At 35.2% G+C, this 72089-nt stretch overlaps 6 protein-coding genes across 8 annotated transcripts; 3 read left to right on the top strand and 3 right to left on the bottom strand.

The window, feature by feature from the left end:
- Positions 1-14113: 14113 nt before the first annotated feature.
- LOC136231045 (uncharacterized) lies at positions 14114-15102 on the top strand. The gene is made up of 4 exons (XM_066020288.1): positions 14114-14218; positions 14313-14418; positions 14515-14583; positions 14737-15102. Exons 1-4 carry the CDS (start codon positions 14144-14146, stop codon positions 14790-14792), a joined length of 306 nt encoding a protein of 101 aa, XP_065876360.1. The 5' UTR covers positions 14114-14143; the 3' UTR covers positions 14793-15102.
- Positions 15103-16339: 1237 nt separating this feature from the next.
- On the bottom strand, positions 16340-18290 carry LOC136230898 (axial regulator YABBY 4). Of its 2 annotated transcripts, none has more exons than XM_066020096.1 (7): positions 18155-18290; positions 17926-18066; positions 17477-17603; positions 17352-17400; positions 17206-17284; positions 17002-17100; positions 16340-16551 (listed from the first exon to the last, which is right to left on the bottom strand). In XM_066020096.1, exons 1-7 carry the CDS (start codon positions 18227-18229, stop codon positions 16480-16482), a joined length of 642 nt encoding a protein of 213 aa, XP_065876168.1. In that variant the 5' UTR covers positions 18230-18290; the 3' UTR covers positions 16340-16479. The 2 variants fall into 2 exon arrangements, with proteins under 2 accessions (XP_065876168.1, XP_065876169.1); XM_066020097.1 differs by having other exon boundaries at positions 17206-17281.
- A 13258-nt stretch (positions 18291-31548) lies between these two features.
- Positions 31549-32232, bottom strand: LOC136230599 (ubiquitin-ribosomal protein eS31 fusion protein). The gene has a single exon (XM_066019723.1). The coding sequence runs from the start codon at positions 32156-32158 to the stop codon at positions 31688-31690; it is 471 nt and encodes a 156-aa protein (XP_065875795.1). The 5' UTR covers positions 32159-32232; the 3' UTR covers positions 31549-31687.
- Positions 32233-35809: 3577 nt separating this feature from the next.
- On the top strand, positions 35810-41617 carry LOC136230877 (CRS2-associated factor 2, chloroplastic). The gene is made up of 6 exons (XM_066020071.1): positions 35810-36613; positions 36711-36838; positions 37747-37972; positions 38221-38348; positions 40006-40144; positions 41042-41617. The coding sequence occupies exons 1-6, from the start codon at positions 35956-35958 to the stop codon at positions 41428-41430; spliced, it is 1668 nt and encodes a 555-aa protein (XP_065876143.1). The 5' UTR covers positions 35810-35955; the 3' UTR covers positions 41431-41617.
- A 2263-nt stretch (positions 41618-43880) lies between these two features.
- LOC136230528 (uncharacterized) lies at positions 43881-47677 on the top strand. Of its 2 annotated transcripts, none has more exons than XM_066019607.1 (9): positions 43881-44253; positions 45111-45459; positions 45546-45579; positions 45729-45956; positions 46461-46550; positions 46769-46834; positions 46932-47023; positions 47116-47368; positions 47450-47677. In XM_066019607.1, the coding sequence occupies exons 2-8, from the start codon at positions 45140-45142 to the stop codon at positions 47351-47353; spliced, it is 1068 nt and encodes a 355-aa protein (XP_065875679.1). In that variant the 5' UTR covers positions 43881-44253; positions 45111-45139; the 3' UTR covers positions 47354-47368; positions 47450-47677. The 2 variants fall into 2 exon arrangements, with proteins under 2 accessions (XP_065875679.1, XP_065875680.1); XM_066019608.1 differs by having other exon boundaries at positions 43887-44253; positions 47116-47163; positions 47236-47677.
- A 918-nt stretch (positions 47678-48595) lies between these two features.
- On the bottom strand, positions 48596-51787 carry LOC136231260 (uncharacterized). The gene is made up of 7 exons (XM_066020586.1): positions 51727-51787; positions 51471-51620; positions 50270-50352; positions 49962-50048; positions 49597-49745; positions 49353-49484; positions 48596-49104 (listed from the first exon to the last, which is right to left on the bottom strand). The coding sequence occupies exons 2-7, from the start codon at positions 51607-51609 to the stop codon at positions 48915-48917; spliced, it is 780 nt and encodes a 259-aa protein (XP_065876658.1). The 5' UTR covers positions 51610-51620; positions 51727-51787; the 3' UTR covers positions 48596-48914.
- Between the last annotated feature and the right edge of the window lie 20302 nt (positions 51788-72089).

The following is a 72089-nucleotide window of genomic DNA, read 5'->3' as shown; positions in this document are numbered from 1 at the left end:
CCATCTCTTGCTTATTCAAGTTAAGCAGGCGAACTGCTTCGCTAATTTGCTCCACCGAGCATTGAGAGTAAGAGGCCAGATGATTGTTGGTCTTGATCTGCTCAGTGTGAAGCTGTTCAAAGAGCATCTTAACTTCATCAGAAGTTGCATACTGAGTATTCGCAGCTGACAAGGTCTGGAATTGGCCTTGAAGAGTGTTAAGATGTTGAACAGTTGTCAGTTGGAGCTCAACCAGCTTAGTTATTGAGTCCTACTTGGGTTGATGTGATTGAATTGAGATCATATCACTTAGCAAATCCTTCAGTCCTTTTACCTCATTTAAGAGCTGAGTGACTTGGGACAGCTGAGTTGATGCATTGCTACTTGACCCAGCAGTAGGTTCAGCAGTTTGATGAATGTCCTTAATTAATGACTGCACCGAGTTGATGAGTTTTCTACCAGACTCGGTGGCATGCAGATAGCTGAGGGATCCTTCATCATGCTGCCTTGTTTCCTCAGTATGACCAGTTTGTGGAGGAGTCAGAGTTATGACGTGGTCAGTGACTGGAAAGGAGTTTTCAGTCTGCACTTGGTGTTCTGGAAGAGATGGTTGATCGGCAGGAATTATGGTTGGTGAAGTAGTAACCCTAATGGATTCAGTGCTGACGGGGGCAGGAATGTTCTGAGTCAGCACAGTGCTTGGAGCAGCAACATTGACGAGAACTTGCTCGATTTGGCTTGTAGAGTTGGCGGAAGCATTCAAGTCAGCTTGTTCCTTTTGTGAAGAAACAGAGGCTTGCTTTTCAAGAGAAGCTTGTTGAGAAGAAGGGGTTTGCTTACTGAAAAACTTCAGCTTAAGAGAAGAAGGATCTTTAGTCGGCTTTTGAACAGGAAGGTCAATGACAGTTTTCTGACTTGCCTTTACTAATCTTCTTCTGCGAGGAGGAGGAGTGTCAGCTTGGATAGATTCTCCTGAGTGAGAAGGAGAAGTTTCTTCTTGATCAGCATTGAGCTGGTCAGCTTGTTCTTGTTCTTTATCTGCACCCAACTCAGTATTAGATGGGTCAGCAGCTTCCTCTTCACTCGCTGTCTCCTCAGTGTCATCCTGATCACTTTCCTTTTCTTCTTCTTCTGCTTCCTCATTACCCTGATCTTCGTTATCTAACTCTTCTTCCACCTGAGTGATGAAGTGATCATCCAGTTCCACATCATCTTTTTGATGCTCAGCTTCAGTTCCTTGACACTGTGTGAAGTGAGAATCACCAGGAACAATGATGTCAGTGGGGATAGCATCAATTGGGGTCAGCTCTGAAGACTTCTTCTTCTTCAGAGGTTGCTCAGCTTCCAGTCTTTCCTCAGTATCAGGCTCATCTTGCCTGCTTCTCTTCTCAACTGACTTAGGTCTCTCCTGACCTTTTTGAGCAGCTGACTTTAGCTTCTTGGAATGAGGCTCAGCCTTCTTTGAAGGAGTCCCAACAGCTTTCCTTTTTCGGGCAGCTGGAGCCTTTGTCCTTTTTCCCTTCTTTGAGACAGTTGTCTCCTCATCAGCCTCATCAGCATTTTTGCCTTTCTTAATCGGTTGGTTATACTTTAAGGTACGCAGCGCAGCAGCTGTGATCTCAGAGCCTTGGGCCTCAGTTTCCTCGAAGAGATCAATTTGATGGTCTTTGAGGATTCTGGTTATGAGTGAGCCCAGCCTAAGAGTTCCTGTGCTCCTTTGGAAGCCAGCGATTAGGAAAACTGGCATGTTTATAGGCTTATAAGTCAGCATGTGCCATATGAAGCACTGCTCGAAATTCGTCGCTGAGCTGGTGCAATTAATCTTGGGGTAGATGTAATTGGTCAGCAGGTAGTGTGCCATCTTTTGATGCTGACCCATTGAAGAGCTTGAGATTTCTCCAGAATGACCATGGGGTTTGCAGAAGGTGGCTACGTACCCAGTTCCTTCATGATCACCAGTTCTCCTCAGCTTTGTTCCCTCATTCTTCAATTTCAGCAGATTGGCAAGGTAAGTAGGGTTGACAAAGATGGTTTTCTCTTTTACCACTGTTACTAGACAGTCCTAGTTGTCATCAGCAACCCGCAGATTATGGTAAAATTCCCTTACTAGGTCAGGGAAAGTTGGGTCTCTAATTGAAAACAGCTCGGTCCAGCCATTCTTCGATATCCATTCACAGAATGGTTGCTCAGTTGTTACGAAGGCCTCAGAGAACCATCTCGAGAAGTCTATCTTCCACTCTCTGACGTCCTCGAAAACGTTAGTATAGGTTCTTACTTTGGTCGGCTTTCCTTTGGAGGAAGTGGCTTGGCCAGCTTTGCCTTTGCTCGGTGTGGTGGCTTTAGTCGTTTCAGGCAAAGTAGTTTGCCTGAATGGTTCATCGGAACTGGTCTTAGGGTGACCGGCACCGAAGATATTCACGAAAACCTTAGTCATAGTTTCAGAGAGAGATTAGGGAGTTTTGAGAGAGAGAATGCTTATGCCAGAGGATTTGGTAAGTGTAAAGAGATAACAATGGGTATTTGCCCATTATTTATAGCGGTGAAAAGTGGATCTTATCGAATCCATGTGTCAGTTTTGCCTTGGGATTGTCAACCGACAATGATCCTGGCTTTTATGACACATTCGGCGCATACGTCATCCTAGGTGGCTATTCGCGTGCTCTAGCATTAAATGCAACGGATCTTATACTCATCGTTTAGAATACTAAGCATTTTATATTCTGAGTGGTCAGTTTTATACAAACGGATGATTTCTCAGTTTGAAATAACTACTCGGTGCCAATGTTTGCTCAGTATGTGATATTCATTCATTCAGCATTAATCACTCAGCATACATCTATTCCCTCATTAAATAATAGATCACTCAGCATGTTAATTCACTCAGCATGAATATATATTAAGAGCTGGAATTTACTAAAGAGGATTAAACATACCAATGGCTTCTCTCAGTATGCTGAACTGCTCACGAGCCAGTGGCTTTGTGAAGATATTCGCAAGCTGCTCATCCGTTGGGACGTAGGTCAGCTTTATCTCACCCTTGAGTACATGGTCTCTAATGAAGTGATGTCTTATGCTGACATGCTTCATCCTGCTGTGTTGAATTGGGTTCTTGGATAGATCAATTGCACTTTTGTTGTCACATTTGACCTCAATTGTCTTTGTTTGAACACCATAGTGTTCAAGCTGTTGCTTAATCCATAGGACTTGAGCAACACAGTGTCCAGCAGCAATGTACTCAGCTTCAGTGGTAGATAAGGCTACTGACGCCTGCTTCTTGCTGAACCAGGATACAAGACAGCTTCCTAAGAAGTGACATCCTCCAGAGGTGCTTTTTCGTTCAAGATTGTCTCATCCATAGTCAGCGTCAGTGTATCCAACGAGTGTGAAACAATGAGTGTTGGGATACCATAAACCTGCGTTCACTGAGCTTTGCAAATATCTAAGGATTCTTTTTACAGCTATGTAATGAGATTCCTTAGGGTTAGATTGATATCTAGCACAGTAGCATACTGAGAACTGGATGTCTGGTCTACTTGCTGTTAAGTAAAGTAGAGAGCCTATCATACCTCGATACAATTTGCTATCTACCGACTTACCATTCTCGTCAGCATAGAGGACAGTGTCAGTGCCCATAGGGGTGGATATTGGCTTGCAATTTTCAAGATCATATTTCTTCAATATCTCCTTGGCATATTTAGCTTGACTGATGAAGATGCCATTTTTTCCTTGTTTGATTTGAAGTCCAAGGAAGAAGTTGAGTTCTCCCATCATAGACATTTCAAACTCAGTCTGCATTTGCTTGCTAAATTCCTTGCACATTGACTCATTAGTAGCACCGAAAATAATATCATCAACATATATTTGAGCCAGCAAGGTATCTTTACCCTTTCTCTTAATGAATAAGGTTGTATCAGCTTTGCCTCTGACATAATTTCTAGTCAGCAGGAAACTGGTCAGCCTCTCATACCAAGCACGTGGTGCTTGCTTGAGGCCGTACAAAGCCTTTTTGAGTTTATAAACGTGGTTTGGGAATTTAGGATCCTCAAACCCTGGAGGTTGATTAACATAAACTTCCTCGTTTATAACTCCATTAAGGAATGCACTCTTAACATCCATTTGAAACAGTTTGAAGTTCATATAACTTGCATAAGCGCACAAAATTCTAATAGCCTCTAGCCTTGCCACTGGGGCAAAGGTCTCACCGTAGTCAATACCTTCTTGCTGACTGTAGCCCTGAGCTACAAGCCTTGCTTTGTTCCCGACTACATTTCCTTGCTCATCCAGCTTGTTGCGGAAGACCCATCTTGTTCCAATGGTCTTTTGACTCCTTGGATGTGGCACTAACTCCCATACATCATTTCTTCTGAATTGGTCAAGTTCCTCTTGCATTGCGCTCATCCAGAATTCATCTTCCTCAGCATCAGCGAAGTTCTTAGGTTCCTGAACTGAGACGAAGGCTACGTTGCTGAGGTATTTCCTGAGTTGGTTTCTTGTCATCAGGGTATTCTTAGCGGCATCAAGAATAGCACTCTCTGAGTGTCCTCTTGGTATCCTTATCTCATTTGGTAGATTGATGTCTTGTGCTGTCTGTGTTTCAACAATCTCTGCAGGTATAGATTGGTTAGTGAAAACAATTTGAGGTTCATTTTTACCTTTGGTCAGCCCTTGAGGGAATGACTCAGCGACTGTATCTTGATCAGTGGGTACTGAGTGTGGATCATCCTCGGTCAGCGGCAGGTATCTTCCTGCAGGATTAGTTTCATCGAACTCAACATGTACTGACTCTTCTAAAACTTGAGTTCGTTTATTGAAAACTCTGTATGCTTTGCTGTTTGTTGAGTAGCCTAAAAAGATAGCTTCAGCAGCTTTTGAGTCAAACTTAGCTAGGCTATCTTTGGTGTTTAAAATAAAACATTTATAGCCAAAGGCACGAAAGTATCCAATGTTGGGCTTTCGTCCTTTTCAAAGTTCGTAGGGGGTTTTCTTTAGTATAAGTCTAACAAGAGCCCTATTAAGAATATAGCACGCTGTGTTAACAGCTTCTCCCAAAAAGTACTTTGGAAGTCTATGCTCACTCAGCATTGTCCTGACTATTTCAACCAAGGTTCTGTTCTTCCTTTCAACAACCCCATTTTGTTGAGGCGTCCTAGGAGCAGAAAAATTATGGTCAATGCCGCTGGCTTCACAGAATTCAACAAACTGTTGGTTTTTGAATTCTCCACCATTATCACTTCGGATGTGAGCCAATTTTAGGTCTTTATCATTTTCAAGTTTTCTAACCAAATTTAAAAATGTCTCAAAGGTCTCATCCTTGCTACTCAGCAAGATGACCCAAGTGTACCGAGAGAAGTCATCTACAATGACCAAGGAAAATCTTCTTCCACCCAGACTCAGCGGTTGGACTGGACCGAAGAGATCCAAGTGTAGTAACTCTAACGGACGCTTAGTTGAGACAATATTTTTACTATGAAAAGATTGTTTGGTTTGTTTTCCAGCTTGGCAAGCGTGGCATAGTTGATCTTTTTCAAATTTAAATTCTGGCAGTCCCTCAACCAATTGCTTTCCTGCTAATTTGGCCAGGAGGTCCATGCTTACATGACCAAGTCTCCTGTGCCATAGCCAGAAATTTTCTTCCTTTGAAACTAAGCATACAGTTTTTGAAAACTTTTTCTCCAAGTTCAGCATGAAGACATTATCAATGCGAGGGACAGTTAAAATTAACTCATTAGTTTTACCCTCGTATATTTTACATCCAGTGTCATCAAATATAACTTTTCTCCCATTATCACATAACTGAGCTACGCTGAGTAAGTTATATTTGAGTCCGCTGACTAGGGAGACTGACTCAATAGTAGGATTACCTCCAACGGTTCCTGACCCTACTATCTTACCCTTTTTGTTGTCTCCAAAACTTACGCTTCCTCCTCGTTTACGCTCAAATGTGATGAACTGAGTTTCATCACCAGTCATATGCCTCGAGCATGTGCTGTCAATATACCACATCTTTGACTTCTCAGCACATCTCAGGCTTACCTGCAATCTAACTAGTTACTCTTAGGTACCCAATTCTTTTTGGGTCCTTGCTTGTTAGGTTCAACAGGTAAAACATCATATTTTATTTTATGGCGACATACTTAAACAGTATGGCCATTCTTTTCACAGAAGTCACAGCTGACCTTCCGTTTAGGATTTCTCACTGACTGTTCAGCACCCCAGTACTGAGCGTGCCAGCACACCTTTGTGGTGTGTCCTTTCTTCCCACAGAAGTCACACTGGACATTCCGTTGAGGATTCCATCTCTGCTGACCAGTACCTCGGTACTGAGTATTCAGAGGAATATTTCTTTTGTTTGGAACCTTTAGTTGGTTCTAGATAGTTGTGACGTCCTTTCTCAGTTTCTTAGAAACTGAATGGACTTCAGAGACAGACTTATGTATGATCTCCATATTATCATGCAAAGTTGAGTTGTCCTGAAGAAGGAATCTGAGGTCACTCAGCTTGACCTCTTCAACCTCGTCACAGCGCCTGCTGAGTGCTCTAACTTTCTTATTACACTTTTTGACAAGTGTGTAGAGATCACTCAGGGCATTAACCATTTCATTTCTGAGCTGGGGTAGTGATATTACCTCATTTGATTGCTCATCGTCATCAGATGCAATGGAGGGGTTAGCATGCTCAGAGATGCACGGCTCAGCAAGTTCATCAGCCATAAAACAGATCTTTGCTGACTCAGTGGCATCAGCTTCTGATGATGAAGACTCATCACTGTTGCTCCATGTTGCCACCATTGCCTTTTTGCCGTTCTTCCTTTCTTTCCTCAGCGTGGGGCAGCTTGACTTGATATGGCCAGTTTGATGACATTCAAAGCATGTAATGGGCTTTGAGTTGTCCTTCTTGTATTTGCTGTCGGTGGACTCAGCTTTATACTTATCAAACTTTCTATAAGGCTTTTTAGAATATTTGTCATTCTTTCTGAACAGCCTTTTCATCTTTCTAGTGAACATAGCCATCTCCTCATCATCTGTTGAGCTCCCATCAGTGGAGTCAGCTTTCATGACAAGAGATTTTTGCTTCTTGTCTTCAGACTTTTCCTTCACCTCGAAATTCTTCATTGAGATCTCATGGGTCAGCAATGAGCCGATGAGTTCATCATATTTGTAGGTGGTTAAGTCTTGAGCTTCCTCAACAGCAGTCTTCTTTGCTTGCCAGTTTTTAGGAAGACTCCTGAGAATCTTCTTGACTTGTTCTTCCTCATTGAAGATCTTCCCAAGTCTCTTGAGCTCATTGATGATGTTTGTAAACCTTGCATTCATGTCAGATATTCCTTCATCATCGTTCATTTCGAACAGCTCGTATAGTCTCGTCTGCTGGTTCACCTTGGACTCCTTCACTTTGTTGGTTCCTTCGTAGGTGACCTTCAGCTTCTTCCAGATCTCTTGCGCTGACTCACAACCTGATATCTTATTATATTCTGCAGCATCAAGCGCACAGTGAAGCATATTTATAGCCGAAGCGTGATTTTGTAGCTTCTTGAGATCATCCTCTGTCCATTTGGCCTCAGCTTTGACAACTGTTTGGCCAGCCACAACTTCAACAGGAACAAACAGGCCTCAGACTATTGAAAGCCATGCACTCATGTTTGTTGCCTGAATAAAGTTTTTCATCCTATTCTTCCAGAAGGTGTAGTTAGACCCGAAGAATAGAGGAGGCCGAGTAATGGACAGCCCCTCAGGTAAGATCTGAGTTGTCTGGTTTCCTGGGAGAAGCCGAGTGCTGTTTTCAGCCATAGTGGGGATCAGCTCAAGGTAGTTAAACCTTTCACAGTGAGCTTTTAAGCTCTGATACCACTTGTTGGTCCCTTATAACGTAACAAGTTAGTTCCAAGGGGGGGGGGATAGGAACTATTTAAAATTTAAGTACGTTAAGGCTGACTTCTTTTTCTCTGAAAAAGGATTACACAGCACGCTGGGTAAATAAGACACTAGCTTAGTCAACTGGTGACTAAGTCAGCTTCTTTCATTGAGTTGGGAGATAGCACTTTGAGTCTATTCCTGAACTCAGATACTCAATACACACAACTCAGTGTGACCTCTTTACTTGGTCAGTTTTGTTTACGCAAGAAATATATATATTAAGGAGTTTAAGGTTAGAAAGATGTTACTCAGCAGATTTATCCAGGTTCGGCCTCTAAGCCTACGTCCTGTCCCCGGAACACGTTCCGAGCTTTCGAATTCTCTACTGAGCTCTTTAACGGTAGAGCATCAAACCTTTTACAACTTAGAAGCTGAGTATAACAAGAGTACCTTCCTCTATACCTCTACTCACTCCTAATCTCTCGCAGAGTACTATAACCGAGTACTCAGCCTCTCCTTTCTAATCTCTAGAAATGATAAAGATTTGTCCTAAACAACAATTGCTAAGACACCTTAGATGATTGAATAATCACTCTAGACTTTTACACGAAAGATATAGAATTTGGTGTAAGAATTTGCTTTGCTTTTTCTCACAGAACTTTGAGTAGAATTTTGGTCAGCGTAATGGCTTGATAATGTTCTGTGTTCTTAAAATGAAGCAACTGAAGGGCACTATTTATAGAGACTTCTGAGACATCAGTCATTTCGAATTTCGAAATAACCGTTGGAGGGAAACAGCTTCCTGTCGTTGTCACTCAGTCTTGCTCAGAGCTCTCGGCCAATCAGATTTGAGTATCTTCTGTCCTCGGTCAGCTTTTAGTCAGTTTGGCAGAATGTCTCTCCATTTATGGTAAGGTCAACTAGACAGCGTCCTGTGTCTTCTGAACATTACCCAAAGTGGAAACACTTTGTCTGGAAGTTGTTCTTGCTCAGCTGCTGTCTTGTACTCTTTGTCGATTCAACTCAGCAGCTTCATTCCGAAGTTGTTCAACGAAGGTCTTCTAGATCCTTCTTCTGCTGAGCTGCGTTTTGTACATAACGACAGCGTTTTGCACAAGCGGGCCGAGTGGTCTTGATCTGTTTGACTTGGGCTTTGACTTCCGTATTGGGCTTTAAGCCTTTTAGTCTTTATGTCTTATAAATAATTTAACTCAACATTGAACAAACACATTAGTGTAATAAATCAAAGCATTTAAACTTAGTGTGTTTAGAATATATTTAATTTATCTTAAATAATTTTGTCAAATCAAAATCATGTGGAAATGTGTTTCAACAAAAACGGTATTGCCGAAAGAAGAGATAGAATTCTTTTTGATATGATAAGGTTTAAGCAAATCTACCAATTTCTCATTGGGCAATACATGGCTCAGATCCACTTATTTCCTAAACCGAGTACCCTCAAAATCTATAATTTCTATTCCATATGAGTTATGGACAGATAGTAAACCCGATTTAAGTGAACTTAAACCATAGTCATACAGTTTTTTCTCACGACACCTCGAGTAAGTTTGGCAAACTAGGCCCGAGAGATAAAAAGAGCATCTTATGGATTGAGCCTACCTCGATAAGGTTTTCACCCACAGAAGGATCGTCATGACGCTACAGTACTGTTTGGACTCGGAGTCCAATTGAAAAAATGACAACCTCGATAGGACCGATGTTAAAGAAAGAGTTGCCGTAAAAATGTTATAGAGATTCATTGCAGGAAGTAATTGGCCCGAGAAGTTAGGTACACTTGGAGAATGTTAATATTCCCTCTGAATGAAATATTAAGTACCCCCAAAATCGCCTAGTGAACCCGCCAGTCTCGTACTTAGCATTCTAAACATGATATAATTTAAATACGGTTGTCTTAGAAGGGTTTTCTGATGGGCTAGGTGATAACTTAGCTCGGAAAGGGACCAACTAGATAAGCGAATTAAAATTATGATGGAAGGAATAAAGTTGAAGGGAATGATTATCATTTACATATATTTCAAGTTTCTACGTTTCACAATCCGGACAATTAGATATACTGAGGTGTATAATTGTGAAAATAAAAAATTGTAGAGATCTAAGTAAAGTTAGAGGAAGAGTGATATGAAATTTGGGATAATAGGATACAACCTTTCGATACCTTTTGTAAGATGCTATATATTCCTAGTAGGTGTATAATACAATATTATCGAGATATTATATATATATATATATATATATATATATATATATATATATATATCTAACAAGTATATAACAAGCATGCTCTCGATGGTATGTTGGTCGCACGATCTATTTGCAAAATAAAAAGAGATTGGATACACGAATATATTACGTGCGAGTGAGAGATGTAGGAAATATTCGTCCGTATTAATTCGGATCAGATGGATTACGAATTCGAATTTTATCTAATTAGTTATTAGATAATTAGAAATCCTAAATATATTGAGAGATTAATTTCTAGTGTTAGAATTAAAGTTAATTAAGGAATCCTACTCACATCATCTTGCAAATGGTGTGAGATGGAATTCCACAATTTGCTAACGACTTGATCCACATACACCAATTTAGGAAAAAACACAAATACCATTTTTAAAAAATGTTAAATTACACGTGATTTTTTCGTAATTTATCCAAGGTTTAATACATCAGGTGTCCCTAAATGTGTCTAGAAAAATTGAGTGACTCCCTGAACTTGCTTAAAATGACTAGCTATTAGGCACCTGAATTTGTTTATAAGTGACATATTTGCTTCCGGAATTTGTTTATATAAATCTATTAGTCTCTAAACTTATAAGTGATATTTCTTTTTCGAATAAACTAAAACACTTTCAGAGTTTCATCATGTAATTAAAAAAAAAAACTAAGAAAAAAAAAACCCTACCATTAACAGTAAGAAAGAAAAGGACATTGGAATTAGCTAAAATTGGTCAATAATTAAAAATAAAAAAATTTCTTTGGTCGTCGATTACATGAACGTGGAGGAGGCTAGAACGACAACACAAGCTAGGGTTTCCACGACTACCAAATAATATTAAGAAAAAAGAAATTATTTCTAGGTTTGTAAATGGGACCATCACCCATTGAAAATAGTAGGACCCAAAATATGCACAAGGAAATTAAATGATTGAATATATATAAGTTAAATCACATTTATGACCTTGAACTTCTCAAAACTTAGAGGTGTTTGTTTCAGCTTTTCGAATGAGTGTTTAGCGTTTCACTCCAAACCGCAGGGAATATAGCGTTTGGTTAGGTTTATATAACCACAGCGTTTAGCATTTTCTCTGGAAACTGCAGCGTTTTGGAGCGTTTCACGAAAAGCTTCTATTTGGAGCTTTTCATAAACAACTGTTTGTAGTTAGTTGTTATTGACAAAATTATCCTTCTTATTTCTACAAAATATGTTTATTCTTTAACATTATTTATATTTCTACAACATAATTAACGGAAAAACAATGTTTTGTTGCATTCAATAAAATTTTTTATTTTTTATATAGATTATTTTTATTAATCTGTGTAACACATTTTTATTTTATAATAGGATAAAGTGCAAAAATACCCCCAACATTTATAGCTAGAAGCAATTTTACTCTTAACGTCTAAAATGGTGCAATTATACTCCTAATTTTAGCAGCTAAAAGTAATTTTACCCATAACATTGACAAATTGGGTCAATTTGAGAAATAATTTATCAAAGTGTCTTCTCGGTCATAAATATTGTCATCTACACTTCGAATATGCACCATTTTATCATCGTTAGTAACTGATCACAAACATATGATTAGACCTGAATTTTTTTAAGAAAAAAAATATTGTCTTTTGTATGAGTTAGACAAATTTTTTTCCAATATATCATCGAATTTATAAATATTAATTTTTAATTTTATTATTAAATCACAAAAAAAATATGAAATCTCTTTTTTAGAACTACTGGTATGTGCAATTGGTGTATAATAAGAAATAAAATATCTATGTTTTCTAATAATATCTGAATCGACCCAACTTGACAATGTTAGGGGGTAAAATTGCTTTTAGTTGCCAGTGTTATGGATAAAATTGCACAATTTTAGACATTAAGAGTAAAATTATTCCTAGTTGTAAATGTTATGGGCATTTTTTTACATTTTCCTTTTATTAATTTCATCGCTGATTAATTTAAAACATGTCTATTTTAGACATTTTAAATCCCAACAGCAACAGTTCAATATAATTTTACCAAACACTAGTAATTAAACAGCTAACAGCTTACTGCAACTGCAAACAGCTAACAACAACTGCAACAGCTATTAGCTAACAGCGGAACCAAACAGGCCCTTAATATTATAGTCCATAAACTTTGCACTTTGTTAAAAATCAAAATGACTTATGCCGATCTTAAAATTAAAAAAATTTTAAAATTAAAATTGTTTATAACCACATTTTTCATAAAACTACTATATTTAATTGTCCAAGTCATTATTTTCGTAATTTTATCTTTCTAAACAACATTTTCTTTCTTTTAACCAAACAACACTTTTTTTTTTAATCAACCAACCAAACAACACTTAAATAACTTTAAAACAAAATTCTTATAATATATGATAATATCACTAAATAAACGGGCTTATGTATAAAGCCCCAACCGAATCTAAGGTATGGACCTAATCCGGAAAGCCCGAGATCACTAAGGATCGAATACATGAAATCATCTACAAAAGCTACCTAAAATGGACACGTGGATCAATAGTTGTCTCGGATCTCAAAGACACGCTTCTAGTTCCTACAAAATGTGGAATGATATAAAAGAATAAGTCTGAAGCAAGTAAGAAGCTGACACGTGTAAAAGCGTATCAACTATTCATGTATTCAGTTATCTATAAATAGCTTTGAAATTTGAGCCTCAGGCACATCATTCATTCACTGTGTAATCAATCAATTGCTTCGCACTTTCCAGTACTCCACTGGCTTAAGTATCGGAGAGGGTTTGTCGGAATCAGGGGCGGAGCCAGGGGGTAGGGGAGGGTCTCCCGACCATCCGACCCTCCGAAACACCTTTGATGAACAGTGGTTTAGTCCCGGGCAGCCCCTAAAATAGTTAAAATTAGTACTTATAATGCAGAGTGTGATTATACAACATAAAACTAAGTTTGCATAGTTGGTTGTAATGATAATTAAAGGAATCTATACATCTAATTGGTCCTGTGTTCAAATCTCATTCTCTTCACTTTTTATCTCATTTTAATTTTTTCTCTTAAACCTCATTCCCCTTTATCAATATTAAGTATCATTTTTAATCATTATTGACCTCATTCTCCTTTATTATTTTTAATTGTATTTTTTGAGTTACAAAATTCATGATCGAGAAGACAATTTGATGAATAATTTTTTTCAATTGAACAAACTTGTCAACGTTAGGGATAAAATTGCTCTTGGCTGCCAACGTTAATGGTAAAATTGCACCATTTTAGACGTTAGGGGTAAAATTGTTCTTAGGTGTAAACATTAGAGTATTTTTGCACCGTATCCTTACTTTATATTGAATCTCAGTTGTTTTGTACCTTAATGTTTACAATTATGATCAAATTTATCCTTATATTATAAAAAAATTGAAAATTTGATTTGACTACTATGAATCAAAGTTTTAAGTCGTTATTAAAAAAAAAAAATCTTCATAATGGAGCCCCTCCAGACTTTGAGCTCTGGCTCCACTGCTGGCCGGAATCTGCCCCTCCCTAATTGTTTGCTATTGTTTCAGATCATCGAAAGCATAACGAAAATTATATTCAATATTAAGGACATGAATATCATTTTCATTAGCTTTACAATGAAAAGTTACCTACTAAGTAGTCATTTTAATCAACGTTGAAAAAGATAATTATATAATAATGTGCAAAGTTTAAGAATCATAATCTTCTATTTTAAAGTTAAGGAACATAATGAAAGTAATAGAAAAGTTGAGGGGGCATAATTTATCCCATATATAGGTTCAAGTGGCTATGAACTTGGCCACGAATGAAATTAATTATATGTGACAAAAACACTAAGGAAGTTATAGGGTATCAATAAATGTTGTTATCGGGTGAGATGAGGTGAATCTATCATTTGGATTTCTTATGCTATTTTGGCCTTTCACTTAGATACCAATTGGATAGAACACTCTCCATTTCTTTTTTATTTTTTATTTTATTTTATTTTTATTTTTATTTTTTGCTTTATATAGAAATTCTACTCCAAATATCTTTATATATTTCATTTGGGTTCTTTTATTTTTTGTCCATTTCTCTATTCAAAAAATGTACTATTATAAACACTACCATGATCTCCACCTTCCTTGTTTTCATTGCCAACCTCATTCCTATATTAGAATGGTAAAAAATAATATATATTTTTTTATTATCATGAATAGCTATTTATATATTATATTATATTATATTAAATAATGATTTGAATTGATGAAAACAGGTTCATTTTCTAATAGAGAGATGCTTGCTTCTTCAAATGAGCAGAGATCAATGCATTAGAGCACTTGCTCATCATGCCCGGATTCGCCCTCTTGTTACGCTTACAGGTAAATATCGTGTTATGTGATTTATATAATTTACGCTGTTTTTACGATTATGTGATAATAAACATTATATTAATAAATATATGTGTGTTTTTGCAGTGTGGAGAGAACTGCAGAAAGTAAATAGAGATTTCTTTGAATCATATTCTCCTTGGAGGCCTTTTTCAGGTAAGACCGTTATATATCCTAATTAAAATATGATCATAGTGATATTAATTGATCTTATTAATTTGATTTATAGGATAGAATTAATTAGAGAGAGTGATTAATTATATTATGGTACAGATTGAAAAAAATTAATGTATATTCAATGTCATGCAGACAGGAATATGCAAAGAGTGCCCAGATTTGGAAGAAGGAAACAGTATTGGAAGTAAGATGAGAAATTGTGTATGCAAAGGCTAATTAATGAAGAATTTAATATAGATACTTGTATCTGATAATCCATAATTATAAGCTAATTGTTTAATTAGGGTTATCAGAAAGGATTAGTGAAATTATATATATACTAAATTAATGAATTTTAATCTAAGTAGGGTTCTATGAGCATCTTCCAGAAAATTATATAATCATTTATGTGTTTAGTATTTTTTTTATATATAGATATATATGTAATCAAGATTGTAAACCGCTAGGTGTTACTGGTGCAGATAGCGCTCTTGAAGTAATCGGATTTGTATTTCTATATTTTTTTTATTTTTAGTAAATACAATTAAAATATGAATTATAATGTGTAAAAATAATAATATAAAATATTTAAGATAGAAAAACATATATATTTTAATATTTGTTATATTATTGAGATAAAAATATGTCAACAAAATAACATTAATAACAAAGTATGCCAACAAAATAATATTAATATAATTAAAAATAACATTTGATGGTTTTAGGTCTCTTCTTTTAATTTTTAATTATTTATTTAAAATTAAAAAATCGATATAAAATTTAAAGGTTAAAATTTTTAAAAGGACCATCTGAATCCGCATGGAACCATCCAAGTGGTTAAAAATCAGTAAACCAATTTATACCATCTGATTTTCTAGTCGGGATGGTGTTCTAAAAATCGCGTCGATTTTTAAAACTTATGTAACTTAGACATCTATATACATGTTGATGCACCCAGACCCAGTTTAGCTAGGATAATACATGAATATCATAATTAAGTACAGAATTATAACTAAGTTATATCATCAAACTTAATTCTTAATATGTTATTATTTTCTATATATTATTATTTTCCATATATTATAATTTTACACCATGATTTAAAAATTCTAGACTCTATTTCATAAATCATAAATCCTAGAAAATATATTCTAGACTTCTAGTTTATAAATTATAATTCTTAAAATATATTAAAAGTACCGATTTTACTAGTTTCACATAATTCAAAAGCATTACTTGACATAATTGTAAATAGTTTTTTAAAAGTGAATTTATATGTAAATTTCCCTAATTAATTAGTATATGGTTAATGAGTTTACATATATTTATTTATTGATGTAGCATTCTGATTTTACTGTTGGAAATCACATATAAACCTTAATCAAGGTTAATTAATTTGCTGCATTTTCCATCTACTTGCATGATGCTAATCATATTTTAATTTTTTGAGGAAAAAAACATGTGTGGCTATTAATTTTCCGATTTTTATTGATTAAATCTGTAATTTTACAACTTGATACATTAAACATTCGATCAATTGATTATTAATCGCATATATATTGAACTTCTAATTAATAAAACGATTAGTTGTGAATATCAAACTTGGTTAAAAGCATTTGACTAATTTTATTTACATATAAAATTACACTTTTAATCGAGTTTGATATTAACAGTTAATTCTTCTATGAACAGAAAAAATTGAAAAGATGAAACAATTCTTCCTTGCAATAATAAAATAAAATAATTAAACCCTGTATTCACAATAATTAATTTAAAAACATAGAATTAAAAACTGGGAGTACAGTAAGATGACCTCATTTCCATTCCCAAGAGCATCTAAACATATGATTCAGAACCCTAAAACTGTACTAACATTTTTTTACTTATTTTCTTCAGTCAAAAGGTGTCATTTTCTCCCATATCAAATGAATAATTTGGACTCTTTCTTTCATTACCTTCAATGTTCACCTGTAAATTTAAAAACAACACTTACTTTAATACCATATTACAGTAATTTACAGTGACTTCATTTTTTCTAATTAAAATGTTGTCGTTTCATAAATTTTCCAACTGTCCTATTACTGTAATTAGGTAAAAATACTGACCAGCTTTGGAACTCAAGATTCACTAACTTTACGTCACCAATCATTTCTACAACATCTTGATTATCCATAAACATCTTGTTTTCATTTTTCTTTAAAAATAATTAACTACAAAAATAAATCTCGCGGTTTATCTTGATAAACTTTTAAACCATAAAAACATTTTTACAAGTGTGTAAATTACAAAAATTATTTTCGTACTTTGCCCTAAAAAACATCATTATTTAAAAAAAAAATACATTTTTTAAAGCTATAAACATTATAATATATATATATATATATGAGATCAATAAAACAAAGTTTTCAGAATTTTTACCTCTGGTGCATCATCAAAGCTCCATGTTATCTTTTCCTCTTCATAGCCACAATTCTGATCTCCATTTTCTTTACAATGAATTGGAGGGAAATTGGCCCACTGGAAAACAATTAAAAGAAAAATGTTCGACAATAGACCCGACTAATGAAAAATAAGATGGACCGGAATCATAATAGAATTTCAAGTAAAATATGTTGGAATTACATTTTTTGCAGCTGTACTGAAGGCTTCTTTGTGAGCCATGTTTGGATTTTGAACTTTGAGCCTTCTGATCTCTTCTCTGCTATAAACATATACATAAGAATAACATATTCCCAAACCTAAATAATTAATTCAGGATTAATTCTTACTTGATGAAGCAGTTGTAAGCAGATGGTGCTCTTTGCCTTTTCTCTGGTGCTGTAGAGAATTTAAAAATTAATTAATGCAATGATTAACTTTTCTTAATCAAATTAAGTTTAATCAGCTTAATTACGCTTATTAATAACGCGATTCACGGGGTTATCTTCTTCTTCAAATTCATTCTCTGCCATTGATGATGATCTTTGTGTCTCAATAGTTTTCTGAGTATCTCCTAATTCTGGACTTACATCTTCTTCTTTCTGCAACAGACACAAATAATCAAAGTCTTTTAATAATCGAATTGATATAACTCTAAAACACGTAATTAAGGGTAACTTAAATAGTTTCTCATTTAATACTAACTAAGGGATCATTAATTTTGGAGCACCTCATAGAATTTTATTGCTTTGATTCGACTTAATAAACATAGACCGTCATCTTAAAGTTATTAATCTCATAATTAAAGCTTTCACTATAACAGAACCCATATAAATTGGTTTGTAGCTCTTTTCATAAGAACTCGGAACAGACTCAAGCCAACCTTAATTGATAGAGCGAGAATATATAGAATAAAATTGAGACCTTATCATCATGGTCAAGAGAAGCTAAAAGGTGTTGAAAAGGGACAAAAGTGACTTTCATCATATTGACAGAAAGAAGACTGGAGCAGTGCCCACATCTCACTGTTACAACCATTGACAAGCTGCTACATGGGACACTTACCTATGACAGGAACAGAAACAAAAAAGACATCAAATTAACATAAAAGAACAAAGTTACAAACTTTATAATATAATAGTAATAAAAATACCAGTAAAATGGTGTCACAGAAACCACATTGTACATAACAAATCTGGTCTGGGGGGAAGTCAAAGAGATGGTTCATTGTAAGAAAAGGGGGTTGAAGAGATAGATAGGTAGGTAGCTAAAGAGGGTTGAAAATTGTGGGTCATATGGTAATAGAAAGTGTTGATTTTTATAGGTGTGTGTTAGAGGATAGATAGCAATAATGAAGTAATTATATATGTGTTTTGGGGATATTTTGTTATGCCAAAATGGTGGAATCTCATTATTGTCTTTCAGTAAACAACTTGTACATTCATAACTCTTTGCTGCTGCTCCAATTTATTGCACCTCAATTGTTTTCAGATATATTGATATGAACTCATCATACATATTTACTTTTGTTTTTGTTCTGAAGATTCTGATCATTTAATCAGATTGTGAAACTAAATAGCAATCAGACACATTCAAATTAAATCCTATTGTTTACCAGTTTACAAGCGGTAAAGCACAAAATATTATCAGCGTTGATACAAATCTCATTCTTTGAGTCTCACAGTTTTAAAACATATCATGTATTAGAAGCATATCTTATTAATATAGATACTGTGCGTTTTGATCTGAGTGTCTTTTCTTCTGTTTCTAAGGCCGTGTATATGTATGAACTGAAACACACCTTACTAATATTACCACAGTCACTCTCTCTTTCCATTTTGGATGTGGGATTAAATTCATTCATGCCCCTGTTAGCATCGCTCAAGACCGCTCATTGCTCATACCTTTTACCCGGATGATGCTCCTCTGGACCGAGTCCTTACTTTCCCACCATATTACATCTAGTTCATCCCCAAACCAACACATAATACGTGGAGTCAGCTTGATACCAATTGTATCGTGATTCGATACCATGTAGATATTATTGTCTGCTTTAGCCAAAGTCTCATTCTTTGTATCTCATGATTGTAAAACGTGTATACATGTACTCCAGTCAGACTCTCTCTCTCTTTCCAATGTAAGATTTGATATATTCTTACCCCTATCGTCATCTCTTAAGACATTCTCTCCATTCATGTATTGGAATCACACTTTACTAATATATTCTAGTCAAACTCTTTCTCCATTTCCAATGTGAGATTCGATTTAATCATCCTATTGTCATCAAAGTCAGGTTCGATTTATTCCTACCCCTATCGTCATCTCTCTTGCTCAGACCTTTTATTCCAGAATCAGATGGTTACACAGTCCCTTCTTCGTTTCCGATGTGCAATTCAATTCGTTTGTTTCCCTATCATCATCCTTTTTAGGGTAACTACTTATTCAAGCCTTACAAATAAAAACCTGTAATTTTGTAAAAGAAAAGCTAAACAAAAAGTGAGAAAAGGAAAAGGGTTCAAATATCAAAGAGTGGTGCCAAAATGTTTCTGTAGTAATAAGTCAGCTATCAGTCATTGAAGAGAGAGTGAAAGTGGAAGAAAGATTTAACCATAAGAAGAAGAAAGGTAAGTTCCAGAAGAGTGCATAGAGAAGGAAAGGAAGGCATATTAGGCATTTGTCTTTGCTGATAGAAAGGAAACTTTAATTGACTATGAGAGATGCTTTCTTCAACCCTCTTCAATGCCTAACCATCTACTTTGTCAGCTTTCCTCTTCCCTTTATTTCACCCATGTGATTGCACTTAGATTATCAACTCTCAAATAAGGTTGTAAACGGGACGGGATGGGACGAAGCGGGAACAAAAAATGGCTTTCCGTCCTTGTTTTCGAATATTTCAAGGAATTTCCGTGCTTATCTCCGTATATGAATCGGAAAAAAATTATTTCGTGGGACTTCCCGTTCCGAATATTTTTTTTTAAAAATCTCATTCTCCGTGGCGTGTCCCCATTCCGTATATTTCAAGAAATCTCCATCTTTGTTCTTCTATATGACGTTTTATATTTACAATACACTTTTGATAGATAAATAAATAAATAAATTCAATTTTGCTCTTATTTAGCGTAAGAAAGAATATTAGTATTAATGTAAATAATTTTTTTTTATAGATAGTAGAGTGTTAAGATGGATATGTATGTTGAGATGGATGTGTCGTCATACGAGAAAGGATCGGATGAGTAATGAAATAATTAGGATAAAAGTAGGGGTTACATCTAATAAAATGTGGAAAAACCGACTAAGGTGGTTTGGCCATGTAAGACGAAGAGCGCTTGATGCGTCGGTTAGGAGGACTGAAGAGTGGCAAAGGGATATAGTGGTAAGGGGGGTAGGGGTAGACCTAAGCAAACTTGGAGGAGGGTGATTGAGAGTGATATGAGTTTATTAGGGATTGAGGAGAATATGGTAGTGGATAGGACAGAGTGGAGGGTGAGAATTTGTGTCGCTGACACGACTTGATTTCACAGTTTCGTATGACGGTTCATGTTAGCCGACCCCGAATCATTTCAGGACTAAGGCTTTGTTGTTGTAGTAGAGTGTTATGAAAGAAGTATTAAGGCTAAATTAATCATTATAATAGTATAATTTTTTAGGAATGTAATTAGTTTTAATATAGCTCCTTACAAAGTATTTGGTTTACCATGGTGTCAGAGCTCTAGAGCTTCTGAATCTTCATCTCCTTCTTTTGAATCCATCAAAATGAGTCGTCTTAGTTATATTCATTCATTAACTAGTGAAGAGATACCCAATGATTCAACAAAAACTATTAAAGATAGATCTAATTCTTCAACCAGAAAGAGTGAAGATTCGATGCAGAGAACACAAATTATTCTGCGCATTAATTCAAAACATTCAAGCTTATATTCTTTTGAATTCATGTCTGCTGATAATCCCAGTCTGATACTTATCTGGAACCGTCTGTTAAATAGGCCCTCCGAATAAAATGGTTCGGGCGAAAAGTAGTCATTGTATAGATGTTCTGCAGTAACTTCACAATTCTGTTTCACATGTTTCCTTTGTCGAGGTTCTAATGGTTGCTTTTTAAAGTAAATAGAGATTCAGGCGTTGTTCATATACAGTTGTGGAGTGTTGGATATGACTCATAATATCCAATGGGCTTATCCCGGAGCGGAGCGGAGTGGATCGAGAGGAGCGCAGCGCATTGAGCGGAACAGAGTAATTTTATACACACTATAAATACATGTAAATTGTATCTCTTTTACACGATCAATAAGAAATAAACCGCTCATCGCTCCCGGAGACGTAGGCAATTAAAAACTGCCGAACTTCGTTAACAAATCCTTAGTGTTCGATCTTTGCTTGATTAATTATGTTTTATTTAGCTTCGTTTTTCAACAATTGGTATCAGAGCTACTTTGAAGAAGCTATATCAGGAGGTGCGAGATTCGAAGTTGCGAAATTCAATGGCCACGGAAACTTCAGTTTATGGCAGACAAGGATGAAGGACTTGTTGGTGCAGCAAGGGCTGTTGAAGGCTTTAAAGCCGACAAAGCCAGATGGGATTGATTTGGATGACTGGGGGGAACCGCAGGCGAAGGCGGTCGGGACCATACGGCTGTGTTTGGCAGACGAAGTCATGTATCACGTGATGGCTTTGAAGAAGTCATGTATCACGTGATGGCTTTGAGTAAACCAGGAGAAATTTGGGCGAAATTGGAAGCACAGTTTATGTCAAAAACCCTAACGACTAAACTGTATCTCAAACAAAGGTTGTATGGGATGAAGATGAAGGAGGGCAGCGATTTGGGACAACATGTGAACACCTTCAATCAGATTGTCTCAAACCTAGCCCAACTCGAGGTAGCCATTGAAGATGAGTACAGAGCGATGATTTTGCTTTGTTCGCTGCCACCTTCCTATTAACATATGGTGACTACTCTGACGTATGGGAAGGAAACTATCAAACTTGAAGAAATTATTGCAGTATTGTTGGCTCATAACCAGCGGAAGTAGAATTTGGGAGAGACATCCTCTTAAGGGGATAGTTTATTCATTAAGGGTGGCCAGGATCGTAGAAGAAGGAAGGACATGGATCAATCTGGAAAATAACATTCTAGGTCGAAATCTAGGGGAAAAGGGACGTTTCAATGCCACAAGTGCAAGCGGCCATGTCACATTAAGAAGAACTGCCCGATGATGAAGAATTGGGCTGATGGTCAGAACAGCAATTCATCCAAGTCTGTAAACGTGGCATAGAATGACAGTTCAGATGGTGACGATGGTGATATGCTTTCAATTACGACTACTCAGATGTCAGAGGCATGGATTCTTGATTCAGGTTGTTCCTATCATATTACTCCTAACAAGGATTGGTTTACCATATACAGGTCAGTTAATTCTGGTTGTGTCTATTTGGGTGATGATAGATGTTGTAATATTGCTGGTATTGGTGATGTCAGAATTAGGATGCATGATGGTATTGTTAGGAATTTAATTGATGTTAGGCATATTCCTGATGTGAAAAAGAATCTGATTTCCATGGGTACTTTACATAAGAATGGTTTTATTCCTAAGGCTGATGACGATAGAGAAACCATTAAAATTGTAAAAGGGTCATTGGTTGTTATGAAGGGTAAATTGATTGCTGGAAATATATATAAACTGTTAAGGAGTACAGTTGTAGGTGGAGTTCAATCTGTTGAGTTTAATGATGATGATACAAAACTCTGGCATATGCGTCTTGGTCATCTTACTGAGTCTGGTATGGCTAAGTTGCATAAAAGAAATCTGTTGCATGGTGTTAAAAGATGCAAGTTAGATTTTTGTTAGTTTGTGTTATTGGGAAGCAGACAAAGGTCAGTTTTAAGACTGGAAAGCACACAACCGAATGAATTCTTGATTATGTGCATTCTGATGTATGGGGTCCTGTCAAAGAGTCTTCATTGGCCGGATCTGTGTATTATGTTACTTTTAATGATGATTTTTCTAGGAAAGTTTGGGTATATTTCTTGAAACAGAAATCTGAAGTCTTTGCTAAGTTTAAGCTGTGGAAAGCGGAGGTGGAGAATCAAACAGGAAGAAAAATCAAGTATTTGAGGACTGGCAATGGCAAAGAATACACAGATTCGGGTTTCATCAAGTTCTGTGAGGAGCATGGAATTCAGAGGCACTTCACAATGCGTAAAACTCCACAGCAGAATGGTGTTGCTAAAAGGATGAATCAGACTTTGACTGAAAGGGCTCGTTGTTTGAGACTGAATGTGGGGCTTCCTAAACGCTTCTGGGCAGAGGCAGTGAGTATGGCATGTTATCTCATCAACCGATCACCAAGAGCATCTTTGGGAGGAAAAACTGCAGAAGAGGTATGGACTAATAAAGATATTGGTTTTGGTCACTTACGTATTTTTGGTTGTCCTTCTTTTGTGCATGTACCTAGAGATGAGAGGTTGAAATTGGATGCAAAATCAAAGCAGTGCATCTTTCTGGGTTACAAAAAAGGTGTCAAGGGCTACAAATTTTGGGATCCAGTTGCCAAGAAGATGCTGATTAGCAGAGATGTTGTTTTCGATGAAAAGTCCATGTTGCAACAGAATAAAGAGATGGAGCAGATTGAGTCAGATGAGACTCCATCAGAAACAGTTGAGAGAGGTGAAAGCTCGGATTCAGCTTCAGGTGGTTCCAACACCACTGATTTGCAGGACTATAATTTGGCGACAGGCAGAGGCACACAAATGTTAAGGCTCCAACCAAATTCGGGTTTGAAGACATGGTCTCTTATGCACTTCATATAGGCAGTGATGATCCAGCCACTTTTCAAGAAGCAATCACTAGCCGGGAGAAAGAAGGATGGATGGGTGCAATGGTAGAGGAGATGGAGTCCTTACAGAAGAATCAGACTTAGGAGTTGGCTCGACTTCCAGAAGGAAAGAAAGCTCTTCGGTGTATGTGGGTTCTCAAGAAGAAGCTACCAATATCAGAAAAAGGGGGGAGATGTTGGGGTTTAGTGTCCTATAGACAATTGTTCTAGGATATAAACTAAATATGAATGAAGTGTTCTTTATATCATTTGTTTTAATAAGATATGGTTTCGTAACTATATAAAGGCAACCCCTTTTTAAAGAACTAAATAAGTCTAACAAAAGGAAATCCCTAAGTTTGTTTAAAGTGATTATAAAGTGTTCATACAAGCATGAAGTGAGACGAAACTTTATAATAAACTAATAAACTTAAAACCACCCCAAGTCAAGTAATATGTTTAGGATTGACATATCACTGTTGAGACTTGCATGTAACAATATCTTCTGTCAAGATAGAAAGCTTATCTCACAAGCTTCAAATATACAGATAATCTGGACAGTTGCATGGATCCAATGAAAGGGAGTTCATTAGGATTGGGGACCCGACTTGAGATAACAGGATGGGTAGATTCATCCTTGTCACATGTTCATCTCATTGGTATTAATAGGTATAAGTAATCCTCAGACTCAAAAGAATGTTAATTGGTGATTCTGGATTATGGAATGTGATGCTTTGATCCTGTTGTAACACGATCCATAACAGAGATGACTCTGGGGTGTGAACGGCAGACGTTGGGTATCACAGGAAGTAATTGCAGGATAATTATACATTGGATTGAGCATTTGTCACTCCCGATAAATGGGAGATACGTCCAAGGATCGCTTGTGGAAGACTTGACTATAAATCCTTGCAAGGTGATAGCTTAAGACTTGAAATACAGATTTCACTTAACCTATCTAATTGGAGTTGACTCGGCCTGTACAAGTAAAACGAACGTCTCGCTATATGTGAATTGACATTATCCATAGTCATAAGATTCAGTTCAAGGATGTAGTTGATAAATGATCGAATTATACTGTAACTAATACGGAAAGGTCAACGACAGAATCAACCTGTCTTCTTATAGCTCTGGGGAATGTTTCGGATTTGCTAATCACATTTCGCGTACTCATTCCGTTATGCAAAGATTAAATATAATTCTGTGAAAATTAATTCAATAGTTGCATACGGCTAGAAGCAATAAGAACCTAATGGGTCACACATAAGACTTGGAGCCCAAAAGAGAAACACATGTGAATTAATTGATAGAAGCCCAACTGAGTCCACTAAGGCCCAGTAGATAGGGGTGGGGCGATTTTTATGTATGATAAATACATAAATATTTAATTTGATTTTAACAATTCTAATTAGATTATAATTGTGAATTAAATTAATTAAAGGATAAATAAGTTAGGAGTTTTAATGAGATTAAATTGCTCCTATTATTATCCTATAAGGTTATTATTATTATCTTTATATTTAAGATATAATTGTAAATAATAAATAAGAATTAAATTCCGAATTAAATTCTTATTCAGTAACCTAATTCTATCTAACTAAGGTTTAGATACAAGAGAATATAAATACCCCCCTTATATGTGATTTTCGAGATACACATACTCAACCCGGGAGAGAGAATTTCTGCCCACACTAGAGGACGAGATTATCCACTGCTTCCTTCCGTTCAATTGATTTTCATCTCTTTCTCTTATTCCTTGATCTTGTGTTGATTTATTAGAGACAATCTATTCTTGATTGTTTTATACAGTTGATATCTAACTTGATTTTGGATTGTGTTTTTGTCTTGTGCTCGGGAACTCGAAGTAAGAGTTGTGGGCACTTCGATTGCAACAGTAGATAGAACATCGAAAGGTATTTCCTTCTATCCCTCTTTATATGAAATAACGATTAACGGATCTTGGGTTAATGGAAAAAGGTTAAAATTTTTATATTTCCGCTGTCAAACGTTTGCCTATTTTCCTTCAGGAGAAGTTCAAGGCTCGATTGATAGCCAAAGGTTTTACACAGAAGAAAGGAGTGGATTATGATGAAATCTTTTCTCCTATGGTTTGACACACTTCAATCAGGTCAGTACTTGCTTTTGTTGCCACTCAGGATTTGCATTTAGAGCAGATGGATATCAAAACTGCCTTCTTGCATGGTTATTTGGAGGAGGAGATTTATATGCAGCAGCCTGAAGGTTTCGTTCAGCCCGACCAGGATCATTTGGTTTGCAAGTTGAAGAGATCTTTGTATGGACTCAACCAGTCCCCAAGGCAGTGGTATAAACGGTTTGACTCCTACATGATTCAGATTGGCTATAAGCGATGTGAGTATGATTGTTGTGTGTATGTTAAGAGCCTTACTGATGGTTCTTCTATTTTTCTGCTACTGTATGTTGATGATATGTTGATTGCTACTAAGAATATGGATGATGTTATTGGTTTGAAAGCTTTGTTGAGCCAGGAATTTGATATGAAGGACTTAGGGGCTGCAAAGAAAATTCTTGGGATGGAGATTCGCAGAGATAGAAGCTCTAGGAAATTGTGGTTAACTCAGAAAGGTTATGTTGAGAAGGTGTTAGACAGATTCGCTATGAGCAATGCAAAGCCTGTGAGCACTCCATTAGCAAATCACTTCCAACTTTCTGAAGAACAGTGCCCTGAGACAGACGAGGAGATTGAAGATATGGCTAAGATTCCTTATGCTAGTGCAGTTGGGTGCTTGATGTACGCTATGGTATGCACTCGTCTTGATTTAGCTCATGTTGTTAGTCAAGTTTGCAAATACATATCTAAACTAGGAAGGCGACATTGGAAGGCAGTCAAATGGATCTTCAAGTATTTGAAAGGTACTGTTGGGCATGGGTTATTATTTGGTGGTCAGCATGGTGATCCGTTGTTTGAAGGGTATGTGGATGCAGATTATGCCGGTGATCTGGATAATAGGAGGTCTACGACTGGGTATGTGTTTACTCTATGTGGAGGACCTATTTGTTGGAGGTCAACTCTTCAGTCTACTATTGCATTGTCGACGACTGAAGCAGAGTATATGGCATTAGCTGAAGCTGCAAAGGAAGCTCTATGGCTTACTGGATTGGTGAAAGAATTGGATGTTCAGCAAGGTGGAGTTGAATTACATTGTGACAGTCAGAGTGCCATTTATTTGGCAAAGAATCAGGTGTATCATACTAGAACCAAGCACATTGCTGTTAGGTATCATAAGATCAGAGAGTTGATTGCATCTGAGGAGATTTTGTTGCTGAAAGTTCATACTTCAGAGAATGCAGCTGATATGGTGACCAAACCAGTTACTTCTGACAAGTTCAAACATTGTTTGGACTTGTTGGATATTCGCAGTTGCTAAGAAAGTGTGGTAGCCGGTCCACATAGCGTGTCTAGAGGATGCTTATCTTCTAAGGGGCAGGTTTATTCGCTAAGGTGGAGATTTGTTGGATATGGCTCATAATATCCAAGGGGCTTATCCCGGAACGGAGCGAGATGAGCGAAGCAGAAATAAACCGCTTATCGCTCCCGGAGACGTAGGCAATTAAAAATTACCGAACTTCATTAACAAATCCTTGGTGTTCGATCTTTGCTTGATTAATTCTGTTTTATTTAGCTTCGTTTTTCAACATGGAGGATATGACTGCGGTTGAAGTTGCACGACATCATAGATTAAATACCTGGCTGATTTATAAGCGTGTGTGGTCTTATGTGAAAGTTTCGGGACATATGATACATTTGAAGCCTATTGGTAACTCTCTGAAATTAGTTGGATCTGATATGTTTGGATATTAGATATATTTAGGGCCAGTTTTTAGGAGCTTTGACCGTTGGGATATTAAGAATTTCCATCGTAAGAATAATATTATTGAATTCGTTCTGGTTATTCTCCATTTGAAAAATATGATCTAATAAAATGAAAAAAAAATGTCAAATTTGACTAAAAATGAAATTATATATAGATTTTTTTTTATGGTTAGTCAATTTTTTATATTAAAACAATTTAATATAAAAAAGTCCAACGAACATATACTTTACGATTTGAATACTTGTTATTGGATTTGCATTTGTCAACTATAACTCTCCCATTTATACTTTTCCGGGTTTAGCAAAAGTAGAAGCGTATTATCTTATACGTGTGATCTACGGGGTTGCACCAATAGAATGGACTCAAATCCAAATTATCAGAAGAAACTAAATGATGACGATTGGTTTGCAGTTGCTTTCATACGGATTTGGATTTAAGAGAAGTATGAGATTTGTTATCTTTTTATTTTAGTTGTACCTTTTATGACTTTTTTTACTCTTTATATTTTAATTACTTTATGGATCTTGTATTAGGTTTGGTGAGTTTTTATTCCTTATAATTGTCATGTTGTACTTGTATTTGCTCATCTAATGAAATATAGAAGTATTTTTATCAAAAATATATATATATATATATATATATATATATATATATATATATATATATATATAACATAAAATAATTCCATTATTTTTCCATTTGAAATTAAATTTTCAATTTGACAGTTTTTTTTATCTTTTATGCAGGTGGAGGTTGGGTCCCTCGCTACAGTCCGACAAAAGCTTGTAAGTTTCAAGCGACGTGGATTGCACAACACACACCAATCTCCAATTGTCACGTCACGCACGTCTCCCCCCTTCCCAACGTCACTCCATTCTCTTCGGGGTTTTTTTCAAAACACTCTCCGAATGGAGACAATACGGATCGGAAACAAGATACGTTGTTGGTTCTACCGGTTGGATAGCACTTTTACATTTAAAGTAAATACAGAATGGTCCTTTGAAACAAGTAGAGATGCTCTAAGTCTGAAATCACTATCAAGAATTTGGTTTGCTATTGCATATGATTAGATTTAGTTGATGACAATGAGCATTGGAGTCCAATTTGGGTAGGCATTGGAGTCTAATTCTGAATGGCAATATGATTGAGAAAGGAGAAACAAAACACCAAAATTTTGATTTGAATGCAATAAAAAAGAGATGGGTTATTATTGCACAACTACCACTGCCTCTGTTTCAGACAACAGAGGGACCACAACCCACTTCCTATAAGAATTAAGAACATACCATTTGGGACTATTCTTGAACTTTGAGGAAATTTTTATTTCTGAGTTTAGATGTAGATGATACTATTTCATAAGTTTTCATTTATGATTTGACTCAATTTAACATTTGCTTCAACTACGACAGCTTAGTTTGTCCTGTAACTTTCACCACTCATAGCTGTCATGCTACTAAGACCCAAGCAAAACAAAAAAGACATTTTTTAAAATTACTAAGAGTTTTGAAATTTGATCATTCTATGCACTACAATGTTGAAAACATTGCAATCCAACATATTTAAGCTAATTTATTGTCATTGTTTTTGAGCTTAGGAGCTCGAGAAGACATTGCTTAGGTGAAGAAATTGCTTAAACGGTCTAAAGTACAAAGAAACATGTTTGGCTCGCCCTTTCGTGTATATCTATTGCTTGTTACCAATTTTATAGAATTGTTTACATCTACAATTCATTGTTGCTTATCTACCGCTTTTCGACTCAGCTATTGAGTGTAATTCAACTTTTGCTGATAGAAATGAGCTGATCGTTCTAAATAGCTATCAACAATTATTTCTAAACCCAAATCAAACACTTCTATTCTATATTATACTTGAGTAAAAAAAAAAAAAAGAACTCCTAAAAGTAGAATTGGCCAGCTCAATTCCAAATCAAACACTTCAATATGATACTAAGATTACATTGGATCAAATGCATTTCTAGCTTTCCCCAGCTCAATTCCATCATCTAATTGTCTGCAAGTTACAATTCCATCAGCTCAATCTAAGGCTGTCAATTTCTAACACAACACAATTACAAAGACAACCCGCACGACATGATCCGTTTGACATGATTATCATTATTGGATCATTTGTATCATATATAATCATATAGAATATATAGATCAACATAACAAGATTATGACACGATAGCAACACCTCAACATATTTGACATACACCATGAGCAATGGAAGTGGATTTTTACCAGAATGACAAGTAAATCCTCACACAGCATTGGACTATGCCTACCAATTAATTAATCTCTCATTGAAAGCTCCAACCATCTTTCAAACATGTAAAATTCAAGGTGACTCCCAAAAGTGGTCATGACTATTAAAAGGTAAAGTACCCTAAGTGGAAACCTGCACCCAGGCACAGAATTCACCATTCATCCTCCATTTTGATTGAACCAACACTCTGAGTCAACAGTATTAAAGCATCATCCTGAACTATAATCAGCTCAGTTCCATCATCTGATTGTCTGCAAGTACAAGATACTATAAAGATAAACAATAGCACACGAGGGAGGCAATTTCAAAGCTATAAAAATGCCTCGTCGAACAAGGAATCACATCTGCTGATTATACACAGTATATCAAACAGATCATACAAGTATGGTCTATACAATATATCAGATGTGAATTAACCCCGGTACACAAGTGGAACATTGTGCACTGCAATATAATATTCACAACAAACATAGAAAAAACTGACATCTACTTTCAAATTCCAAGAAGAAACCAACAACATATTTATATAGACAACCATGACTATATCCCAACTTTATATATACAATCAAGACTATATCCCAACTAGTCGAACATGGATATACGGATTCTTCCAACCAATAATTTAACCTCTATGAACATATTGGTAAAACATACAGCAGTAACATTGATGAGCAAAGATTTTCAAGTTTGTTACAATGTAGAGATGCACAACTTCTATATCAAAGAACATCCAATAGACCAAAATAAGCTGTGAATGAAAACCTCACAAGACAAAAGGCCATGTACAATAGACAATGCCTACCATTATCTATAGAATTTGTAGATATGCAAGACAATAAATCCATGAAGCATATAGAAACAATGGCAAGCATGAAACAAAAATAATAAAGACATGGCAAACGCCCAGAACTAGAGAGAAAACATTACTTATAGCTAAATGGTTAGCAACTGTATAGCAAAGTTATAACTTTGTAACAACCAATGTAGACAATTGCGATCCCTTAATTTTTGAATATACAAACTTTTTTTTGACGAAAGGCAAAAGTAATTTTAAAGTTGAAAAAAAACTGCCTAATCATTCAAATCTTTTTATGGAGTCTATAAATTAGACGCGCTCTGATCGAATTATATTTCAGGACCTCCTAAATGGAAGCATTTCTTAAAATAAAGGCATATGCACAAAACTTACTTCGTTTCCCCCAAATCCAAACATAGAGGAATGCAAATTATTTAAACACATCATAGAAGTAAAAGGGCAACCAAAAGAACAGGACCAGAGGACCAAATTCCTCCTAATTTACTTATGCTTACAACGCTACCTACAAGGCATTCAACCAGCTTTTGTATCTAGTAAGCAGAAAACTTAAACTACAACATCCAGTAGCTAAGAAAGCAGCTCTAATTAATAATTAGATATTGATTATACGAAGCAACTAAACCATCAAAATCCAGCTATTAATATCCAAGCAGAAACTTAACTTAAACTACAAGATTCAGTATCTAAGAAAGCAGCGCTAATTAACAATTAGATATTGATTAAACGAAGCAACTAAACCACCAAAATCCAGGTATTAATATCCAAGCAGAAACATAAAATCCAGTATCTAAGAAAGCAACTAAACCATCAAAATCCAGCTATTAATATCCAAGCAGAAACATAAAATTCCAAGAATTGGAGTATTGAAAATTAAACAAAAAGTACCAAACTTAAATTGCCAAATCCGATATAACAAAACAAAATCGCATTAAGAGAAACCTAATCGCCGCCAGCCTTATTGTAAACATAAGTCAATCCACACTTGCCGCAGTAGTGCCTGTCAAAGTGGTTAGCCATGAAAGTTCCGGCTCCACACTCAGCATTCGGGCACTCCTTCCTCAACCTCTGCACCTTCCCAGAGTCATCGACCTTGTAGAATTGGAGCACCGCGAGCTTGACCTTCTTCTTCTTGTGCTTGATCTTCTTTGGCTTGGTGTAGGTCTTCTTCTTTCTCTTCTTAGCTCCACCACGAAGACGAAGCACCAGATGGAGAGTGGACTCCTTCTGGATGTTATAGTCAGCGAGAGTGCGGCCGTCCTCCAACTGCTTTCCGGCGAAGATCAATCGCTGCTGGTCAGGAGGGATTCCTTCCTTGTCCTGGATCTTTGCCTTGACATTGTCAATGGTGTCTGAGGATTCAACCTCTAGGGTTATTGTCTTCCCCGTTAGGGTTTTCACGAAGATCTGCATGATTGCAGAGAAGGATAGGTATCTGCAAGTGTGGGTATTAAGGGTGGGAGACGATAAATGGGGAAAGAGGGGTTTATATATGGGGCTTTCTCTGATTTAGGGTTTGTGTAACTCACTGAGTCAAAATGAGATACTCGAATTTTATCAACCTTTTTTTTTTTCTAAACAGAATTTTATCCGTCTTTTAAAAACCGAACCGAAAGTCGAACCGAATTGATGCCTAGATTATGAATCAATTGGTTCAACCGGTTAATTCAGATTGATTGAACCAAATAACCTCATAAATAATATATATTAATTTACTTTAAATTATAAAATTTACTAAAAAAAATTAAATTAAATTTTATATATATTTAAAATTTACAATTTTTGTTTGGTTCTTTCATGGAAAATTGCAGACGTGCCAGAGAATTATAGTATTCTCGAACTATGGAATGAAATTGAGTGCACTTTCTAACTTCTACGTATCAAACGATTGTATGGAATTAAGAGACCGTAAAATTCCAAATATTCAATTATCAAAACGATACCGACCTTACAGAAATGATTGAACAACAAATAAAATAAAAATGTACTAGGAAGCGAGAATGAAACTAGAAATCTGAAAATTGAAACTAAGGGAATAACTAAGAATTATAAAAATGTTGAAGTCTAGAGATAATTTGCTAGAGTTTTGCTTGAGTGTGTTGAGTTGTTTTCTTTCTTTTATAGACATTTGAGGTAACTTTCTGCTTCTTTCCACTAATCCACGTTCTCCACCATATTGAGTAACCTCCACTTTGACTTCCACGATGGATTGATACGTACACTTTCTGATTTTTCTTGCTTTTTAATTGGCTCACAAAAACACGTTAAAATATTAACTGGTCATTGGTTCCCCTATGTTTACTTTAAGCCCCCCTGATGTCCACTCTAGGAAGTTGGTTTTCCCTGAGTTACACTATAGGAAGTAGGTTTGCCACGAGGTACACTACATGGTTTTCCATGAGGTACGCTATGGTTTCCCCTAAGGTACACTATAGGAAGCTGATTTTCCTAAAGTACACTAGATCGTTTCCCCTAAGGTGAGAGACACTGAGGGTCACTCTAGGAAATCCTAAGTGAACGATGTGCTAGGAAAATATGACAAGTTTCCCGAAATGAAAAATTTCTTAAACATACCTTTTAAGAAAAAGTTTCCTAAAATATTCTTTTAAAAAAAAATTCTAAAAAGAAAAGTTTATCCCATAAAAAGAGTAAACCAATGTATACAATAAGAAAACTTTATTTTTGGTGAAAACAAATATTAAATAAACTTTATTTATATTATAAAGATCAATTAAGTTTTTAATAATATTTATTAAAATATATAAAAAATAAATACTAAATAATATTTTAAATTTTAAATTTTCAGAATTAGTATAACATAAGTATATAGTTTCATTATTAATCACAAGTTGAAAGTTAGCTTAGTGGTAATATGTTTTATACTTAACGGTCCAAGTTCATATCGCACATTAAACATATTTGTTTTTTTAATTAAACATGTGTGAATGACTAACCGAATCAAATCGTTCAATCGGATCGATTCACGATTGATATTGAAAACCAATATCAACCGGACTGAAAACCTGACTAGTTTGCAGTCGAACCAACCGATCCTGTTCGATTTTCATAACATTGGATTTTATCAGAAGTAAACAACGCTTTTATGCTTTGATACTCATACTAATTCAAACTACGTGGTTTTGTCAGGGATGGATAGTTTTTTTTATTAGAATCCTAAAGAATGAGGATGGCGATTTTGTTATCCTCCACAAGCAGGGATGAGGATATGTTTTCTGTCTTGTGGGATCTCCGCACTCGTTCCCGATATGCTTTACAAGGATCTCTTCGAATTTCCCAATTAATTTCATGTTTACCATTTATTTTTTAGTTTTTTTTATATTTTTTGTGATTATTTTTAAAGTTATTAGGTTAGGTCAATTTTATTGTTTCTTTCCGCCGCTTAATTCAAAACTCAATTTTATTTTTTTGTTATTATATTATGTCAAACGTAAAAAAAAAATGGAGAAAAATAGGATAAAAAAATATTTATAAAAAAGCAAAATGAAAAAATGAAAAAGGAAATGGGATCCCCATTTCAAAATTATATTTTATGACTTTTGAATTTCACACTTTATTAACACAAAATTTCTCTACAATAAAATTTTAATTTTTTTATTTTTTTATTTTGATATTGATTATAAAAAAAGTTTTGGAAATAAAAAATGTGAATTTAAATATAAAAAATATTAGTTTTAAAATATAGTACTAAATAATTTATGGTGAAACTCTTACCCTAGTGGTTGAGAGTTTACCTATGATTAGGGAGGTCATGGGTTCGAATAACATCCAGGTCTGGTAGGGATTTTTCTTTCTTCTTTAATGTAAGCGCATTGTGCGTAATTTTTTATTTTTTTTAAAAAATATAATACTAAATAACTTTAATTTTTTTATTTTTATGTTTTTATAAATCATTTTAATTTGGTTAATGGTCAAACTTTTGAAATTAGGAGAGCATAATAAAAGGCTTAAGGTGTTATACCTAACCTATTCAAAATTTTATCATTTGGTCCATGATCTAATATTCAATCACATTTGACCCTCTAAACTATCTCAATTAGTGAAATTTCACTTATATGTAGCGATATTTTAACAAATGAAATTGATACGTCACATATTTTGAAATTTGTTTGACACATAAACTCTGTTCTGTGAAGATAATGAATTAGATTAAAAAGAAAAAAAAATAAAAATAAATGTCTGAACTAAAATTTATCAAATTTAAGTGTCAAAATATTGCCACGTGTCAATAGAATAACAATTATGTTAAATCTCTATTTAAATTGGGTGAAATTGAACCAATTGGGATAAGTCAGAGACCAAATGTGACCAAATAATAGATCAAACAAAAATTTGGATAGGTCGAAGGCCAAATAATGGTTTAAGCCCATAATAAAATTAAGGGTTCGTTTGTCTTATCTATGGTTGTTTGCTGCTACGGACATGTATTAAAAATTAGTTGATTTTTGCTCTAATACATCACCAGCTCCCTGAACTTGTCCAAAATAGTAGATTAACTCCCTGAACTTTGCAGGTATCACCAGCTCCCAAAACTTGCTTATTTCGTATCACCAACTCCCTAAACTTGTCCATAAAAGTAGATTACCTTTCTGAACTTTGCAAGTGTCTCATTAACTCCCTAAACTTGTTTATTCTGTAACAACTAAATACAAAAACTTATTAAACCTAAATTCTAAAAATACGTCTTCATCTATTTGAGAGGTAATTTTTTCACTTCTACCTTTCAACCTATTATAAGAATTAGTGTTGCAGGTTTGAGAGATTGAATGAATGAGGATCGAGAGTTAGTATTATGGTTTTTGTATTTAGTTGTTACAAAATAAGCAAGTTTAGGGAGTTGTTGAGACACTTGCAAAGTTCAGGAAGCTAACCTATTTTTATAGACAAATAAGCAAGTTTAGATAGCTGGTGAAATACTTACAAAGTTAAGCAACCAGTCTATAGTGATGACCTTAATTTTTCTATTAAAATTTAAAAATTTAAAATGTAAAAAGGTTGAGAGGACATAAGTGTAATTTACTCCTATATCGTCTATCCGGTTTTCGCCCGCAATTTTCAGTCCATCTGTCTCTCTCTCACTCTCAGCAACTGATAAACCAGAAAAAAAAATCTCTTAGCCTTGCAACTGCAATCATCACCATTGACCAATAATCAGTTACTGGATTATGAAAAATTAAGATAAAGGTTCTCCAATGGCGATTGTAGCTTCTTTGCCTGGACTCAACCTCTTCTCTTCACTCCCATCATCGCCACGGAATGACCCAACATCTACTTCTTCTTCTTCTTCTTCTTCTGCTCCTCCTCCTCAACCACCCATCCCAATCCCCAAATATCCTCCTCCTCTCAGGAAATCCAAAAATCCCCAAAATTCCACTCCCAATCCTGCCTTCAAGCTCCCCCACAGTCGAACCAAGTACTACAAGCCTGTCAGAGACGGTGTCGTTTCATCCGAAGGTGACCGCTCCGTCCTCATTGGGGACAATGGCGTTTCTTATCTACTCCCTGATGCTCCCTTCGAATTTCAGTATAGCTACTCTGAGATTCCTAAAGTGAAGCCGTTAGCTATTCGTGAACCGCCTTTCTTGCCTTTCGCGCCTCCAACAATGCCGCGACCTTGGACGGGGAAAGCTCCGTTGAAGAAGTCCAAGAAAAAGATTCCTCTCTTTGATTCGTTTACTTCGCCTGATAAAGAAGGGACGAAGCGCTTGGAAATGCCTGTCCCGTTCCCTATGAGGAAGTTTCAGGAGGATCAGAGGTCGAGAGAGGAGATTCTCGGGATGCCATTGAAGAGGTGGGAAATTAAAATGCTTATTAAGCCTCTTTTATCCGATAATCGCCAGGTTAATCTCGGTGAGCTTTGTTTGTTACAATTTCTTGCTTGAATTCAATGATTTTGTTCCCTGGGGCCTTTGCAAATGTCAGAATTTGTTTTATTTCTGCTGAATAGGAAGAGATGGGTTAACGCATAACATGTTGGAGTTGATACACTCGCATTGGAGGAGGGGGCCTGTGTGTAAAGTTCGTTGTAAGGGAGTTCCAACTGTGGATATGGATAATATTTGCCACCATTTGGAGGTAATTGCCTTGTTTATGAGTATGAAATTGTATATTACTTTTGAATTACTCTTGTGTAGGGGTGTCAAAATGGGTTCTCGTGTTACTCTTGTGTTCAGTCCAATTGTCTATATAAATCATGCGTTACTCTTGTGTTGTCTATGTAAATCATGACGTCGTATCAGCATAGTTATTAAAGGCATACTAAGGCGCAAGGGGTCCTGGAGCCTTGACACCAGGCATAAGGCCCAGGCGCGCCTCTGAGTGACACAAGGCGCACTGAAAGAATAAAGAAAGTATAAAATCATAAATGATAATATTTAGAATATAAGAAATGAATTTTTTTTAAATCAAAATGCGAATAAGTACTAAATCATGACAATATTGTTAACCATAAATTCTAATATGCAATAAACCTTATATTCTAAAGTTCAAGTGTTCAACTAAATAGTAAATCCTGAGTTTACTAATAGCTACTTCTCATCAAAAGTCTCCATATTCATCAATCATCACTCTCCTCATCTCCAACATCATCAAAATCTTCTTCAAGGATTTGATCGTCTTTATCCTCAGTATGTTCATCTATAAAGTTAGTTATCCAATGCTGGAGATTAAACCCTAAAAAATCCTACAAAAAACCCATGTGAAATATAGGTTCGCCTCTTATAATCACGGCTAGGCGCACAAAGGCACGCCTTGGCGACAACATGCGCCTTTGGGGTGCTAAGGTGCTCGGTCTAGTGCCTTGTGAGCCTGGAGCCTTAGGCGCACCCTTAACAACTATGCCTGTCAGAAATTGACAGCCCTACTGTTGTGCACTGGAATCTGTATGCAGTGTTACTTTTGACTTCATTTTGAGGTTTTGCTTTTTCCTCAAGGTTGATGTAGAGTCATAACAGTTTTGTTTTCTTTTCTTGTTATACTTCTAGGAAAGAACTCGTGGTAAGGTCATTCATAGAATTGGTGGTGTAGTTTATCTTTTCGCTGGAAGAAACTATGAATATAGAACCCGTCCAAAGTACCCTGTGATGCTCTGGAAACCAGCAGCTCCTGTTTACCCAAAACTCATCCAAGAAGCACCTGAAGGGCTGACAAAGGCAGAAGCTGATGAATTCAGGAAGAAAGGGAAGAGTCTTCTGCCAATCACTAAACTAGGTAATTTCCTAATCATTCACTGAAATAACCCAGTTTCTACGTGGCTCTTCTTCCTGGTAACTCAGTAATTGTTAATTCAGAAGGGTGACACAACCTTCTTTTACATGGTTAAGTTTCCTGTATTCCTAATTGTCACATGGAAGCTAATATTCACAGCTCTTATAAAACAAGGCTAATGTGTATATCACTCTTCCTCTCTGATGGTAATTTCTTAGTTTGAAGAGCTTATTTTTGCATTCAAATTGCAGCTAAAAATGGAGTCTACATTACCTTGGTAAGAGATGTAAGGAGTGCCTTTGAAGGAAGCCCATTGGTGAAGATAGACTGCCAAGGGATGAATCCTAGTGATTACAAGAAGTTGGGTGCTAAGCTTAAGGTATACAAAATATCCTGTGTTTTAACTCCTGATACTGCATCTTATATTCTGTCTTTTTGGTGCAAGGGCATGAAATATTGTTGCGTGAAATTTATAAACAAGATTCTTCGCTAAAAAGTTCTGTTGAAAACTAAGCATGTATAAGCAGAATGAAAGATGACTAAACGTCTCTTTCTATTTTGCCATTTTATCTATGATTTGTTTTTTTTCCTAATATTGCAATGACATTATGTGAATCTGAAGAGATGCAAAAGAATGTTGATATATCCTTTTCCTCTTCCCATTCAAGTGCTTAGGGCCCATTAAGCTTCATTCTTTGTATTGAAGAAACATAATTTTCTTAGCATTTTCTAGATTGTAGGCTAAACTGGTGAACGAGTTACATAACCTTGTCAGAAATAGGTGTCTGTGTATAACATATAACATGAAAGAAATATTGTGGGAGATGGAGGCTTGGGCCTCCACGCATTAGAACTCCCAGACATATAGTGGGATTTGTGTCCATTTTAAGAATAACATTATTATCAAATTCCAAGAAGACTCCCCCAACAGGCAACTTCTGAATCCCTGACATCATTTCTTCCCCTACAAGACTTGAGAAGGCAATAAATCTGAGCAAGAAGTGAATGATAATCTCAATGGTTTTCACTCTCAAGCACTGAAATTGTTGAAAGTGTCTTATTATGGTTATAGATTTTTACAAACACAATAGAAAAGTAAAAATGGATCTATGTGATCCTCAATATTTTTAAATGACCACCCATTTGCACCTGATTTTTATCGGAACTCATGTTAAGATCTGAACTTTTCAACTCATACCAATCACTGTGGTGAAATAATACATGCAGTGCCTCCTCACAGAAGACAACGAAACTTTACAGTTCTCATTTTAAGTTTCATCTATAAAAAAATTCTTCCTGGGACCTTATTTTTGCTTTATTTGGATCTACAAGCATTTGGAGGAAGGAAAAGGATAGTCATTGGTCCTGTTATGTACTTTTCCTAAATTTTCCTTACATTTTTCAACCAAAGAGAGGATGTGTTTGTCCACATAGTATCGGGCTTCACTGAAATGGTTTCTGGACCAATAACATTTCCTGTTCAAGTGAGATGTAGTGTCCACATAGCGTGGAGGGATGGGAACCCATGTCCCATAGCACAGGGTGAGGCATCATTTATATGAAAAGTCTAGTGAACTTTGCAAGAAGGAGAACCTATCTGTCTGGAAAGCATTTGCTGGTTGAGAAATCTTTCTGTTGTTAGGTTTACTCATGGAGCAGGAGTTTTTCTTTGCTCTTTTGTTCATACTGCATTTCGGAAAGAAATATCCACAGAAATAACAACAACAACAACAACAAAGCCTTAGTCTCGAAATGATTCGGGGTCGTCCAGTATCCACGGAAATGCTTAAAAAAATAATTGTTTGTTTTTTTGGGGGGATGTAGTGGTAAAAAAACATATGACCTTTAAAGCTTTAGTTGATGGTATACCATTATAATTTTGTTTGCAAAAGACTTGCTTAATACAAACTTCTTGAAGTTAAATATTTGGTATAGTGCTCTCTGAAAAAGTTTGTTGAATTCTATTATAGTTCAACATTGCTTCATTTATTTGAGCAACATCATTTTATTTAAGGATTTCAATGTTGATTTTCCAGGAATTAGTACCTTGCGTTCTTTTGTCTTTCGATGATGAGCAGATATTGATGTGGAGGGGACAAAACTGGAAATCAATGTATCCGGACGTTCCTTCAGTTAAACTTCCTACTGAAGATGGAAGCGGTACAGATGATTCAGGTACGTCTTAAAAAGCACAACAGAAGTAGTGCATTACATTCCCATAACTTATTCTAGAAAATCGCAACCTGTTTTCAGCCTATCGTGACACAAGATTTAGTTGCTGCAGTGATACCTTGCTGCTACAAATTTCTGTACATTAACATTATATTTTAATTGTTGGTTTATTTATTAGATTGGTGTAGGAACACACTTAATTCGGATGAGTTTCATGGCATTAACTTTAATGTAACTATTCAATTTATGTTACCTACCTCTGGTTGGATTAGAAGATAGCAAAGCAATGTAGAGCATTTTAGACAATTGGTAAATTAAGGATATACTCTGGACTTATATGAAGGTCTCACCAATGCTAGTATCCTAAACTATATGAACAATGAAAAATTGCAAAAGTACAAGGAAGCTTCACTTGGCTCCTTGAACTACATGAGATATGAAAAACAATTATTTGTAAACCCATATTGTCCACTAGGATCATTTGTCTAAAACGGCTGAAACCTCGCTCTCTGATATTGCAATGAAGTAGTTTCATGGAAATGAAATGTCCCTATTGGATGTTGAAATGAAGTAGTTTCCTAGCACCTGCATTCTTGAAAGGCACATCGAATCTTTGCTGAGGAGAAGAGAGCTTCATACAGTTTGTCTACTGTTTTTTGTCTCTTTTCTTGTTACAATATCACGTCATTTGATATACAATGTCCAGAACGAGCTTAATGATAAAGACTTATAACGGAAAATAGAATTGAAGAACAAACACTATGCTTTTCTTCTTGATATTCTGGTAACACATTACTATTTTCCTGGTCAATTTCTGATAACATTTGGATGTCACTGATGGAAAATCTTATACCTTTGATATCTCTGAGCTGTTTACATGATTTTTTTTTTCTCATGTAGATTCAAGTACCTCGGATAATATATCATACTCGAGCCCTAAGATGATGTCCCTGTGGAAGCGCGCAATTGAATCAAGCAAGGCAATTGTGCTAGATGATATTCATCTCGGACCCGATGATCTTCTGAGGAAAGTCGAGGAATTCGAAAGCATTTCACAGGCCACAGAACACTCCTACCAAGCTGTAATTCTGCCTAGTGAGGATGGTACCAATAATACAATGTCAGTAATTGGGGATGGCTCGAGTTTCGATGAAAATGATGGGTATACTGATGATGAATATGAAGATGAGGAACATTTTGATGATGACCCTTTTGAAGAGGTAGAGAATACAGTCCCTCTAGGATCATTACCTGTTGATTTCATAGCAGAGAAACTGGATCAAGAATGATATGGAAGATAGAATGTATTATTGCCATGAAAGTAGAAGAAACAGATGTAAATTTGGGGAAAATGCCAAAGTGAATATTTAAACCTTTCTGGCTCAAAGGCAGCAATTTAATCTAGTTGTACATTTGTAGAGATTGTAACAGGTAGATACCTTGTATTCTTACCTTATTTTTACCTTTTTTACTCGATGTTGCTGTCTGTGTCCCATAAGGTATGGAATAAGCTACGGTGAAGAAGGCATGAGATTTGAGTATCCACTTGTTACCAGAAAATGCTATACCGAAGCTGTGTGTACGGATATTCCCTCTTGGATCCGTCTACAGGACCCCCTTACATAAAGATAGTAATCAATCATCAATCATTTCATTTGATTGATGGATTCATTAAATAATCAATCACCAATCATTTCATTTGATTGATGGATTAATTAACTGAATCCCATGGTGTGAATGGAAATCCTTCTTTATTTTCCGCTTCAATATCTAGAATAAATTTTTGTAAGAATATAGTCTCCATTTCTTTAGTGGAAAATAATCTTTCGAATTATATTTTTATTAATTAACAAAAAAAATCTGTTTTGTATTAACGAGAGTGAAAATATTTTTTTTTACTGTGTTTTTGGAAAATATTAGGTAATGGAAAATTTTGTGTTGGAAAATAAAATATTTTTCGGTATTTAGTTGTAATACTGGAAAATGAAAATAAGTGGCGGGTGACTACCTAAAATTTTTTAAGAAAAAAGGCTGGGTGTTAAGAGGCTCTCTGTGGAGTCTGATAATTTGGAAGCAATTAAAATGATTTCTGAGAATCATTCTATGGGTCTTAACAGTCGCAACCTCATCAAAGCTATTAAAAGGCTTTGCTCCTCCTTTGAGTTCGTAGAGTTCAGACACATTTTTAGAGAGCAGAATCGTGTTGCTGATCGCTTGGCGGCGGCGGGCCATGAAGGCACCTTAGGCGTTACTACCCTTCCTGTTTCCCCTAGTTTCATCTCTCCTCTTCTCTTAGAAGATAGAATTGGGGTTAGCTTCCCTAGGCTAATTCCTGGGTAGTTTGTTGTTGTTCGTTTTTCTTTTCCTTTTCTACCAAAAAAAAAAATTTTTTTAAGAAAATATTTTACTATACAAGATTTTCGACAAACCAATGAACCAAGTTTGGAGATTTATTATTCCTTGAGAGGCACAATGTAATATTTTTAGAAGGTTATCATTAATATAATACATCTTACTTTTAGCACATCGACAGTTAGGAGGTAATGGAAAGGGAAGGGAAGCGATGGAATAGAAAGTTAACAATTAACCTTGTTTGGGAGTTTATAGGATGTAAATGAGGTTAAATGTTTAATTTTGTTTGAGAGTTTAAATATGGAGGGGAAGGAAGGTTAAATTTACTCTGCTGAGACAAGAAATTTTGAAAAAGTTTACGTTACTCCCATTAACCCTCAATTTGGAGGTTAGAGTTTGGAGGTTAGAGGAAGTAAACATTTAACCCCATTAACCTCCATTTACTCTCAAAAAATAACTCCCAAACAAAGTTAACTCAATACTTAACCTTCCATTACTCCGATTTACTCCCGTTTACCTCCTCCCAAACAAGGGCTTAATTTTAGTTACTCAAACAATTATAATCAAATCAAAATGTACACGCATATTACTCGTGATAGAAATTTTTACTCCATCCTCCATAATATGTCACTTTTGTTGTTTTTACTTAACAATTGGGTTGTTTTTACTTAAGTAGTCGACACGATTACACTGTGTCTTTTTCTCTACGTCTAGCGAACAGGGGAGCTCATGTTGTTGCACGACATGCCCTGTCAAATGCTAACGAGTTCGTATCTTTTTATGCTCCGAATTGATTGCAGGGGACTATTTCTGCTGACTTGATTTAAGGAATGAATTACTATTTGCTTCAAAAAAAAAAAAAATCAAAATTATTTAACGCATAAACTTAAATTCAATTGCCTCTAAATAATAAATTTAATACATTTTTTTTTTGATAGAAAAGGAAAAGAAAACGAACAACAACAAACTACTCAGGAATTAAGCTAACCCCAATTCTATCTTCTAAGAGAAAAGGAGAGATGAAACTAGGGGAAACAGGAAGGATAGTAACGCCTAACGTCCCTTCATGGCCCGCCGCCGCCAAGCGATCAGCAACACGATTCTGCTCTCTAAAAATTTAATACATTTTTTAATATCAAACCATATTTGATAAAAATTTCTTTGATATTTTATTTTTAACAACCGATAAGCAAAACATTTTCCGGCAAACAAGGGTCAAAATCTACAAACACAATACAAGAAAGAAAACGAATTGAATTAACATTACAATATTCAAGATAGAGACCAACCATCCAGGTGGATATGATTATGATTAATTGTAAATTATGGAAATAAATAACAAAATTGCAATTTTTGTCACATTTTGTTTATTGTTATTTCGGAAAACGTGTCAAACCTTCCTCCTTCGTTTCCCCACACTGGCATATACTCAATTTGCCTTAGCTTCACTCGTTTCTCTCTGGTTTTTCCTCCAAATTTCAATTTCTTCCTCCAAATCGAACCATTCCAGCACAATATAATTAGTGCCAGATCATACCCTTTTCAATTTTCCATATTAAGAATCATACCCACAAGTCAAAATCGGAAACTTTCGAATCATCTGAATCTTCTCCTATTTCTGTAGATATTGAGAATCAGAAGGATTCTCTTAAAAAAAGTATTGTTTTGTTAAAAACCTCGTGTCTGGTATCTCTGTTGCTGAGGATTGTGGAGAAGAAAAGCATATTCTTTTGCGTGATCAGCATTTCAATTTAGAAGCAGTAAGTTCCACGCCTTTGCCTTGCTTTTTCTGTTTTTCCCCTCTTTTGAATTCGATTGCACTAGGGTTTTTCTTGTTTTGTTTTTTCATTTTAATATTTATGATCTTACCTTTTATGGATTAATCACATTTTAAGTAAAGAATCTCTGAATTTTTTTTTTTTTTTTTTTTTTTTTTTTTATCTTCATGTATGCAAACTGTTTGTTTTATTGTTCATTCAAGGGTTAGGGAGTGAAGAAAAGAACCTAAAGGAGATTCTTTTATTTTTTTAATTTTCTTTTTACTGAGGTTGATTTCTTGAGTGATTTTGAGATTCTCAGGACTGACACTAGCTCAATTGAATAATTAATGGGTCATTCACCAATCTCCTTTTTCTGAATTCTTATAACTTGCTTCTGTGTTTGCTTTGAATTCCTCTTAATGACTATTTGATTTATTTATTTGATTTACATTGCTTATTCTTTAGACTACTTTTGTTCTTTAGGGGTGTGAAAACATGTTTCTAGATTTATATATTCAATATGATTATATATGATATAACGGGTTGTATCTGTAAATCGTGTTGTTGTGTCAGAAATTGAAAACCCTATTTATCATATCTTGTAAATAGTTTTCTTGCAATGACTCACTGAGGACTTGTTTGGGGGTTTTAAGTTCTTCAAAACTGTGAAATTCATTTTTTGGGGTTTGGTTTCCTCATAGTGAGCTTGGAAAGTTGGACTGACACTAGTTTTTCTAGTGAAAAATAATTTCATTCCTCTACAATTTGCTTATCAAATTTTCAATTTTTGAACCAAGATAAGATAGAAAATATGGCGATTAATGGAATACGAATAAACGATTTGAGTTTCTTAACAGGATCTTCGAAACATACTTGGCAGCCGATCATGACTGCTGATACAACAGTTTTAAGTTATTGGTTGAACTGGAGGTTCTTCCTTTGCTTTGTATTTCTTTTTGTTGCCATGGTCTTTGCTGCATATCTAACATGGAAGCATGAAGGATACAGAAATTCGAAATCCGAGAGAGAAAATCGACAGGAATGTATCGGACATTTGTATAAGGATGAAGCTTGGAAAACTTGTCTCCGAGGAATTCATCCTGCGTGGTTACTCACTTTTAGGATTACTGCTTTCATAATCATGTTCTCACTAATCGCAACAAATACGATTGTTGATGGAGTTGGTATCTTTTACTTCTATACTCAGTAAGTCATTGAACCGCATAAACGAATTACTTTACTTATTTGAGGCATTTGTAATTGTTTTTCTTCGTTTCCTTTGTGCTGCACAGATGGACTTTTACTTTAGTCACCATATATTTTGCGGTACGTTTCCTGCACCGATTTATATATACTATGAATGATTTGAAAGCCGAATTTGTTGATTACATTTGGAAGTAGGCAGCAGCCACTTTTGTCTGATTCGCTTATGTCGGTCTGCACACGTATTTATCTCTCAACTTCAATATTTGTAGCTTGGATCTTCATTCTCCATTTATGGATGTCTCAAACATCGAAACGGACTCAATGGTGATATGGCTGTTCATGAGGATTTGGATGCAGAGCAGGGCAACTATATAGCACCGTCACTCGGGGAAACTGCAGGGACATCTTCCTTCTCGAAAAATCAAGTTGTGACCGGAATAAAGCATAATCGCCAAACTGCAGATGCATGGAGTTATTTGTTTCAAATTGTTTTTCAGGTGATGTTTCGTTTAGAAACATTTGTTATAGCTTCTGTGCAAAAAATGAAACCTTTATTTTAGTTCTTTTTATTGTCAATCTTTCATTTTTCTTTTCTACCTGCAGCGAATGCCATGTTAAATTAGCATCATTAAAGTAGTCTAGAAGCCGAAATACAAAGATATCCATGTTTCGGTGTGTCTTGTAATTGTTAATGAACAAGATTTGAACTCATTTATCTGCAGAAATAGCGAGTTAAAATGATCAATAATATTATCCTGAGCTGAAATAGCTCGTCTTATGTTCATTCTGGATGGTTAAAAATTGTTTCAAATCCATTTTTTGTTTGAAATAATATAATTCTAGCTATTAAATCAAGTTATGGATCCAGCTATTCCTCTACTGTCCAATGTGGATACTAGGATCGTGAACTGAGTCTACTGTTGAAAATCATTTTCAGGTTGCATGCCGATGTGTCTTATTGAAATGTCTGGCTCATTAGTTTCTTTTTCACACATGCGCAGACTTCAGCAGGGGCCGTATTGCTTACCGACATTGTATTCTGGTTCGTTCTTTATCCGTTCCTGATGGCTAAAGATTTCAGTCTCGATTTTGTGAGTATATACCTATTATTCCGCTGCTTCTTTGCGACCATCTTTTTATATTGGATAGCAAAAGCTACTTAAGGTTACGAGATCGATGCATAAAAACAAGAGTTAGATGAGTTTACTTAACGTTTAAAATTTGTTTTACAAGTTCGACGGCTTGGCTTCTTTTTATCAAGAAATTACTTATCGTTTATAGTTATATAATTTATCTTTTGCAAATGCAGATCAATGCTTGCATGCATTCTGTCAATGCTATTTTACTCCTTGGGGACACAACTTTGAATTGCTTGGTAATCTTAATTCCTCAATGTTACAGTGTTTTTTTCGGATCTAGTTACTTGAAACATGAGTAAAAATTTGTAATCGTGTTTTTTTTTCTTCTTCCAGCGATTCCCAGTTTTTCGGATTGCATATTTCATTTTGTGGACTAGTGTATTTGTCGTCTTTCAATGGATCATCCATGCTTGTGTTTCAATGTGGTAAGTTAGTTTATGTTTTGCAAAAAGCTGTTATGTTCGCGTAACTTTTACTTCAGTTTTTGTTCATGATGATTACTCTCCTTTTCTGATAGGTGGCCGTATCCATTCCTTGACTTATCATCCCCGTATGCTCCTTTATGGTACGTGATCACCGGTCTGATATCTTTGGTTACTGCTGCTTATGAACTAATAACTTATTCGCATGGATATAGGTACATGGGGGTGGGATTGATGCACATACTATGCTATGGTTTATTTGCCGCAATAATTAAGCTGAAACATTTTTGGTTGTCGAGATCGTTTCCGGACTCCTACGAGGGGTTTAAGTGAGAAAATGATCCACAGGTTAGTTATACTGGCTAATTCCGGGCACCTTCATATAGCATTTGGAATTGGTTGCTGAAGAAAGTGAATACCTTTTGACAGAGGAGCAGCTGTGCATAAGAGATATATCAGTGTCTTTATTGTTGCGAGGTTATTATTATTTTTGAAAAAAATGAGTTTTAAGGTTGGTTTTCCATTGTAGAAGCTACAGCAGATGGAATGTAAAGATTGTCACAACACAACACTATAACATATAAGTTATAACATATTTTTTTTGTAACTTGTAAAGATTGTTTCATATAGTTACAGCAAGGATATATTACTTCTTTCTCTTTTTGTTTTTCTGGTTAGACATCTGCCAGTGTTGCAGTAATTTGTAATTTAATTTGTTATATATACTAGAAAGCATTTAAAATGTTATATATATAATTATAAGCAATATTTACTTAAAAGAGTTCATCATATTAGACAGAAATTCTTGTCTGCATTATGCAATTAGGTACAAATTTAGTACCATGGTTATTGAACAAGGACAAATATATATTTGACATCTAAACTCGTGAAAAGTTAATATTTACATTATACAGTAGTGTTCACCTGGACCGTGAGTGACAAAATGAATTTGGTCATTCACCGTTAGATATATGTTTATTAAATCTACATCTTAGGATGTTTTGGATATCCACTGCAGGATTATAATGAGTCTATACTAGGTGAACGCTACTGTTACATTATATATATGAGCAATTTCAAACTCTATTAATGGAAGATCAGACAAGTTCATTTTCTGTTAATTTTGCTCGTTTGGTGCACTAATCGTTTGGTTCCACTCAGACGCTAGTAGAACTTAGATGGTACATTGAACTAAATCAACATAAAGTGGACTTTTGTTGAATCTGTTGTAATGGTGTACGTAAAGTGAACTTTTGTTGGATCTGTTGTTACTTTGTAGATTCTCCCCCAGTAATCATGGTACTAAATGTGTACCTTATTCCAGTTATTGTCAATAGGATGTAAGCAATCATGAACACCAACAAACAAACAAAATAACACATTGCCTGTCATCAAATACCAAAGCATAGGTTCTAAGAAAATTAGAATGCCTAATGCAGACTCGTCTAAGTGTCCGTTTCGTTTTAGGATTAAGAAACTAACTGCCGAATCAACTAATGTTTACCAGCTATCGGTAACAACAGTTGAATCACAACCCAAGTTGTAGATGTTATTCAGTTAAATGGTGATCCCAGCTCACAGAAACATAAGCAAATTTCACAGAAAGAAAAAGAGGGCAAGGCAGTTTGGCAGGAGAAAAGGAGTTTATTAACAACAGACTTCAAACAATTACCACCATTTGTCTTTGAATAATTGTTCAAAACTAAACTAACCAACAATACTAATCGACCAAATTGGATATATTCCATCTCTGTTCTTTCACATTTTACTTTCCCTTTCAATGGTTTCTTCCAGTGAGTTAGGTGGTTCCTCTTGAATTACTTGAACGATCAAAGAGGCAACAGTAATCGGCTTCCGATGATCTTCGTTATGCAGTATCAAATAAAACATAAGCCTATGGCTTTACATGTGCTCTAATGAACTGTTCCACCTCAGATATATCACCATTCAAGCCAGAAGATTCTGCAACTGTGACTTTGTTGCTGCAATGCGAGAATGAAAACGCTTCCCCAGGGATCCCAAGAGTAAAGTCATTTGCAATGTCAGCCTCAGATACTCCACTTCTTGACGGTCGCAATTTGTCACTACAAAATGATAGAATATAATGGATCAAAAATCGAAAGATTAGTTGAATGGAGGATATTGCATACTAATTAATAATAACACGCTATGACTCTTTCAGAAGTTGTTCAACATCCATTATACTAGTATCTAGTGATAAGCATCAGAGAAGAAGCAATTTGACTGTTTCCACAGCACATGACCCTCCCTGTAAAGTTATCTATGTATGGATCAGGAAAATAATTTGATATGATAAGAGGAAAAGCATTACACTTCTTTCTCGAGTTGTTTCCGGATGAACTCCTTGCTATGTGCTGTCACTTTATCTGTCTTGTTGCAACAGATGAGAACTGGAACTTTCCTTTTGACAACAGTTGCCTTGGTCAAAATATCATATAGATACCTTTCAAATAAAAAAGCTTTGAAATATTAGAATGTCACCGCATTTGAAGTCGATATTGTGGATGTGAATGTGTATGTTGCACTATGTGCTTGATGAAAAGAAAAAAAAATACTCTGAAACTCCACGCAAGTTGGGTAAGAATTCCAATGCATCAACAACAAAGACTATGCCAGCAGCTTGAGGCAGGAATTCATCCAATTTAAGTCGAAGACGAGAATGCCCAGGAACATCAACTAGATAAACAGGTTTTACTTTGCCCTTCTGTTGAGGTAGAAGCAAGGAAAAAAATTACGAAGAAAAAACATGAGGGCATAAGTTTCATTCTAATACCATTCCAACACACTATTTAATCAAAATAAAAAAGGACAGAAACAATGTGCAATTATTTTGTCCCAAATGTCAAAAAGAATATGGCAAATGTTCTCATTTGAAGTGAAGTCAAGAAAAGAACCAAATTTATAACGACGAGCTATGCACCTTAGAGCTTTCAGAATGAAGAATGAAAGTGCCCTCATTTGGTTCCATTGAAGTAACAGTGCCCTGATGTGGAGAACCATCTCGAAGCTAGAAGAGACATCAAATGATAAAATTAGGATTATGAGATGCACAAACAGGATTTGTTCTCATAATTTTAATGGTTGTTGTAATCATCAATAGGATGTAACAAATAAGTAAAGTTTATGTTAAATAAGTACATTTCATATCTATATAACATGAAACATATTCAGTACGACAAATTCCTCTCAGATTTTCAAGGAATTACACAAGGGACATAAGAGGCTTACTTGATAGAAAAGAATAGTTTTACCACTCCCACTAAGCCCAGTGAGCACAATGGTGTTAGATTTTCTGCGCTTAGATAAGCGAACTGCAAAGGAAGGAAGAGTTACAGTTTAACAAAATTAATACATAATATTCAGAATTAGACTACATTGTGAGATAACATTTTTGCAGTCTTCCATACCAAGTTTGCTTTGACATTAAATGAAATTGAAAGATTGGACACACCAAAGATGGCATTCATTCAAGAAAGCTATGGGTTAAATGCACAGTCGTTCACTCAACTGTTGGTAATATGTCGATAGTCACAAACCTTCAATTTGTGCCAATAAAATAACTGAAGGTTTATTTTGTTTCAATAAAGTCACATTCTACAAATTTTCGATACTTTCAAAGTCGAAATGCTGATTACATGGTTAGAATAACACCAAATTAACCTCACATCAGCACCACATATCAAAATCTGAACCGACCTGTTCAATCATTCATATCTAAATACGGCCACATTGCCAACAAAATTTTCAAGAATCTCAAAATTTATTGATCTAGGCGTAGAATTTTGACACAAGGCAGTGAAGTGACGTTAATTTGATAGTTCTAACCATCCTAGACAGCTTTCCAGCATTGAAATTGCCGAAAATTCGTCAAATCTGACTTTATTGAAATAAAATAAAACTTAAGTTATTTTATTGGAGGAAATGAAGTTTTGTGACATTAACAAAACATTAGAAATAGTTGAATGACTGTGTGCATTTAACTCTGAAAGCAAGTAATTCTTTGCAAGTAAAGGAATCAATAATGTCATTGTTCTCTAACCTAGAGAAAGCATGAATCAGATTTTATGACGAATCCCCCTCGCACTATGTATCAAATTGTACTCAGTTTCCACAAACTTAAACCCTAATTCTCTGGATATGCAATTTACTAAAATAGCCTAGGAAACTAGCTTGTGAACAAATACTAACTGCAAGTGCAAATGCAAATGATGTTCATGGCAGTTACCTTGAGAAATTGACAAAAAGGAAATATAAAAGAAACTGATAAACAGTGATATTAGCACTCTCCAGTCTCCACAGTTTTCTCAAACGTAAAGTCGCAACCAAGAAATCCAAAAAGATAAAACAGGCAAACGCAAAAAAACAAAACACAGTCGAATAAGAAGAAGAGAAAGAAAGGGAAAGGTGAGAGAGAGAGTGTGTAAATTACTGATTAAGAGGACAAGTGTGGAGAAAATTAATACGGAAGCCGCGACATAGAGCTGAGTGGGGGGTATCTGATTGACATATTGAATTCCTTGATCCAACCATTGCTTGGCCTCCATTTTCCACTGCTCCATCCCTTCCATGGTTCGCGAATCTGCAAAATCAAAGTTCGCAAACTGATTAAAATCAAAAGAAAATGTACTTCAGCAGCTCAATTCAACATCGCCGGAGAAGAAGAAGAAGAAGAAGAAGATTATTACACTTGACACGCCCTAAAATGGGACAAAATGCCAGAGAAGGGGGAGAAATTCAATATTTCTAGCTTCTTCTACCAACTAATTGGGTTTTTATTTGGTTATACCATTAAATGGGCCTCAAGAATAATTTGGTATTAACTGGATCGGCCCAAATATTAGACCCATCTGGGTTGCCTGGCCTGACCCTTTTGAGGAAATTGCATCAAAAGGAAATTATTTGACAATATTTACAATTTGATCAATTTAATTTCTTTGTTTTGTCAAGTCAATTATTACGAGAGATGAACGTAATTATGGTATATTTACGGGAGAAAATCTACCATAAGGTGACATATTTAATATACTTTAATCTTTTAATACTATTAATTTGGTTAATCTAACTTTTAACCCTATTAATTTAGATTAAAGTATGGTAAATATGACACGTATAATAAATTGAATGAGAAATATGTAAAAAGGTAAAGAATTGGGTATAATAGATTTTCTTCTCTTCATTCATTTTTGTTTAGATCTGATTGAGGGATTGATAGATCAATTTTGTTTAATTGGAATCAAGAGGAGTATTTTAGAGGATTAAAAGGATCATATTGAAGACTCAAGGAGCAAGTAGCATTTTGGACATTATGCATGGAGGAGTAAGCTGATTGTGCATCCTTAATTTTTTTTAAAAGTTTAAGAGGGCTACATTGATATATTTTAGAGAAAAGTATAAAAATAAATCGTGTAATTTGATCGATTTTTAAACATAGTCCCATGATTTATTTTTATAATTTTTTCCTATATTTTACTTAAAAGAAATAGGCACATATATATACAAGACATTCTTAAAATCACTCGTTAAATCATGGAAATATAGTAGCCCTACTAGCAATCTAGAGTTGCCTTGTTGTAGCAATCTATAGTCAACAAGCATGTTATACATTTATTACATTGATTTATTCTATAACGCTCTTCCTCAAGCTGAAACATAAATACAAATAACATAGTCTTAAATATAATATGTTCAAGATATTTTAGAACATAAAATATAATCCAGGACACACAATTTAGAAGAACAAATTGAATAGGAGAGACATCTGAACATCAAGTTTTATTGGAAATAAACAAACAAAACTCAATTGAAGGAACACACAAAAGGCTCCCAGAAACGTCAATGCACAAAAGGAGTTTCATAGGAAAACCAATCGGACAAGCACGTCAAGAACATAGAGACAATCATGGCAAAAAAAACCTGAGATTTGAAACTTTAGGTCCAAATAATCTGTTCACAATGGCAGACTGTGAAGTTGAAAAAAAAATAGCCTAAAAAATACAAACCCTTAAATTCTGCATTGATATGGTTGTACATTCTTAATGGATCGTGTACTGTTATTTTTCATTATTCCGTATAAGACCCACCTTGTATTCATTTTGGAGAAAATTACAAAAAAAAATAATTTGTGATTTGGCAGATTTGTAAAGACAATCTTTGTGGTTATAAGTTTGCAAATAATAAAAGGGAAGTAAGTTTGCAAATAATAAAAGGGAAGTAAATAGGCACCCCTCTACGTATGAGAGCGTCTTTCCTTTAGTAATTAGTTAAAAGTTTATAAATATTATTTATTTATAAATTGGTTAAAATTTCGATTTTTTCTTATGTAAAATTAGAAAGGTTAATTTTTTTTTATCCTCTTCCAAATATTTTAAGTGGTTCATTTTAAACATCAATTTTTTTATTTACCATTTATCCATTTTAAATTTATAATATACCATAAAAACTGTCGTAACAAATCCACCAAACCATAATTTTATTTTATTTTACTTTTTCCCATAATTTTAATCCTTAACCTTCTTTACCACTCACCATCTATATTATATTAGAGGTCAATGTTCAAACTATGCAGAACTGGCATTACAATTTCACCTTATTTTGTGAAAAATATCTAATTCGTTTGAACAAAATAATAAATTGTCACGAGTGGGATATTTAATTACAATATTAATTAATAATTATTTTGTAAGATACTAATAACACCAATATCTTCACGTTTGAGATTAACAATGTGCAAATATATGATTCCTACCACCTTCCTGGAAAGTATAATTCTTAATTAATTATATATATATAGAGAACATCGGAATTAAATGGGTTATTAATTAATTAATTAGGAAAGTTATTAATATTATATATAAATTTGATGTAAAGAAATACTAGTACTCGGTAAGATAGAAATGATTGTGTTTACTTTTTCATAATTTGAGCAAAATAAAATTGATGATGCATAATAACTTTCAAAAAATAATTAAACTTAGCATCCCCAAAAATTTCACAAACTTGAACTAGTTGAACCAATTTGGTGATAATGAATTTTAATTATGGATTTATATCCTCTCAATTTGAGTTTATATTACGGAGTTTCCGGTCCGGCTAACCTGTGTGTCTTATGGTATAAGGATAAGGTATAATTTTTTTTTTTTGGTAAGAAGGGAAGAGAAAAAAACAAACAAACAAAAACCTAACCCGAGATCAGTCTAGGAAGACTGACCCCAATCCTATCCTCAAGAAGAGAAGGTAACAGAAAAGAAGGAGGAACGGAAAGGGTAGAAACACCTAACATCCCCCCATGCCCAGCAGCTGCCAAGCGATCCGCCACGCGGTTTTGCTCCCTATAAATATGGGAGAAGGCAAGAGAATCGAAGGCAAGATGACTTTAATGAGATTCTGACTCTTAAGACAAACAGCCTGGCTATCCGAAATCCTGTTGATAGCCTCCAAATTGTCAGACTCCACCGAAAGCCTTTTAACACCCATGCGAATGGCGAGTTTAATGCCTGACAAGATCCCCCAGAGCTCCGCAGAAAAGGAGGAGCCCGTACCCAAGTTATGGGTAAACCCAGCCAGCCAGGCGCCACCAGCATCCCGAAGAACTCCACCAGCAGCAATTCTGCCATTACTAAGGCAGGAGCCATCCGTATTCAACTTGACAACCCCTTCTCTGGGCTTACTCCAACCAACTAGCTGGACCTCTTTAGCCGGGGAAGGGCGAACCAGGGGCTCTCCTTCAAAACTCTTTATAATAACAGAGAGTTTTTTCGAGAAGTAAAACCGCAGGTCAGGAATAAAGACAGTTTTCTCAACAAATAACTCTTCATTCCTCCATTTCCACATTTGGTGACAAATAATAGCGAAGAGAATAGCCCCGTGCTCCATACTGGCCAACAAATTCCCATTAACGCCTTCAGAGAACCAATCAATATCAGAGAAACCCATAAAGGAAGGAAGGATGTGGTGAGGAAGGACCCCTTCCCAAACCTTTCTACTATTCGGGCAATCCCTCAAAGCATGGCACAAGGTTTCCACATGGCCGCTGCATCTGCTACAGGCACCAGATACATCCAAGTGCCTTCTGTGTCTATCTGCATTCGTGAGGAGCCTGTCTTTGACTCCCAGCCATAGGAAACTCCTAATGCGGTAAGGGACTTTGAGGGCCCAAATGGACTTCCAAATTTCCAAGGGAGGATCAGCCCTATTAGGGGTAAAAGCTTCATAGGCCGATTTACAAGAATAAGAACCATTATTAGTCAAGGCCCAGCAGTGTCTGTCCTTATCCTCCTCCTGATTACTAATCTTCACACCTCTAATATTAAGGAGGGTCTCCAGGCTAAAGAAGGAGTCGAACTTAGACCAGATCCAGTCTCCCTCCGAGTCCACCACATCAGCAATTTTCCAAGAGAGGAGATCATTCGGCGGAGGGGCGATGCACACCTCAATCAACGGTTTGTCACCAATCCAGGTGTCATACCAGAAACTAATGGATCTCCCATTACCCACCTCCAAGCCAATCCCCGTACAGAACTCAGCAAAAACAGCACTAAGCCCTTTCCAGAGGAAGGAACAGCTGACAACCCTCTCCTTCGGGCCACCAAAGATTCTATCTTTCCTATACTTGCCGCACAGAAGACGAACCCAAAGGGAGGAGGGGGATTGCCACATTCTCCAAAGAAGCTTCATTAACAAGACTTTATTATTGTCCTTAGCTTGCCTTATACCAAGACCCCCCTTGCTCTTAGGCTGGCAGGCTTCCTTCCAAGGGACCAGGTGAATCTTCCTCCCATCCCCAGACTCTCCCCACAGAAAACGCCGATTAATTTTATCAAGGTCGTTGAGGACCGGCTCAGGGAGCTTACAGGCTTGCATGATGTGATTTGGAGCAGCGCAGTTGATAGACTGGATTAAAGTAAGGCGACCTGCAAGGGAAAGAGAATTAGCTTTCCAGCTAGCACACAAACCGTTAGATTTGTCCAAAATGTCTTTAAAAGAGGCTTTGGACACCCTGTCACTATGAAGAGGGACCCCAAGGTATTTTCCAAACGATTGAGTCAGGGGAATGCCAGACATCTCACTCAGTCTTCTACACAAGCTATTATCCATATTCTTGGAGCATATCATACGGGATTTATAGATGTTAATCTTCTGGCCAGAAGCCTCACAAAAGCAGTCGAGGATATCCATCACAGCCTTAATTTGTTCCTCATTACCTTCCATAAAAAGCATGACATCATCAGCAAAGAGTAAATGGGTAACAGGGGGGCAATGTCTGTTGATGGAAACAGGGTGGAGAGTCCCTTTGCTCACCACCTCTTGGATCAGGTGAGACAATCTTTCCATGGCAATAACAAAAAGGAAGGGGCTCATAGGATCCCCTTGACGAATACCCCTGGATGGAGAGAACTCATCCGACATATCCCCATTGATCATAACCTGGAAAACAGGAGAGGAGATACACTTTCCAATCAAATTCCTCCAGTTCTCCGGGATACCAGCTTTGGCTAAACTATCCAGAAGAAAGCTCTAGTTCAACCTATCATAGGCTTTCTCCAGATCCAGCTTGAGAGCCACGATCCCTTTCTTGCCTTTCTTAATCTTCATAGAATGGACAACCTCATGGGCAATAACAATGTTATCCATCAATTGTCTACCAGGAACAAAGCTCCATTGGTTTTGGCTGATAATATCCGGAAGGATCTTCCGGATTCTATTAGCCACAATCTTAGTAATAGCTTTATACAAGACATTACAAAGACTGATGGGTCTCATCTGGAGAAAGGAAGAAGGCTTGGCAACCTTAGGAATCAAGACAATGAGGGTTTTATTAACCAAACTGATATCGTTCGAACCACCAAAGACACCTAACACAAAGCTGTATATACCCTCTTTCATAGTGTCCCAGTGTTTATGATAGAAACTAGCGGGGATACCATCAATACCAGGAGCCTTAGTGGAACCGATGCTGGAGAAGGCCAGATCAATCTCTTTAAGCTCAATAGGATGGAAAGCATCATTAATAGCATCCTACCCCAAACGAGGAAAGGAAATGCCAGAGTGGGCACTCTCTAGGTCCACAGCTTCCTCTCTGAACAGGTCCTTGTAGAAATCAAGGGCAAGGCGCCGAATGTCCTCCTCCTCAAAAATCCACTCACCACTGGCGTCTTTAATAGCCTCGATCCTATTTCGATGTCTCCTAATGATCGTTGAGAGGTGGAAAAACCTGGTATTCCGGTCCCCATCTTGAATCCAAGCCTTCCTAGATTTCTGGAACCACAGAAGCTCTTCCTGTCCAAGCACAGCTTCCAACTCGTTCTGAAGAGCTCTAAGGTGACCATTTAGGCTATGATCGAAATGAACCCCCAAGCAACGCTGAACACCTTCCATTCTCCTCAAGAGTTTGTTCTTCCTCCTGATAATATGACCAAAAATATTTTTATTCCAAACAGCCACATTCCTCCTGAATTCCTCAGTAGCGAGGAGAACATCAGAGTGGGGATGCCAATTGCTTTTAACGAAATCCTTAAACTCGGGGTGAGACTCCCAAGCCACCAGATACCTAAAAGGTCTATTACCTTTCAGCCGATTCCCTTTGACCAAATTAAAGAGGATAGGGCAATGGTCAGAGTGACGGAAAGGGAGATTAAGCACCTTGACCTCAGGAAACCTATAAATCGCTGCAACATTAGCGTACACCTTATCCAACCTAACAAACACACTATTCCTTTTCCAGGTAAATTTGTGGCCAGCAGCACCCAGGTCTGAAAGCCCGCACATATCCATACTTTGCTTATGATTAAGACACCGGTTCACATAATGATTACCCCTTCCTCTCTGATCACTCAAGAGGGCAATGTCATTAAAATCCCCGGCAACCAACCACGCCTCCACCATGTTAGAGCTAAAAGAATGAAAGATCTCCCACAGCCTTCTTCGATTAGTCAAAACAGGATCAGCATAGACGAAGGTAATAAAGAAAGGTTTATTACCCGGGTAACACACCTTACTATGGATGAATTGACTGTCCATAGTAACAATATCAATATTGACTTGACCTGGCTTCCAAAAGAGCCAAATCCCCCCTGCCCGGCCAGTAGCCTCCGACCTGACGCAATTCCAATTCTTAAACTTTCTAACCACCTCATCTGCTTTGGCTCCACTGACCTTGGTCTCTAGAAGGACAAAGCAGGAAGGGTTAAACTGTTTAATGAGATCATTGACATGAATGCGGGTAGCCTTGCTCGCTGCACCTCTAACATTCCAAACGAAGAAGTCCATCAGAGGGGGAGACTACAGATGCAGGCCCAAACCCTAGATCAGGTATTTGTTCAGGGCTCCGGAGAGCCTAGAGGAGGTCCCAGAAGGACCCCTTTTATCCCAAGAATTCAAACCATGAAGGTTCTTTTTAGGTTTCCCTTTGGGATTCTTCATGTTTAACTTACTCACTCCTATAGCTTTACCAATAGGAGCATCAACAGGAGGATGTAGAATACTCGCCTCCCTACTCAAACCCTTCCCAGCTGACAGGATAGACTAGGGAATCTCTTTGGCTTTAGCAGAAGCATTAGAGACAAAGAGAGGATTAATAGAATTACCCAGACTAGAGGCATGCTCTACCGACTCCAGACCAGGCATGCTTAAATCAATCTGCTTATCAGAAGGATCCGAGTCCTGATCTTCCTCCATAGACAAAACACCGAACCTTGACCCGGAACCCGAAGCTGAGTCCACTCCAGTCTTAATCCCCTTCTTAATATCCGGGGGTCTGACCTTGATCTCAGGAGCAATCTGGAGAGTAGTCATCTTCGTACTGATATCTGGTGAATGATTAGAATTAACATTAGCCCGTGGCTTCCTTCTCACTGGCCTCTTGGCAAGCATCCATGGGCCAAAACTCCTTACTTCCCCTTGACTCTTCTCAGCTTCACCTATGATAGGTTGCACCAACTCCTCCATGTCCTTCCTCCTCTTAGGACAACCCTCAAGGGTATGGCCAAACATACCACATTCATAGCAGATGTTGTGTATACCTTCATATTCAATATGATAGACCTTGTTTTGAGTACAGAACTGAGAAAGAAGAGGCTTAGCGAGATCAACATCGATACAGACCCTAGCAAACTTGCCTCTCACTGCCCCAATGGTAGTCTTATCAACATGGTGGACTTTCCCAACAAGGCTACCAATCTTGTTCAGGAACCTATCACTGTAGTATTCAAGAGGTAGGCCCGGGAACCTAACCCAAGTAAGGATCCTGTTAACAGAGCAATCATGTGGATCAAAATTTCGGACCCAAGGTCTCAGAGCCAACACATGATTGGAGATAATATACGGACCACCATTCACAACAGCATTGAAATCCTCAGCCCTTGTGAATTTAATGACATAATAGTCATTTTCAAGGTCTGTGATAGTAACCTTTCCTTTCTTTGCCCATTGAGCCTGGATCCTCTGGGCAAAGTAATTGACACTGATCCTTTTCCCCAACACAGTGACGATTAACGCCAATTTCCACTTCGATCTCATGACCCGCTTGTCTTCTGAGGATAGCCAGATCCTAGGACACAGCGGGTTATCAGGCTCTCCATCCTCAGAATCGGAATCAGAGAGAAAATCCCCGGAATCATTCTCAAAAGCATCCACCTCCATCATGGGATCCTCCTCTGACACCCCTAGCAACTTATCCCTCCAGGAGGGGGCTCCCAAATCCACGAAAACTCCCGCTTGAGCGGCTTGCGCAGCCTGTGCGGCTTGCGCGGCTTGCACGGCCTGTGCGGCTTGCGCGGCCAGGGCGGCCAGCGCGGCCAACGAAAGCCGCACGGTATGCTCATCATGCTGGGGAGAGACGGCAGGTAATCCATGTGGCCCAAGCACCGGAAGCGGCCCTACCACTCCGGATTCATGCGCGCCTCCATCCGCGACAAACGAGTCCAGGGCCGCGGCCGCGGCACCAACACCTTCCAGCCCCCGATCGGCCGCCGCATCCCTAGAAACCCCCAACGGAACCGTCGCACCCCTAGCACCCCCCGTCAAACCCACCGGATCCGCCTCCCCACCATCCACCCACTCCGATCTGCTCCTATCCCTAGACCGATCCCTCTGAATCCCGTTGCTCCGCCTCCTCCCCCGAGGAGATCCCTCGGATCTCCCATCATCCGCCGCCGCCCACGCCTTATCGATCCCGGAGTCATTGCCCTGCCCGCGCCCCGCCACCACCAGATCCGACGCAGGCTAGCCGCCTGCCTTCACCGACCCATCCCCCTTAACCTTCACGATCGCCTTGGTCATCGCTTGGAGAGAGAGAGAGAGTTTTTTTCGGATAAGGTATAATTAATATCTCTTAATATTTAGTTTTTCTAAGTAATCATATACAATTAATAAAGGCAAAAAGTATAATTAAGCCTCTGAATTTTGGCTATTTTAAGGATTAAGCTCTTGATCATTTATTTTTCTACATTGAACCCTTGATCATTGATTTTGTTATAGATTTAGCCCTTATTTAAATTTTCCATCGAGTTTAGGAGTTGAAAAGATCGATTTGGCGATTCTAATGTTGAAAATCACAAGCTGAATTCTAATTTCGTTTTAGTTTTTAATTTTTATCTCTCCTAGTCAATGAACTCTTATTTTTATTTGTCCATGTCAATAAGCCAAATCGTCCTAACGATGTATGCAGTCCAAACTCGACGAAAAAGTTAAATAAGGGTCCAATCTATAATAGAATCAATGATTAAGGGCTCAATGTGGAAAAATAAATGATTATAGGCTTAATCCTTAAAACAGTCAAAGTTCAGGGGCTTAATTATGCTTTTTGTCATTAATAAAATATAATTAATATTTTCATATAAAAATAATAAGCACTATACTCATTTGGTAATTTTGCAGAAAATTGTATTATCTCAAAGGTAATTTTGCCCCAAATTTTCAGTTCCATGCAATAGGATGGAGGAGGAAGAGGGTGTAAGTGAAAGAAATAGAAAAATAGAGTGACTGTTATGAGAAAAAAAAAACTCTGATTTTAATGGAGTTCGGGAAACGCATATGCATTATTTTTTTTAAAGCAGATAAACCTGTGCATTATGACACAGGTTAGATTTGCCGATTTATGAATTATATAATATGAATATAAAGATTAATACAGTGAAGATTCGAATGGGGAGAAAAAATATAAGAGTATAATTTTTTTTTATGTTTGTGTATATTATAAATTGGAGAGATAAAACTTATTTATACTAATAAGTTTACAAAATGTATGATTCTAATACCGTTAATCATAACATGTGCAACATTAATATATGTTTAGATATTGGTGGACATCTATTGAATATATCACATTAATTATTACATAACGCTCCTGATTGAATGTCCATAGTTATAAATAAGATATTGTCCTAATATCTTTCTGACAAACTTGGGCTTTTTCATGTCTGGTGCTAATAACTCCGTTTTCATTCAACACACTCGGACTAACAAAATCTTTTTTTGATATGATATGTGCATGACATTCTCATTTCCTGATCCAACTCTGAGTTAATTCAATCCACCAATCAAGCTATCGAGACAGAATTCTCAATTCAGAATTTAGGGTAACCATCTTACTTTCTAGGGCTTGAAGTCCGTTATACGAAGTAGGGTCTTTATCTCTATGAGGCTAAATACGTTGGAGATATTCTTGACCGTGTTAGTATGATCGATTGCAAATCATGTTCCACACCAATGGCCACTACCCTCAATCATGTTCCACACCAATGGCCACTACCCTAAATCTTTCCCATGATCATGGCACTCGTCTATTGACGGGTGATGAGTATCCCAACACTATTGGGGCTTTACAGTACTTGACGCTCACTCGTCCAACCATTACCTTTTCTCTTAACAATCTTTGTCAATTTCTGCACTGTATCAATGAACATTAGTAAGGTGTCCAACACGTTTTACAATATGTTCAGGGAACTCGTGACTAAGTCATTATTTTTTTCCTCTTCTCCTATCCTTGCTATCCATTGCTACTCTAACAAACACTGTGATGGGTGCCCTGATAATCGTCGTTTAACTAGAGCCTTTTGTGTCTACATTGGTAAAAGTCTGATGTCATGAAACACTCGCAAGCAATCTACCATAGCTCGATCCTCCACTAAAAGTGAATACAATGCAATAACTAATGCCACAGTTGAGTTACTCTGGATTCAATCTATGTTGATTAAAATTCATTTTTCCATTCCTCATCCGGTTCAACTATGGTGTGAGAATATTATGACTATTCAACGACCAATCATGTATTCTATGCTCGTACGAAACACATTGAAATTGACTATCGTGTTGTTCATGAACAAATGGCAATTGGGTTTATTAAGGTTCGTTTTATCCTTACAGAAGATCAAGTAGCTGATATCCTTTACCAAGCCGTTATCAAACACTCGTTTCTCTATTCTGGAATACATCTTCACTTGTGCTCTACACATTGGCTTAAGGGGGGCTACCGAGGATAAAGATTCCTAGTGAATCTTTATCTCTTTCATTGAATGTTTTACTCTAATTAATCTCTTAAACCCTTTTTACATTCTTAGGGATAACACTTCCTATCCCTACTCTATTTATATTTCTCTAGTCTAATTAGGAGTTTTTGCCTGTATATACTTGTATATTCTATGTTTTTAATTCAAGTGAGATTATTATTCATTCATCTATACACAACTTTTGAAGAAATCAATTAGGTGTTTTGGCAACGATGAAATAAGTCATTTTCTTGTTATGACTGAAAGATGATATTTGAGTTGAATTAATACACTTAATTAAGTGCTTTCACCACTCACTATAGCCTTATAGGTCAACATTCAAAGTATATATGCAATTTACATTATTTTCAACCTACCCACCTTCACATTTTGATTTTGGGTATAAAAATTAAACACACAAATAATATGGTTGGAGTGTGGAAAGTAATCCTCCTTCTTTATTTCTATTAGATTAAATGTTTATTTGGTTATACAGTTAGCTAATAAAATAAAAATAAATAATTTTTTTTGGTAAACAAAGAAGGCACGAGGTCCACGGAACAAAAGAAAAAGAGATTAAGAATACGAAATTCTGTTAGACATCACTCCTCTGCTATCATCAGTTAGGATGTCCTGGAGGTCTACATGAGGCACATCAAACTCATGATGGCCTATGGATAAAAATCTGCGAAGTTCGCCAGCCAGTCAGCAACACGGTTACCTTCTCTAAAGTGTGAGCAAAGTGAACGGACCAATCTCTATCTCGAATCTCCTGACATTGAATAATTAGCCATGTATACAGGTGATGGAGTTCCATTATACTTGTAAGAAGGTGAAGAGCAGTAAGGGTGACAGTGCAATAGCCTATATTAGCTCCAAAACCTCCTAACCAACAACCCCTCCAGTCACGAATCATGCCTCCTGCAGAAGCATGTCTCGGATTACCTTTACACGCACCATCTGTGTTGATTTTAACATGGCTCTCACGCGGCATCTGCCATCAAACCCAGACACATCTCGGTCTATCATCCCACGTGTCCCTGATAATAGTCCGAACATGTTTAAATTCCTCACATGCTTCGTGAATAAAAGAGGCTCCAGTAGCAGGCTTGTCAGTCCCTTGAAATACAAAATTGTTCCTCCATTTCCATAGCCACCATATGTCGAAGGAGAAAAGAATTAGCCACTGTATGCCCCAGATAGTCCCTGAATCGTTTACGTTCAGTTTGAGCCATTGAAGAAGATCAAACGAGAAAAAGGTAGGCCGGTTGTGCAGCAGCAGAAAGTTGCTCCAAAAATCTCGAGCGCTACCACAATCACGGTGCAACTCTGATTCCTCCGCCTGACAGTACAAACAGTTCAAACTTGAGGTAAGGTGTTTTCGTCTTCGGTTAACGTTACACATGAGGCATCTGTGAATAAGAATCCACATGAAGCATTTAATTTTCTCCGTAAATATAAATAAAGACTTATTAAATATAATTAGATAAAAGTATATGGTTATTTCAAACTTTTAAAAGTAAAAAAATATAGAGCAATAGATATATTAAGCAAACACTTTTTACATAAAAATAATATTTCAGTCCACCATTCTGTTTAATCAGATTCAAATTTAATTAAATCTTAAAATTATGGCTAAATTTTATTTTTAGGTCGTAAACGGTAACAATATCAATCTAAAGTCCACGATTTGTAAATATGAACCAAGTATAGTCATCATTTTCATTAATAAAATACCACAGTCCTCCATTTATAAACTTCACAGTGTAACTACATGAGTTTTTTTTTTTTTAAATTAAACTTAAAAATACTATTAGAGTAACTAAAACCAACTCAAACAAAAGTAGATAAATCATTGAACCAATTATCCTATCTTAGAGCATCTCCAATAGAGGGTGTCCAAAAGAGTGCCAAAACTTGACACATAATTTCAAAATATAATATTTTATTGTCTCTTTCATCCACATCACTTTTGACAACCTTTATTTAAAAAATGATCCAATAAAGGTTGCTTGAAAAGTTGCCATTATAATCCTACAAATTATTATTTTATTAAAAATATTAAAATAAAAAGCTACATATTTTATTATTTCTAGGAGAGGGACCACCTATTTCATATTAAAAAACAATAAACAAGGTTGCCAAAAATTGACAACTTTCCTTGGCACCCACAATCACTCCAATAGTGGGCACCCTTTAAAAGTTGCCAAAGCTGATGCCACATCAGCTGGCACTCTTTTGGGCACCCTCTATTGGAGATGCTCTTAGTAGTTGTAATTAAAAAGTAGAGTTTTTACCACTTTTCATCTTTTTCCATTTTTTTTATGTTTTTTTCCGTTTTTCATGTTGTTTTATTTTATTTTTGTTGCACTTTATCGCTTTTTACATTTTTTCTTATTTTACCAATTTTCATGTTTTTACCGCTTTCATGTTTTTTTTACATTTTTTTCACTATTTTTATGTTTTTTCTGTTTTTACCATTTTTCATATTTGTCAAGTTTTTACCGTTTTCTATGTTATTTTCATTTTCGTATTTTTACTATTTTCAGTTTTTTTATTTTACTATTTTCTATATTTTTCCATTAAATAAAATATTATTTATAAAAATTACTTTTAGGTTAAATTAAGGAACAATTATGGAGTTCTCCTCCCCCTTCTTTTTGTTTGTTTTCCTTTCTCTTCTCTTGTTCAAATATTCATTTTTTTCTTTTATTAATATATTGCGGGTTTGTCAGTTCTTGGGCCATGAATGCTCATCCCGTCCAAGTTCTGTCTCGTCCCAATTTCTATAAAAAAAAGGAACAAATTATGAAGTACAAATTCTATGAAAAAAATCAAACAGTGAAATAGAGATTTTGTATAATCATAGTCAATCAAACCACATCTTATACTAAAAAAAATTACTTTCATTCTCTTCTAATTTCTTTATTTGTTTTGAACATATTTCATATAAAAATTCCAGAGATATTCTTATAGATTCGGTTTGTTGCTGTCTAACTGAAGGAGACGAAAGAGATTTTATATATATTTTTGCAGAATATCTTATATATTTTACCCGATATCTTAAATGATTGACTTTCTTAAATGAATTGGCAATAGGCATTTCAAAAAAAATATTGGAAACTTCATCATGTTCCATCAAAAGTGGTTGTTAGAACCCTAATGTTAATGAATTGAGTTTATTGAGCAGAATATAATAATAATAATATAAAGGGCCATATATATAATTAATATTAGGTAGGTGGCAGTTAGTTAATTTAAATAATGCATGAATTATCAACAATCATGTATGCATGGTAGGCCTCTACACACTTCATTTATTTTCAGCATTTACACATCTCACTTTTTTTAGTTTTTCCTTTACAAAAATAACATTGATAGAGGCCACGACGAGAATATAAAAATACAATCACAACCAACATATTTCTCTCTTTTTTAAATCATGCAAATGATAGCTTTTACTTAAATATTTTAATAGTTAAGGGTCTCAGATCGTTTAAGGTAGATTTTGAGTAATTGTAAGAGTATCCACTTAAAAGGTATCTGACGAGTCTCGAACCGAGAAATTGGACAAAATGAAAAAAAAAAATGATTCGAATACAAGAACAATTTCTCGGATTATCTCTTGTAGCACGAAATATGTTGAGATTGATTGTAGTCAAGAAATGAACCTTGATTGTGTATCGTCGGTCACGTATCAATTGCACTCAGACATATAGGAGCAGATACAAAAATCAACGAACTAATAACGAACGAACAAGATGGAGAGAGGAACAAAAGGGTGACACAATGAGTAGGAGAGGGATAGAGTTTGAGTTTTTTTTCTCCGTATTGTATTATGTTCATCTGTTTATAATTTAGACTTAAGTACGTCATTTATGTACTTAAGTGGATGAGTCAATCCAAACCCATAACCCTGACCAGCTCTATATCCGTTATGGATGGATTATTTGGCTCATGTAAAATTTCCTACATCTCTCACTCAGGGCCGGCCCTGGGCCTAGGCCAGGAGTGCGCTGGCCTAGGGCCCAAGGCCGTAAGGGGGCCCAAAATTTTTATCAGATGTGTAACTCTATATAAAGCCATAAAACAACAATTTGTTTTAAAGTTAGATAAGTCTCCTGGTGGTAAAGCGTAGAGTTTCCATTCAAAGGGTTCATGTGTTTGATTCTTGACTAGAGCATATTTTTTTTTTAGACAATATTTTTTAGACCAGTATAACGAAATCATTTTTTTTTTAAAATTAGTGAATATAAATTCACTTTTAAAAATTTATTGATATTTATAACCTTGATGAAAAATTAATTAATTTGTTATTTCTTTTTGCCACATGACATAATTTTTGACATGTATACGCGATAATTGATTTAATTTTTTATCATATAGATTTAATATGTAGATAAATAAGGAACTAAATTTTTTTCGCATATTTATCTACGTATTAAGTCTATATAGAAAAATAAAATAAAAAAATTATTGGTATAACATTTAACAAATCGATTATTTTTTTTTTTATATAAAATGAGTTAAATTTCCTTTATGGAAATACTATAATGAGCAAATGTTATCAAATAATACCACATTAGCGAAATGATAAAATTTTGGATACCACATGGGTCAAGTAGGAGTTTAATCTATAATTTAAAGAAATTGTGAAACATCCTTCATTTTGGATAAACTTGTATTAACTGAACGTAATAATACATACATACAGTATAATTACTAGTAAAATATTTTTTATTTATCCTGTATTGAAATATATTTTAATTTTTTTTATGTAATTTTTTTTCGTTAAAGGGGCCTTTATTTATTATTTGGCCTAGGGCCCATAAATTATCAGGACCGGCCCTGCTCCCACTTGTACATGACGGAACATATTTCATCTCAATTCTCTCACTCCTTCGCATTCGTAAATAGTTCGTGTGAACGACATACACACGAAAGTTGTAGTGATATATACTCGTTGGAGATATATAATGTCTGGATAGACATGCATCAAGCCCAGTGCTATACACTCGTTGAAGGTACATAGTCCTTTTGTTTGAACATGTGGATATTAACAGATTGTATGATTTATACTGAATTCCACATCACATCCACTACAATAATTTCAATCTCTACAGTTTTCTATTGTCACAATTGCGTACAAGTGCATAAATTTTTTGACGATGCAAAATAGAATTCCAAGATGTGAACACATGGAATTTTTCCCTCCTACTCTATCATGTCCATCATAATCAAACTCGCTTGTCTGGTCGGTATTCTACAGGCTGAATCATCTCACGGCCCTTCAGATTATCCTTCCAAAATAGTCATATAAGATCATATTTTCCAAATAAATCAGGGGTCCTAAGGGTAAAATATGTAAAAAATCAAAGTTTTACAATATAAGTCTCACACTATGAAAAAATTGAGATTGCACTTTTTTCATCTCATGGTCACTAAGCGCATATGATACCCATAATGACATGTTATGGTGTTTCCATTTTCAGATGAAGTGCATGTCCTCTACTAATATTGTACGAAAGCATCAGTTACGATGTATCCAATTTTTTTTATTTTACAAAATTACATTTTTGGAGCTTTTTCTCTCTAAAAATTTACTCTCTCTCCTAACCAAACAACACCTAAATTACCTCAAAATGAAATTTTTCAAGAATTAAAGTTCCTTAAAATATCATTAACTCTTCGAAATTTTTATTTTGAGACCGTCAAAAGTCGGTTTGAGACGTTGAGTGGCCACCGATGTTAAAAAATATAAAATTATGTAGTCATACCGTTAAGAATTGAAGTTCAATGGCCACAAAAAATATGAGTAAAGTTCAGTAGTCATAGGTATAATTTACTATAATCTTTTTTGATATAAGTTTATCAAACATTGATTATCAATAGTTAATAATAAGTAATAATTATTAGCTAACAGCAAATAACGTGCTAATATTAAACTTTAACTCTGACGATGATACATGTTTAAACTAACAATTACTAGTCGAAAACCCGTGCGATGCACGGGATATGAAACTTTTATATAATTTAGATAAATAAATAAATTGACATATTTACTTTTAAATAATTTTATATCATGCTATGAAAAAAATTTATATTATGTATATTTGAAATTAATATATATATTTTAATGATAATTCAAATTAAATTAATTTTAAAAATAATTGACTACTTTTTTATAGAATTTTAACTAAAGATGAATGATTTATTTATTTTTATAAAATTCAATGATTTGTACTTTTTAGGAATTTTAATACATTTTCATATTCCAAATATTTTGTGAAACAATAATAATAAAATAGCAGATTAATTAAGAAATATATTAGAATATAATAAAAAACCAAAAATTGAATTAAACTATAATTAAAATTAAATATTATATTTACGATACAAAAGAATTACAATATAGGTTAAACAAAAATTGAATTAAACTACAATTAAAATTAAATATTATATCTACGATACAAAAGAATTACAATCTATGTTAAAATGGAAGCAACATCAATATATTATTCTATAAACTATTACAATCAATACTTTTCCAATGTTGCATACGAAGAAACTTTATCAATTCAATATGTTGCATATAAAAAAAAATTCATTAATAATTAGTTACAAATTCATCTTGATGATAATTATTTTGGTTGATGGAATTTCATGATCACTAATTATTCGAATTCAATTATTCATTCTGCTACAATAACCCAATATATCTAATTGAATCAGTTTAAGATGATGATTTCTCATATTTTCATCTCGTAATATCTCATCAAGACATTCGATCAATTTGTTCTTCATTCTTTCACTATATAGAATATCAGCCATACTCGCAGATATCACTTATTTTACTTCATTAATATTTTCTAATAATTATATATTCTTGAATTTTGTAAGTAAGAAAAACAAACAAAAGAATTGAAAAAAAAAATAAAAGGACGAAAAAGATAATTAGGAGAGAACTATCTTCCTCTCGAGTTTTTTTTTTTTGAAAATAAGAGAGAATGTCGAGACATAAGCGTATAAAGAGAAGAGTGAAAATATTTTTTGCCCATTAATTAAACATTTTATTTTTTCTTAATGAAGTATTAAGTTCATAAATTAATTTTAGTTAAATAGAATTAAATCGCAATTGTAACCACTCAGTACAAAAAAAAAAAAAACGTTTTATAATTAATATGTGAAATTAATTATATTAATTAGAATCATTATGCTCAACATTTGAGAATTTGAAGAGATTCAAATAATAATATTTTCTTAATTAATATTTTTCAATAATTTGTCCTATGATCATATTTCATTTTCATTTGTTAAAAACTCTTGAAATACTAACAATTTTGTACGAACCATAATATAATAGTTAAAAATTATATAAGCAAATGTTGCAAAAGCAATTATCTCAATATCCATAATTAATGTATATTTTTAGGATTTTGAGCATCAAAATTTATTTTTATTTACCTTGATTTTGAATTCGTATCTAGCATAATCCACATTCTTCAAGAATAAACATCTTATCAAGCGTGTTAGACGCTTACAATCTCCTTGTCTAGAAAATTGGGAAAAAATAACTTCTTGATAATAATAATAATAATATAACATAATTTATATTGAAATAAACTTCATTGTAAGTATAATATTCCAATATCTCTTTAATATTTTATTTAATATGTCTCAAACTTCAATGAACAACTATCGTGTGAAACTTTATATCTATTTGTACCAAAATACATAAAAATAAAAAAATACAATCCATATCAATTAGCTAGACTCAAACTAAAAAAATGAGTGGATTTCAACATGTTCCGAATTAGAAAAATTAATCTAACTTCAATTAAAACTAAAAATTGAGTTGATAAAAAGCCGAAAATCTAAATTTTAGTTAGAGTTAACAATCAAAACGATAACACCTAGGAACATATACTAAAAAAGAATGCAAATATACAAAATCTTTATTTTAGTCATTTTGAAAAATAAATAAATAAAAAAGAAAACATGGATAAGGTAGCGAGAGGTATGAAATCTGGATAACGACAGAAATGGAATTTCATCTCTGAAAGATGAAACTATAACAACAATTATTTAATAAAAATAAAACAACAGCACAATTGAGAAAGCCAAAAATTGAGTTCATATAAAGCCGAAAATCTAAATTTTAGTTAAGAGTTAGCAATCGAACCGATAACACCTAGCAACATATACTAAAAAAGAATACAAATTTACAAAATCTTTATTTTAGTCAATTTGAAAAAAAAAGACAAATAAAAAAGAAAACATGGATAAGGTAGCGAGAGGTATGGAACATGGGTAACGACAGAAATGGAATTTCATCTCTGAAAAATGAAACTATAACAACTATTGTTTAATAAAAAGAAAACAACAACACAATCGAGAACAAAAATAACTACAACATATGAAAAAAGTCGAATAATTACCTTGAGAAACATAAGAATTTCTTGTAATTTTTGACACTTTTGTGTTTTCCGGTTTTAGTTGTTCATGCATCTTCTATTTCTGTCGGATTTCTTCAATTGAAGCTATCAGTTTGGAAAAAAAAAGACAAATAAAAAAGAAAACATGTATAAGATAGCGAGAGGTATAGAACCTGGGTAACAACAGAAATGAATCTGAAAGATTAAACTATAACAACTATTGTTTAATAAAAATAAAACAACAAAATAATTGAGAACAAAATAACTACAACATATGAAAAAAACCCGAATATTTACCTTCAGAAATATAATACTATCTATCGTGACTAATGAATATAATGGTGGAATGCTATCTATCATGCTTTATATAGAAGTTTATTTGTGACTTTTGGATTTCCTTTGCTTTGTGTTTTTTCATCTTCCCGTAACTCTTGCTTTCTTTTATTATTTTAATTAATAGGCTAATAATTATTTAATATATTATAAATATAAATTTGTTATTTTTAATTAATTAAATATTTTTAATCTGATTTTTTACTACGTTGACAACTCATCAAAAAGACTTCTAAAACACTTCTTCTCATTTCTCTCTGCTTCCATAATTATATATAGTATAGATTAGCTAACAACAATTAATCGTGCTAATATTAAATTTTAACCCTGATGATGAAGATACATGTTTAAACCTATTGCAGAAACCGAGACATCAACAATAAATTAAACAACAATTTTTTTGGTAATTGTATTTATTACAATTTAATAAAGTCGTTTTTTACCATCAGTTACCTATATAAATTGCATTTGATACTTAAAAAATGCTCTTAATTTATTTTGGAGATAAAGTTTAAATTTACTATCCTAATATTAAACTTTAGATAGACACTATGACTATTTTGTTTTTTTCTATCATTAGATAATGACTTTATTTTTTTTATTATTGGATTAATTTTCAATTTCATCATCTAATGGTAAAAAAACAAAATAATGGTTATTTTGTTAAACACAAATTAACCATGGCTTGCACCTAAAATTTAACTCTTATGTAATGATATATGTTTAAACATAAGGTAGAAACGGAATTGTTGGCAATAGTAAACAACATTTTTTGGGGATTGTATTTGTTGCAATCTA

This window comes from Euphorbia lathyris, chromosome 5 (genome assembly GCF_963576675.1).
Source record: "Euphorbia lathyris chromosome 5, ddEupLath1.1, whole genome shotgun sequence".
Taxonomy (NCBI): Eukaryota; Viridiplantae; Streptophyta; class Magnoliopsida; order Malpighiales; family Euphorbiaceae; genus Euphorbia; species Euphorbia lathyris.
This window is presented reverse-complemented; position numbering and strand designations above follow the sequence as displayed.

Coding starts and splice junctions, on each gene's coding strand:
- LOC136230898 (XM_066020096.1), bottom strand. CDS start 18,229: ATGAACCATCTCTTTGACTTCCCCCCAGACCAGATTTGTTATGTACAA. Junction 18,067..18,154: donor TCTGTGACACCATTTTACTG/GTATTTTTATTA, acceptor TTCCTGTCATAG/GTAAGTGTCCCATGTAGCAG. Junction 17,101..17,205: donor TCAGTACAGCTGCAAAAAAT/GTAATTCCAACA, acceptor ATTGTTTTCCAG/TGGGCCAATTTCCCTCCAAT.
- LOC136231045 (XM_066020288.1), top strand. CDS start 14,144: ATGTACTATTATAAACACTACCATGATCTCCACCTTCCTTGTTTTCAT. Junction 14,219..14,312: donor CTCATTCCTATATTAGAATG/GTAAAAAATAAT, acceptor TGATGAAAACAG/GTTCATTTTCTAATAGAGAG. Junction 14,419..14,514: donor CCCTCTTGTTACGCTTACAG/GTAAATATCGTG, acceptor GTGTTTTTGCAG/TGTGGAGAGAACTGCAGAAA.
- LOC136230599 (XM_066019723.1), bottom strand. CDS start 32,158: ATGCAGATCTTCGTGAAAACCCTAACGGGGAAGACAATAACCCTAGAG.
- LOC136230877 (XM_066020071.1), top strand. CDS start 35,956: ATGGCGATTGTAGCTTCTTTGCCTGGACTCAACCTCTTCTCTTCACTC. Junction 36,614..36,710: donor TAATCGCCAGGTTAATCTCG/GTGAGCTTTGTT, acceptor TCTGCTGAATAG/GAAGAGATGGGTTAACGCAT. Junction 40,145..41,041: donor AAGCGGTACAGATGATTCAG/GTACGTCTTAAA, acceptor TTTCTCATGTAG/ATTCAAGTACCTCGGATAAT.
- LOC136230528 (XM_066019607.1), top strand. CDS start 45,140: ATGACTGCTGATACAACAGTTTTAAGTTATTGGTTGAACTGGAGGTTC. Junction 45,957..46,460: donor TGTTTCAAATTGTTTTTCAG/GTGATGTTTCGT, acceptor ACACATGCGCAG/ACTTCAGCAGGGGCCGTATT. Junction 47,024..47,115: donor CATGCTTGTGTTTCAATGTG/GTAAGTTAGTTT, acceptor CTTTTCTGATAG/GTGGCCGTATCCATTCCTTG.
- LOC136231260 (XM_066020586.1), bottom strand. CDS start 51,609: ATGGAAGGGATGGAGCAGTGGAAAATGGAGGCCAAGCAATGGTTGGAT. Junction 49,485..49,596: donor AACTTGCGTGGAGTTTCAGA/GTATTTTTTTTT, acceptor TTTATTTGAAAG/GTATCTATATGATATTTTGA. Junction 49,105..49,352: donor AAACAACTCGAGAAAGAAGT/GTAATGCTTTTC, acceptor ATCATTTTGTAG/TGACAAATTGCGACCGTCAA.